At 46.7% G+C, this 72,089-nt stretch overlaps 1 protein-coding gene across 2 annotated transcripts; it reads left to right on the forward strand.

Annotated features, from left to right (window-relative positions):
- The first annotated feature begins 11,811 nt into the window (after positions 1-11,811).
- On the forward strand, positions 11,812-16,581 carry LOC109943509 (trihelix transcription factor GTL1). Of its 2 annotated transcripts, none has more exons than XM_020546729.3 (3): positions 11,812-12,878; positions 13,596-15,186; positions 15,324-16,581. In XM_020546729.3, the coding sequence occupies exons 1-3, from the start codon at positions 12,472-12,474 to the stop codon at positions 15,333-15,335; spliced, it is 2,010 nt and encodes a 669-aa protein (XP_020402318.1). In that variant the 5' UTR covers positions 11,812-12,471; the 3' UTR covers positions 15,336-16,581. The 2 variants fall into 2 exon arrangements, with proteins under 2 accessions (XP_020402318.1, XP_020402317.1); XM_020546728.3 differs by having other exon boundaries at positions 11,832-12,878; positions 15,320-16,581.
- Positions 16,582-72,089: the final 55,508 nt, after the last annotated feature.

Genomic DNA, 72,089 nt, shown 5'->3' on the forward strand with positions numbered 1-72,089 from the left:
CACAAAAAGTTTGGTTGCCAAAATTTAAAAAATTTAAATGTACTTTGCCGAGTGTTAAATTATGACACTCGGTAAAGATAGCTTTGCCGAGTGTCAGTCGGTTGACACTCGGCAAAGAACATAGAAAAAATCTTTGCCGAGTACCTGTCAGTTGACACTCGGCAAAGCCGCCTTTGCCGAGTGCCATCGATCTAGCACTCGGCAAAACATATTTTAAAATTAAAAAAAATCTTTGCCGAGTGCCAGATCGCGGGCACTCGGCAAAGAGGAGAAATAAACGCCCCACGCGCCTTCTCCTTTCTCCTTCCTCTCCTCTCACTCGTCTCTGTCACCCGCTGCTCGCCGTGCGCCGCCGCCTCGTCGTGCGCCGCCGCCTCGCCGTGCGCCGCCGCCTCGTCGTGCGCCCCTCGCCCGCCCGCGCCGTGCGCCGTTGCCTCGTCGTTCCCGCGTCGTGCGCCCCTCGCCAAACCCGCCCGCCCGCCGACGCCGCCGCGCCCCTCTCCCTCTCCCTCGCCCGCCCACCGCTCCGACACCGCCGCTGCGCCGCCCCGTCACCGCCACCGCCGCGACCCGGCCTCAACCGTCGTCCCCACGCCTCGCCCTCAACCGTCGTCGCGCCCGGCACCACGCCGTCGTTTGGTAAATCATTCTTTATTTTTGTTGAGCATGTGATTGATAATGTGATGGATAGTTAGAGCTATATTATATCTAGCCATTCTGTACTTAGAATTTGCATTGTGTGGATAACCTTTTTTCTAGTAGATTAAAAAAGAATGCCAAACTCTAAAACATGCATAGATTGAATATATATATGTGTGATTGCTGGCCATCGTGCCGTTGAATTATGCGTGGAAGACAGCCATCATGCTGATAGTTTTATTTGCAGGATTTCGAAACCTCCCCGTGCAGGGGAGGTGCTGCCGAAATTTTCTGTTGCTAGGCTTCTGTTAGGGGATGGAGGACCGTGAGTGGATGTACACGGGCCGTAGAGGAAGGAACGATGTCACCACTGAATGGATTAGAAAGACCGATGATTTCGTGGAACGGGCATATGGCGAAGCTGCTAAAGGAGCGAGTCTAGTCCCATGCCCGTGCAGCAAATGTGACAACCGGAAAAGAAAAGCAAAGAAGACCATGGTAGAACATATTTGGAAGAATGGATTTACGTCGGGCTATACTCGATGGATATTTCATGGTGAAGCGCATCGTACGAGAGAGGAGGTGCTGAGACAACGTGTCGAGGATTATGACGCGGATGCGGGGGTAGCGGATATATGTTGAACGACTATCAGGAGGCACAGTACACGGGAGGATGTATGGATGACGAGCCAGAGCCGACTGCAAAGGCGTTCTACGACATGTTCGACGCGGCACAGAAGCCCCTTCACGGCCAGACAAAGGTTTCTCAACTGGATGCCATTGGGCGTGTAATGGCGTTCAAGTCGCAGTACAGCATGAGTAGAGACGCATTCGATGGCTTGTTGACGGTTATTGGGAGTCTGCTTCCGGATGATCACGTTCTGCCAAAGAGCATGTACGAGGCACAGAAACTACTTCGTGCACTCAAGATGACGTATGAGCAGATTCATGCTTGTCTGAAGGGCTGCGTGCTATTTAGGAAAGAATACGCGGAGGCAAAGTACTGTCCCAAGTGTAATTCATCTAGGTTTATGGAGGTAGACTCTGGTGATGGACAAAAGAGGCAGCTCGACATCCCCTTGACAATCCTACGACACCTTCCGTTCGTACCGAGGATCCAGCGTCTGTACATGACAGAGGAATCCGCGAAACAGATGACTTGGCACAAAAATGGAAAACGATACAATCCTGACAAGATGGTCCACGCATCAGATGGTGAAGCATGGAAACACTTTGATGACATTCACCGTGAGAAAGCCGAAGAGGCTCGTAATGTACGTGTTGCGTTGGCCACAGATGGGTTCAATCCCTATGGAATGAGCGCTGCCCCGTACACATGTTGGCCCGTGTTTGTTATCCCAATCAATCTCCCCCCTAGTGTGTGCTTTCAAAGGCAGAATATATTCGTGTCGTTGATAATTCCCGGACACCCGGGGAACAAAATGGGCGTGTACATGGAGCCTTTGATCGATGAATTGGTACGTGCCTGGGAGGAAGGGGTATGGACGTTTGACCGAGCTACGAAGACAAACTTCAGAATGCATGTTTGGTACCAGTACTCCATGCATGACTTACCGGCCTATGGGCTATTCTGTGCCTGGTGTGTTCACGGTAAGTTCCCATGCCCAGTTTGCAAGGAAGCTCTCAGGTTCATTTGGTTGAAAAAGGGTGGCAAATATTCGTCCTTCGATAAACATCGACAATTTCTTCCTGCTGACCATCCATTCCGCCTAGACATCAAGAACTTTACGAAAGGTGTCGTAGTGACAGACCGCCCACCTGCAACGATGACTGGTGCCGAAATTCGTCAACAGATAGATGGGCTCGTGGCCAATACAGAAGGTGGTTTTGTGGGATATGGTGAGCAGCATATGTGGACACATAAGTCTGGCTTGACTCGGCTCCCCTATTATGACGACCTGCTCCTTCCACACAACATTGACGTGATGCACACTGAAAAAAATGTTGCCGAGGCACTGTGGGCAACAATTATGGACATTCCTGACAAGTCAAAGGATAATGTGAAGGCAAGAGTGGATCTGGCAGCGTTATGTGATAGACCAAAACTAGAGATGAAGCCGCCAAGTGGCGGAAAGACATGGAGAAGGCCTAAGGCCGATTTCGTCCTAAGCAGGGCCCAGAGGAAGGAAGTACTTCAGTGGATCAAGATGTTGATGTTCCCTGATGGGTATGCAGCTAACCTGAGTAGGAGGGTGAACTTATCTACTATGCGAGTCTTAGGGATGAAGAGTCATGACTTCCACATATGGATTGAACGGATTCTTCCTGCGATGGTTCGAGGCTATGTCCCTGAGCATGTCTGGCTAACGCTTTCAGAGTTGAGCTATTTCTTCCGTCAGCTTTGTGCAAAAGAGTTATCTTGGACCGTGGTTGCAGACTTGGAAAGATTGGCCCCCGTGTTACTGTGTAAGCTTGAGAAGATATTTCCACCCGGCTTCTTCAATCCAATGCAGCATTTGATTCTTCATCTCCCCTATGAGGCACGAATGGGGGGCCCCGTGCAGGGACGTTGGTGCTATCCAATCGAGAGATGTCTAAAGACTATTCGAAAGAAATGTAGAAATAAATGCAAAATCGAGGCTTCCATTGCAGAGGCATACATTCTAGAGGAGGTCTCAAACTTCACAACAACTTATTATGGTGACAAACTGCCGAGCGTGCATAATCCACCCCCTCGTTACAATGATGGCGACAATGAATCGAACCTTAGCATATTTCGAGGCCAACTCGGAAGCGCAAGTGGCTCGACCACGAAGACCCTGACACATGAAGAGTGGCGACATATCATGCTATACGTATTGACCAACCTTGAAGAGGTGACGCCATACATGGAACAATTTCTTCATGAATTCTGGCGTCGATCAAGGGACCCCACTCCACAGGAATATGACGCTCTTCTTAGAAAGGGTGCGAGAAATGGGTTGCCCGATTTCATTTCCTGGTCCAAACGTAAGGTACGTGCTTAGTTTGTAAAAGAGATACGTCTTTGAACTCAATTTAGCGTCTTTTAACTTGCGAATACTTGCAGGGCCAAAGAGATCCGTCTATGAGTGCCGAGTTGAGACAAGTAGCCAACGACTTTGCTTATAGGGTCAAGAAATATTCTGGGTATGACGTCAATGGATACCGTTTTCGCACAACACACTACGACCAAAGTCGGCCCAATCGGAAAACAACGTGTTCTGGAGTCTTTACGCCGGGCCTTGACAATGTCGATTATTTTGGACGAATTGAAGAAATATATGAGCTCAATTTTTATGGTTCCAAACCTCTTACTCCAGTGATATTCAAATGTCATTGGTTTGACCCTCAAGTGACGAGACGGACACATTCTAATCTTGGGATAGTCGAAATTCGACAAGATTCCACCTTAGCAGGAGACGATGTTTATATCGTGGCCCAACAGGCCACACAAGTGTATTATCTCCCATATGCGTGTCAAACGAAAGAACATCTTAAGGGTTGGGATGTTGTGTATAAGGTATCGTCGCATGGGAGGTTACCTGTTCCTAACGATGAAGATTACAACTTAGACTCGGACACATATGATGGAGAGTTCTTCCAAGAAGATGGGCTAGAAGGGCGATTTGAGATAGACTTAACTGAAGCTATCGGAATGGACGTAGATATTGAAATGGTTGTTGATGAGGAGGATGATGAGGTGCAAAATGATAATGACTTAGTAATCCTTGAAGGCAATGATGAGGTTGCGTCTTCCGATGGTGTTGAGATTGAAATGCTTGATAGTGATGATGAGAGTTATGATCCGGCTAACCCCGACACATATGAAGATTATTTTTAATCGATGTAATGCTATATGACTTTTTATTTCGCACCTGTTTTTAAATACATCTTTTTATATGTGCTTATTTGTTTACTCTTAATTGCAGGTTGTTGAACAAATATGGTGGGGCGGTTTCCTGAGGAGGAGGAGGGGGAGGAGGAGTAGGACGGCGGACGATGCAGAGCAGGCAGCGCAGCAGCACGAGGCAGAGCAGGCAGCGCAGCAGCAGGCGGCGCCTCAGGACGACGACGACCAGCAGCAGGATGACGACGACCAGCAGCAGGACGCCTCAGGTTCAGGCGGCTCTAGTTCGAGGAGCATCTACCTGCGAGGCCCCGCGAGTCTCCCGCCGCGTCCCATACTTCGGGACAGACGGCCGTTGATTCGGCCGGAAGGGGAGAGGTATGTAACTTTATGTTCTTCATTCTTGTTCATATTATGTGTTCAAAATCATAATATAAACTAATACTTTTTATTTATCACTTGGACAGGTCTTGGACGGTTTTGGATTATGCTGGGGGTCATCGTCGCCCCCCAACAACATCCTCGGCCTGCTGTGCAGGGAACACTTCCCTGGACTTGTGGAGTATGCCGGAGTGACGGGCCCAGCCTTCACCTTCGACCACTACGCCGTCGCCCCCGATGCAGTAGACCGGGACGGCAGGGAATTCAATAACAAGGCGGAGCGGGTGAAGCAAGAGCTGTGGGTAAGTCTTAGTATAATATAAAATATGTCGCATTCGTTGCAAATTCTTGAAATAATGTATGGATACATCGTTTTTGTATGCAGGATTTCTTCAGATGCGATGCTGGATACGAGGCTAGGGCGGATGTGGTGGCCACCACGTGCTGTAAGAAGCTCGTCGTGGACATGCACTATGAGGCCCGCATCCAGGCCATCATCACCTACCACGGCTCCGTCCTTGGGGAGAAGGTGACCAAACCTCAAGCTCGAACCATGTCGTTGACCAGGGAGCAGTACCTGCAGGTAAAGTCATGCATGTTTGGTACCAGTACTCCATGCATGAATTTTATTTTATCTTCTGATATGCACTTTATGTGTTTACTTTGCAGGTGATTCCACATTGGTGCGCCGCACATCCTCTGTGCTGGGAGCAGATGGTGGATAGGTGGTGTTCGGCTGAGTGGGACGAGGTGCACACAGCTAGCCGGGAACGGCGTTTGCAGATGCAAGGCCCCTCGCACCACCAAGGCAGCCGGAGCCTGGGCCAATATGCCGAAGCATGGGTACGCCACCTTTTTTATTTAGATATATAGCACTAAGTTAGATATTATTTCTAACTATCTCGTTGGTTTTCGTTGCAGTCGGCGTCACATGGTGGCAGGTCTTGTTCCACCTTCTCGGCCTATGCTATGGCCCATAAGGGTAAGGCGACGTCCGACGTCACCTACAACCCGGATGACGGGCCCGAGGCCTACACCAACCCCGCCGTCTACAGCCGCCTCCATGACTACACCGCCATGGCGCAGGAGGTCCATGGCCCAGACTATGATCCGAGCACCGAGCCTATCGACCCCGAGGTGCTCATGAGGGTCGGAGGAGGCAAGAGACATGGGCGGTACTGGATTGCCGACGGGGCAATCGACTCGTCCTCCACTCCCACTCTGTCTCAGGTGAGAGCAAGGAGCACGGGCTCGAGCCCAGCCATTCGACCTCGGCACGACAGCTCACAGCATCGCATACAGCAACTCGAGGTTAGTGCTTCTGTAACTCGTCCTTCCTTTAGTTATATACCTAGTCTTTGAGTTACTATAACGTTGGCTTGTAATATTACAGACCCAACTAGAAGAGATGGAGGCGAGGATAATGGCGGAGCGGGCGGCGGCTGATCAGAGGATGGCGGAGATGTTCCAGTACATGCAGAGCCTTGGCGCCGCACAGGGCATCGCTCCGCCACCTCCATTGTTCCCCTAGTTGACCCTACTCTCTTCCACACTCCTGTGAGTATCAAAATTGTAGTTAGATGTTTGTAATGCATCTGGTATAACACATGCTATCTCTTCTCTGTGCAGGGCCAATCTGGGGCGGCATCCAACAACCCTCGGAAGGGTTCAGCCCAACGCAACCCCGGCCAAACCGCCCACCTCCATGAGTCATTGTTTTAGACTTCAGAACTTATGTATAATACTTATGTTTCTGTTTGATACTTATGTGAGAGCTTGCGACGTTGGAGACTTATGTTTGTGTTTAATACTTGTGTTGAACACTTATGTTTGTGATGGATATTTATGTTTGTGGTCACGGTTTTATGTTTGTGTTGGCTATTTATGTCTGTGATGATATCTGTGATATATATATGTGATATATATGTGATACCTTCTGTTTGTGTGGATGGAAAACAAAAAACAAATAAAAAAGGTACATACTGGTCACTTTGCCGAGTGTAACACTCGGCAAAGAGGCTCTTTGCCGAGTGTCTGGGACATAACACTCGGCAAAGAGCACAGACCTGGGCACCGGCTTAGGTTCTTTGCCGAGTGTTATGTCGCTGGCACTCGGCAAAGAGGTCGGCTTTGCCGAGTGCCGCACAGAACACTCGGCAAAGAGCCTGACATGGGGACCCTCCCTGGCGGGCTCTTTGCCGAGTGCCAGTTGGGACTCGGCAAAGAAGGCGGCTTTGCCGAGTGCTGCCAGGAGGACACTCGGCAAAGATATCTTCGTTGCCGAGTGTCACCGTTGACACTCGGCAAAGCCGCCGTCTCCGTCAACCGGCGCCGTAACGGTCGCTTTTCTTTGCCGAGTGCTCCCTGACACTCGGCAAAGATATTTGCCGAGTGCCCGAGAAAAAGTACTCGGCAAAGAAGTCTTTGCCGATGCACTGTTTGTCGAGCCTTCTTTGCCGAGTGTTACACTCGGCAAAGCCTTTGCCGAGTGTTTTTAAGGCTTCGCCGAGTGCTTCCGGCACTCGGCGAAGCTATTGATTCCGGTAGTGATGCATATTCTCTTTGTTCTAAAATATATTTTATTTTAAACTAAATATACATTCAATAATTAATATATGAATGTAGTTTGTATGTATATCTATATTAATATTTATTATTATTTGAGTGAATGTGGACGAAAAAAAGAGCCGGAAAAAACTGTATTTTGGAACGGAATGAGTATTATATTAGATCATATATGTACTAGCTAGCTAAGCGAATTTGTCCACGTACGCGAGCACAGAGTTGAATTTGTTCCTCGGCGGCTAATAGGTAAGGTCCAACTCCATCACATTGGAAGATCATACTCGAACTTTCAGCATGTCCTGTAGCTGTGTTACCAACTTACTACCATCTATGACCTACTGTATCTGAGTTCATGAACCCTAATAACAAGTCTCTGGATGGTATCTTATCTATTAGTACAATAAGATGGCATTAGTAGTAGCTAATGTGGGCGTGATTAGGGATTCAGCCTGCCTGCTATATTACACCCCTCAAAGGCATCACCAATCATTATCCTCGGCGCGGCAAGGCAGACCATGGGTGATGGGTGGATGTAGGTGGGATCGTCGTGTGCCACCTGGAGGGAAAGATTCCTCCACTTTCTTCTGCCCTTAATTTCAGCAATTGCCAGCACTAGTGCACTGCTATACGCACCCGGGCATCACCACAGTAAATATTAGCGCTACACATATTATTAGTTTCTACTATGCATCAATAGTGGCACCGAATATATATATCTATATAAAAAATTCCATGTTGTATATATACTACAAAAGTACAAAGTACATAGTGAGATATCATACATATAGTTATTGACGAATGTGCATAGAATTTAAAATTTTCTCTCTCTAAGCTAAATTATGCTCATTATAATAAGTGCGGTTTGGATATGTTCAAATTAACAAGTCGCTCATTCTTTGTGTGCATTATTTGACTGTGGCAATGGAACATGATGTGCTATTTGATCTAGTGATGGTGTTGCGCCATGCACAAAACTTCATCTCAAAGGAGATGTCATTTATTAAAAGATTGTGCGGATCACCTACCACGTATATTTTCGAACTATTGAAATCATTCATAGTTTCTAAAAGTCATTTGAGCAGCTATACAGTTCATGATTAACCTGTGCAAGCTATACAATCCATGCTACTAGAGTCCATATGACATAACAAATCACTCTTTGCAATCCTTCTAGAGCTCTATACAACAAATGTGCATTTTCTAGAGGTGTTCTCTTGCTACACTAAATCCATACCATTGGATACAGTGACGTAAGAATTCGTGTACAAACAAGATAAAGATACAGTGATATCTAGGCTCTACTCAACAATTTCGATTCAATAGGTTGGAGGATATGCTAAAACTGGAAGGCGGTAGTCAAACTTTTGACTTAATTGTATTGAAGCATTTAAAACAAATCTCACACCCAAAAAAACGCGGATACAGATGGAGAAATCAATGATCGTATCTTTGCATATTTACATAGGAGAGTACACTATTTTAGTATTTTTGTAGTATTGTACAATACACGCAATATTTATTAATAAGAAATACAGAAAACAATTGGACCTGCATGTACATTTTTTCCTATTCAGTGAAATAAATAATATTAACAATAAGTAAATAAATAAATAAACCATACATTTACCTTTGTGTAGTTACATATACATATGTGCATTTCTTTAAAGTAAGAAAACGAACTAACATAAAGGCATGTCTTCTCTCACTATATTTTATGGTTTGCAAAAAGTGATGTAACAATTCATACACAAACAAGTTAAAATATATAGTAACAATATCGGTGTGCTATTCAATTCAACATAGTACAAATATGCTAAACCTAGAGGTGGCACTCAAAATTTTGATCTCAAATAACACTTTTGCATTGAAAAACATATAGTGAGTAAACTTTGTGGTTTCAAATGGAGAAATGTGAGTTGTCTTTGTATATTGATATACTTATGAGTGTTAGTTATTTTAGTATTTCTTTATTACTTCATGGTACATGCAATGTCTTTTAATTAGCAACATGCAAAACAAAGAGACTCTACATGTATCTTTCTACTATTGGCTATGTGTAATAATAAATCATGTGTATCCTTCTAGTTGTACATGTCATATGTGTATAAGGATAAATCGGTTAAGACTTATAAGCACTTTCTTCTTGGTTCTTGCACTACATTTTATGTCATTGGATAGAATATGGTGTGACCAATAATGTACAAACAAGTTAAACATTTACTGGTATCTAAGTGTTGCACATTGTCGCAATTCAACACATCGGAAAAACATATGGTTGGAGTTAGAGGTGGGATTAAAAGTACATATATGAAATTCATCATTTGACGAAAGATACAGACAAATCTAAAAGCATTGAGGTAGATATAGACAATTGAGGATTAAATATAGTGATGTATATACGACAATCAATTTTTTGGGTTCATGTTAAACCAGAATACTCCTACAATTAAAGTCAGTAGCCAAATAAAATATGCAATACATGCACTGACAAAATATTGAATACGCTCGAGAAATTTGACAGCTTAAAGATACGGAGATATCTATGAGATATCTATGATTAATCGATATTGCAATTCAAATGCTTGGCGAAGATACGCCGAATCCCCAATACATCCATGGAAAAAGATATGAAAATTGATAGCTTAAAGATACAGTGATATCTACAACTCATGAGCATCTCAATTCGACATGGTCGACAAAGATATTCTGCTCTAGATACTAAATGTGTGATACAAGATATAATAATAATAATAATAATAATAATAATAATAATAATAACAACAATAACAATAACAATAACAATAATAATAATAACAACAACAACAACAACAACAATAATAATAATAATAGGGTCATAGAAAAAATATGCAATTAACCCACAAATGCTAATGTAGATAGAGAAAAATGATCTGTACAAGGCAAGACCTTTGCCTATTCTAGTACCTGTATCGAGTGACCATAGCGGTGTCCCAATGCACCTCAAAGCCCCCCTGTTCTGAATTTTAGAACCATGTGAAATGAAGGCCAACACTAACTTAAGCGGGGAATGATATAATTGGGGTGGTTAACTTAATTAATCATCCAGATTTTTATGCCTAATCATTGAAAAGGGCCACATGAGCATTTATTATTACCTGGAAAGTGAGGGATTAACCACAACATGCCAATGCATGGCCATTTTTATACTCCCCTGCTCCACTTTGGCACGCATCTAGCCCCACGCTTTGCACATGACTCATGGGCCCGGTGGATGCTTTGGTCCCACAAGCCAGTGGCGTTATCCTTCACGTCACTTTGGTGGGGTGGATTTGGGGTGTGGGGGGATTGGGGGTCCGCGTTAATCGCCGTGCACGTTCTGCACCTCTTTCGCTCTCCGGGAGGGCCCACATTACAGCTGTTATAATGTGGTCTTGTCTGCCTCATCACAGCCCTATACTGCCTTTATAGTATCTGTTTTGTTTTCTTTCTACTCTAACTAGTTTTGTTTTGTATGTATAATTGTTAAAGTTTATTTGCTATTTTATCTCATCTGTGGATTTTCGTCTACAAAATGAACCTTGGGTCAAGGTAATTTGTTTTGATGCCCCCCTGATTGCTCTAACGGGGCGTTTGGATCCCTTCATTTTAAAGGAATTGGAATTCACTCAATAAAGTAACTTATTTAGTTTCGAATTTGGCATTCCACCACTTTCCAAAGTTCAGATATAAGCCTATCTAAAATTCATAGGGTGGAGGATAGGAAATGATTTTATGCATGATTAGAATTTGTTTCTAATCTGTAACTTACATGACACTCTTCGTTCTACTCCTCTATAATAAAAATGTAGCACATAAATATCTAGGACATCTTGCTAATAATAGTATACAAATATATTTTGTATAAAAATGAATTAGCTTAATTGATATATGCATAAATTACTATTATTAGAATGGAATTCAATTCCAGTGATCCAAACGGGGCGTAATAGTCGTTGCACCTTAGGTTAGTTGCCACCACATAGAGCAGCTAGTTAGTATTATATTCTTTGTAAATATGCATAACTTTTATTGTATATTTACCGGATGTTATTATACGTATAGTTACCATGGGCACAAGATAACATCCAAAAATTACTGTATTTCAAGCCCAGTAATAATCTTATGCATAACAAATGACTACCGCGTATTAGTATGTAGCAAAATAACTAAGATGATCACAGAATCCAACATATTCCTTCATGGGGATTGAGGTAGGGGAGTTCTGTAGAGAGGGTATTTGTGCCCCTCTCCCTTTTATTACAAGCCTCCCCCATCTCTCTCACCCCTTTCTCACTCATCCCACAGTTTCCAGCACTCCCTCCCTGTCTCTCCTGCCTCACATGCTTCTCTCTCTACCATTTTTTGCCCCACACTCCTCTCCCTCTCTCCTCTGTCCTTTTGGTTTTTTACTAATAAGTTGTATTAGGCAGGGAGGTAAAGCCCCCCTGACAGCGCAGCATCTTGTTTGTTTTATCTCCCACATCATCCCTCTCATCATCTTCTGCACACCTCTCCATCTTTCTATCTCTCTCCTGCAGCAGTACTCAACATTTCTCAACTTTCATCTTCTCTCTCCTTCACCCTACATACCCCCATCGTCTTCCTTACCCTCATCACAGATATCATATTCTCCTCATCTTTCTCTCTCCCATCCTCCCTATTATTTATTGGAGGCTACTTATTGATGGTATCTTAATTATTTTTCCTCTCATCTTCCTCCTCTTGAAGGAGTACATTTTATTTTTGCCAGCGTTCCTGTAGTACTATTAGTGCTTCCTCCCCCTTCTTCTTCTCTGGCTACTTCCTTCTTCTGCATCTCTTTCCCTTCCCCCCCCCCCCCCCCCCCCCCCCTCTCTGGCCTCCTTCCCTTCTCCATACTCTTATCCCTCTGAGGTCCGTCTCTCCTCTTCCCAGTTGTCCTTGCCTCCCACCTTTTTCACCTACCCCTCATGTACTGATCGTCTCACGACCTCCATTCCCCCGTGGTAACACCGGGCGACGTGCACAAGTGCGCGTGTGCGGGAGCAGGTGCTGTTAGCATGCAACAGCAGCAGCACGGGGGAGGAGGCGGCGGGGCAAGCGGTGGAGGCCCAGCGCAGCAGTTCGGCGCACAGCAGGTGGAGATGCCGCCGCCATTCTCGCCGGCCGGCGGCGCCGGGCAGCGGATCTCGCTGGCGGAGGCGCCGTCGCCCATCAGCAGCCGGCCGCCGGCATCGACGCCGGCGAAGCAGTACGACGAGCTCGGCGCGTCCGGCGCCGGCGCCGTGGGCTTCGACGCCGAGGGCCTGGCCGCCGCAGCAGCTGGCGAGGAGGGCGCCAGCGGCGGCTCGGCGGGCAACCGGTGGCCGCGGCAGGAGACGCTGGAGCTGCTCAAGATCCGGTCCGACATGGACGCCGCCTTCCGGGACGCCACCCTCAAGGGTCCCCTCTGGGAGCAGGTCTCCAGGTACGTAACTAGCTAGCTGAATCGCTCGCCACGCCGTACGTCGTCCCGGCGCGCCTCCGCAACGGAATTCTCGTCGGCGGGATGCTGCATGAAATCTCGTCGGCCTTCCGGGACCGGCCCCTGGCGCCGATTTGGTTAGCAGGCCCAGTTAATTAACTACTACTTACCCGGCTAAAGAACACTTCTTTTGTGCTTTTTTCCTTACCCATCCTTCACGAGAACAGTGGCTTTTTCCATTTTAAAATAGCTCGATATCGCTCTCCTTCCCCACTTTTCCAGAAAAAGAAATCCGCTCTGGTGTTTTACCAATCTCTTCGTCTCTCCGATAGGCAGCACTAGACACGAGCAGCAATATTGTTCAGATCCAAAGGCATCGATCCCAAACTTTATCTATTTGGCCTCTGAATTTCTCGCAAAAAAATGGGAATTTTTATTCGCAGTTTCTTCCTCCTATGTGCTATGCATTCTTCTTGGGATTTACCACTGCTAGTGCTGCATGCATGGGTGTATGTGTGCATATGCCTTTCTTTATCTTTTTCCATGGGTACCCAAATCGAGTAAAATTCTACTACATGCATGCAACTTTCATGTGAGGGCTACAGTTGTTGCGTGTATGGTTGAAATTTGTGGTGGTTGGTGGCGGCGGGACGCCATTGATAAGGCAATTAAGCTTCTTGTTTTTGTTGCTAAAATGTTGATCGATGCGGTGGTTGGCAGGAAGCTGGCTGAGAAGGGGTACAACCGCAGCGCCAAGAAGTGTAAGGAGAAGTTCGAGAACGTGCACAAGTACTACAAGCGCACCAAGGAGAGCCGAGCCGGCCGGAACGACGGCAAGACGTATCGATTCTTCACGCAGCTGGAGGCCCTGCACGGCACCGGGGCGGCTCCCGCGTCGGTGGCGGCGTCGCAGGTGCCCCCTGCGATCTCTGGCGGGGTGTCCGGGGCAGCGGGGCCGTTAGCCGTGCGCTTGCCTGCCGAGCCACCGCCTGCGGTGTCGGGCGGCGTGGGGATGCCGATGACGACCGTGGGCTACCCGAGCTTCTCGACGTCCAACACGGAGGACTACACGGACGAGGACGACTCCGACGACGAGGGCACAGAGGAGCTGGTGGGTGGCGGCGGGGACGAGCGCGGGAAGAGGAAGAGGGTGTCAGAGGGCGGCGCCTCGGTCGCCGGCGGAGGCAGCGGGAAGATGATGAGGTTCTTCGAAGGCCTGATGAAGCAGGTGATGGAGCGGCAGGAGGCGATGCAACAGAGGTTCTTGGAGGCCATCGAGAAGCGTGAGCAGGACCGCATGATCCGCGAGGAGGCGTGGCGGCGGCAGGAGATGACCCGCCTCGCGCGCGAGCAGGAGATCCTGGCGCAGGAGCGCGCCATGGCCGCCTCACGCGACGCTGCCGTCCTCTCCTTCATACAGAAGATCACCGGACAGACCATCCCGATGCCGTCCATCGCCGCGCCCACCATAAACGCCATGCCACCGCCGCCGCATCCGAAGCCGCCGCCGCCTCAGCCGCACCCCACACCCATTGCCTCCGCCTCGCCAGCCCCGCCGCCACCGCAACCACCAGCCTCGCAGACTCCGCCCCCGCTGCAACAGCAGCAGCCCTCGCCGCCACAGCAGAAGCCGCCAATGCCGCAACAGCAAAGCATGGACATTGTCATGGTGCCGGCCGAGACGACGCCGCACGCCGACATCCCGGTGCACGAGGGGTCCAGTGGCGGCGCGGCGTCCTCCCGGTGGCCCAAGGCGGAGGTTCACGCGCTGATACAGCTGCGGAGCAACCTTGACACCCGGTACCAGGAGGTTGGGCCCAAGGGGCCCCTCTGGGAGGAGATCTCCGCCGGCATGAGGCGGATGGGTTACAACCGGAACGCGAAGCGGTGCAAGGAAAAGTGGGAGAACATCAACAAGTACTTCAAGAAGGTGAAGGAGAGCAACAAGAAGCGCCCCGAGGACTCCAAAACGTGCCCCTACTTCCACCAGCTCGACGCGCTCTACCGCAACAAGGCAGCGCTGAGCTCCTCCTCCGGCGTCGGAGCCCCGGTGCACGCCAACGCATTGCCGGCACCGCAGGAGACGGTCACGGTCGTCACGGCCGCGGCGCCCATCTCACAGACGCCGCCGCCGACACAGCCTTCTCAGTCCCACCACTACGCTGCCAAGAACGGAGGCACCGGGAACGGGAACGGCGGCGGCGCATCAGAGCACGGCTCCAGAGGCATGCAAACGCAGGCGAGCAACGGCAGCGTTGGAGCCAGCAGGTTCGTCGGCGAAGGCGGCGGCGCGGCCTCGGCGGCGAAGAAGGTAAGCCAGTCAGCCTCATAGGCGCATGCATGTGCGCCCTCGGTGTGGCCATAGCTAAACTGCACCGTACATGTGGTACCTGCTATTCGTTTTGGTGATCCAATGCTGATTGCATAACGCTGCACATTTAAAGCCAGAGGACATTATGAAGGAGATGATGGAGCAGAGGCAGGCGCCGCAGCAGCAGCAGCAGACGCAGGCGGTGGTCAGTGGCTACAACAGAATCGACGGCGCGGACAGCGACAACATGGACGACGACGAGGAGGACTATGACGAGGACGACGACGACGAAGATGTCGACGGCAACAAAATGCAGTACGAGATCCAGTTCCAGCGCCAGCAACCGCACCATCACCAGCAGCATCCGAATGCCGTCAGGCCGAACGCCGGCGCCGGCGGTGGAAACCCGCCCGGCACCGCCGCCGCTCCCAGCACGGCTGCGGCCCCGACAACAACAGCCGGATCGTCTTTCCTGGGCATGGTCCAGTGATCGATCCGTCCGCGCGCACCCAGGCATTATCCCCCGGTGACTCTCATCCTCCTCCACTTCTCCATGGCTTCTTTTCTTTCTCTCGCTCGCATGTGACATTTGTGTCTACCCACCTGTCGCCTCCATGCATGCTCGTCCAAATCTCTAGTTCTCTACACCTCTAAACCAAAAATCACAAGAACTATCTCTCTCAGCATCTCCATGCTCCGGCAATTCTCCATTCCTCATATATGCACCTAGCAACACCTCGATCCATGTCGTGTCGTCGTCGCTGCTGCATGCCCCCCCCCCCCCTTTTTTTGATTCGTTGCTGTGTTAATTATAGTGGTCGCCTCTTTAGATGTTACAGTAAAAAAATATTGGCGGTGATGCGGTTATTTATTGATTTGTTCTGGTAATTAATAAGAACCCTCAAGCTTTGGGGTGTTCACGGAGAGGTTGAGTTGATGCGGTGAAAACAGCACGTGAAAGGGTAATGAGAGATCGATCGCGCGGTTAAGGAGACAAGGTGACAAGAAAGGCAGATGACGCAGTGGGTGTTTGCACTGTTACTGCGGTAAATTTTGTGCATGCGGCTACTACTCTACAGTGGGCTAGTTTGTTGCAAGGGAGCTGCGGAAAAAAATGGAAAAGAAGAGCTTGCTCGTCATGTGCCATGCAGAACAGTCAGTTTGATGCATGCGGGATTTTTTTTATATTTATCCTTGTTTTCCCCTCTTTTTCATTTTTCACCATTTCTTTTATGTTCTGCAACAAGTAAACTGTCCATTAAGTATTACCTAAGTTTTTTCTTTCTTTCTTTCTTTCTCAAACTGCTGTTACCGAAATTTACAGTGTATACTTGAGAAATGTTATATGTTAAAATTCTTGCTGTTAATTATATATAGTATTGCAATTGCTTTCAAGTGGGATTTTATATGTCAACTGCGTGCCTTTCATTAAAATACATGAAGTCCATTGCGTTTGATGATAAACTTGCACACATTCAGTTCTGATTATACTCTAATAGTAGCAGTTAATCTGTCATTTATTGCACTTTTTGGATTTAAATCTAGTAAGGGATCTCATATTGAATATAATAATACTAACATGGCAAGATTGGAATACCTTTGAGAGCATCTCCAACAGTCTTAAAATATAGGGCTCAACTCATAAAAAATAGTTCCAACACTTCTCCATTTTACAAATTTTTATCAGAAAAGATATAGGACACACCATAAAGTGACCCAAATATACTTCACCTCATATTAGTGCCCTATTCTTGTTTCTATATAATTTTCAACATTTTCTTTCCTAATAATGCATTTTACTTCCTAAAATACATGATACAGGGCTTGATTATTGGAGCTCAATTTGTTTTTTATGCCTTAAACACTTTAAATTATGTAGTATTTTAATTTTTGTGGCACCTTGTTGGAGATACTCTGAGAGATTGCGTTCACATGCATGCCAAGATTATTATACCATGAGGGAGGTGAAGTCACGCATTTTAATCCAAATGGAAAAACATACCAAAACTTTACAGCTGATTCTAGGAGATGAACTCTCCATATTATCTAGCAAGTATAACTAGCATATTTACACAATTTCTTTGTCAAAATAAAGGATGTGTCCCGTCTAAATTGTGGGTATTTCCTCATACTTGTAGGATTTTTGTCATTTCTAGCAAATTTATTGCATTCCATCGCATGGTCCCAAAATGATATGTGATGATGAAGACACTTTTTCTAAAAAATGGATCAAATTAGAAATTGGGGGCATTGCTTCTTAGAGCTTAACAGCTTATGTGTCAAGATATCAAGCAGGATACAAATAGAAGATTCACAATAAATTGAAAAATTCAGGGTTCTCAAAATGAAACCCGCTATCAGACTAGTCACCAACAGAGCCATACAATCTATCTAGTAGTGTGCCATGCCACGGTAATTTTGCAATTATCATGGCATGGAGTAGTCATAATTTTGTTTCTTCAAAAAATGCATATTAGCATGGTTTCTCAATTTTCGTTAATGAAACAAAAGGTGAGATTGATTTAAAAATGCAAGTAGAACTTTCCTTTTATTGCAAGAATATTACTCTCCTACAGATGTGATGCGCATTATGTACAATTTCCCATAAATCATACATATGCTTCATTGTGTGTGGGAGGTGTTTATACAGCATGTATGCTCAGGTTTGATCCTTGTTATATATAGTTGGCAATGACAGCTAGGATGGTTTGCCCAAACAACAAGATCTCCATATATTTGGGGTTCATAATGTGGAAACTAGAGCTAGAGGAGTATATAAGCTCGTTGTCCATGCTAGCCCAATTGGTGTCTGTTCGTTCTGGTGGAGCAGGGTTGTCCCAAACATTTGCCATATATAGACTATAGGAGTTGTTCCGCTTCTCTTCCGTTGGAAACCAAATATCCAAAAAAAATAGGAATGAAGTCGCTCCATTCTTCTCTGCTCCTCAATGTAGCTAAGGCGGCCAACTTGGAAGACTACCTCAATGTAGGATTTCTGAAAAATAGATAGGCTTGTTGAAAAAAATCTCCTAACCTCTCCCTCTCTACGGGATACTTTGGAAACCTCAAATCTCCTTCGGGGTTGAAGGGGATTGAAGTGGAAATGAACTAATTTTCTCTCCAGTACCCTTCAATCCCGAAGGGGATTTGAGTTTTCAAACTAGCCCTACTTGGAAGAAGCCTAGCTCAATGTAGGATATGACTTGAAATTATATTGTTTAATTTGATCGATTTGCTCCCACGTACACCGGCTAGTAGGAGTACTACTAGCAATAGCACGTTTCGTACCCCCTCCTGCTGCTGCTGCTGTACGTATGAGTGAACGGACTAGTAATAAATATTCCTTGTTACCTCGAGATGCCTCGGAGTCGGCGCCAGGCGCCTGGGCTTGTAGCGAGCGTATGATCCATTTGGCAAGCTTACAAAAATTGGTTTGGGGGTCAGTCAGGGGCATGGCTTGGGGATCCGTATAGAAACGGTTGCAGCCGCGTGGGGTGGCGTGTCTGCCATAAAAAGTTAAAAAGAAAAGGGCCGGGCACCCGCTGTGGGATCGACGCCGGCCCCCTGTTAAATTATGCGCGGGGGAACGTGGAGGCGGCAGCAGCCCGGCCGCGCGCGTCGTCGTCGCAGTTGCAGTAGTGGTGGTGACGGACTGGTGCCCCTGCTGGTGGTGGCCACCAGTGTGGCCATGCACGTTCCCAGGCCCCAGCCCCCACGGACAGACGGATGCCGTCGCGCGCTGGTGCTGCTGCATCGTCACATCACTCATCAGCTAGCTTCGTGTTGCTGCGGAAGTGTGGAGTGTAACCGCGCGCTTCTCCCGCGAGAAAGCATTATGCTACACGTAGCCACGTACGAAGCACTAATACTGAGCGAGATGTCTGCCCACCATGTAGACATGCATGCAGTACTGGTCTACTAGAAGTACTCGCTGCGCTGGTCACTACGTACTACAGTGCATCTTGCATCTATCTACGTGAAGCGCAGCTCATCACAGCCCACACCCTTCAGCAGCATCTCTCTATATCTCTCTCTCTCTCTCTCTAACACACACGCTCTGTGTCCTATATATGTCGCGCTCGCTCTCCCTCTCATGGATTCTGCTGGAATCAGGAGGGGGTGTTGTGTTTCTCTCTCTCTCTCTCTCTCTCTCTCAGTCTCTCTCTCTCAGTCTCTTTCCGTGCTTGGGCAATTAGCATGAGAAGCTAGGCAGGAGGGGCAAGGCTCTACTTTCTTGTAGCCGCGCAGTCTGAACGACGCACATGGGGAGGGGAGAAAAGGTACAGGGTCGTAAGTAATAGAGGGCAGTACTACGTAGTAAAAAGAAGAGAGGAGGAGAGGGGAGCAATGGTCCATGGTAGGGATCAGACATGTCGAGAGGACCCGAGCCCACACGTTGCATGCACCATGCCTCCTCCTTCCCTATTTTGCTCCCCCGGCCCCGTTTTATTTTTTTACCACCTCTAATTGACTTTTCTCTCCTGGCTAGCTAGCTAGCTAGCTCTAGTCACAGTAAACGTCTCCAATCCAGCAGTGACTATACTAGGGCCAGCAGCTAGCTACAGTGCTAGAACAAGTCCGCGCGTGAATAAAATTAGTAAAATGTTCGTTTTAACTGATACATAATTATAACTGACACATAACTTAGTTTTTTTTTGACTGGGCGAGAGTACTACTAGTCCAGCAGCAGCAGCAGCACGCACTCCACGCAACAACAAGCGTGTGCCACTCACTCCAGAACCGGCAGCTTTTCTAATGATTATAGAAGAGGTGTGTAGTAGCCCAGATCCGGAAGAGGTGAAGGCATGTATATATATGCACACTTGTACACAAACACAAACCTCAATGCGCGCAAGAACTGATGGGCGAGGGACATTCCGAGCCCAGTAAATTTTTTCCCCCTTTTCTACTCGATCTCTCTTCCCTTCTGTGACACAGAGCGGGGAGAGCTGTGCATATGGCAACGGCAAAACTCTCGTGCACATGCAGGGAGGGTCGGCAGAGCCGGCGCCGAAGATTCTCTTCTTGCATCTCATCCACCAGCCCAGTTGCAGTGCAGTGCAGTGCAGCAGGTATGCGTACGAAACGACGGCGGCGTACGCGCAGGGAAGAGAAGGTGGCGCAGCAGTAAAAGATGCGTAAACAGGACTGCAGGCGGTGAAAAGCTAGGCTAGGCTAGGGTGAGAAAGCACGGCGTACGAATTTACTGCGCGGCAGCATGCATGTGCGGTGACTCCACGTTTCACGAGGCGCTGCTACTCGCGGTCGCGGACTCGCGGTCGCGGGCGGGGCAAAAAGCCTCGACGTCGACGAGCCTGCTACACGAACGCGCGCCGCCGCCGCCACCTACACGGCTTTATTTTACTTTAGAGCAAGCATTATAACAGAAGTTTAATACTGCCTCCCTCCTAAAATAAAATTCATTTTACTTTTAAATTGATTCATATAATAATTAATGCATTGGTTATATATATATATATATATATATATATATATATATATATATATATATATATATATATATATATATATATGAATATAGACATAAAAATCAAATGCTAAAACGACTAATATTTTAGAACAGAGGGAGTAATATAGCTGATTGACTCTGTAAAGACCCTTATATCTTACCTCTTAGTCCATCTATATATATAGTAGTTAGTTTTTCACTTTTAACACATCATCCATTTGTATCTTTCACAAAATTTCTTCGTTCTTGTGTATAAGCTGGTTGTATGTTACAATATGCTTCTTTTCTCTCTCCACCTCCGCATTTAGTCAGCTTATAGCCTCTTATTATACTTGCTCTAAGGTGATGTAGGTGGTCCGTAAGACATGCCATACCAGATTTATGGTGACATGGAAGAAAAAGAATAAAGAGAGATTTATGATGATTGCCACCTACACCCTTTCTTCAAGACACACGGCGAACCCAGACCCTCCCTCCCCCACTGGGGTTACCAAGCGCTGATTACAGGTGTCGGTCTTCATCCGCACCTCACTACCGGAATTTGGCTCTTTGTCGAGTGCCATATTCTTTGCCGAGTGTTTTTTCGGGCACTCGGCAAACTCTTTGCCGAGTGCCACGCAAAAAACCCTCGGTAAAAGAAAACACTCGACGAATAAGCTCTTTGCCGAGTGTTTTATTTTTGACACTCGGCAAAGAGTTTCTTTGCCGAGTGTCTTTTTTTGACACTCGGCAAAGGGACAACACTCGGCAAAGAGCTCTTTGCCGAGTGTTTTTTTCCAACACTAGGCAAAGACAATTTAAAAATCACATTTTAAAGTAGTAAATTAATTCAAATGAAAAAGTTTTCAACTACAAATTTGTATAACTCATCATGATGTACAATTTATATATTGAACATTTCTTCATATGACAAAATAAAAATAAATTTGTTCATAAAACCTATATCTCTCTCGTAGTTTATGAAACTATGAGAGAGATGTATAGAATTTGTGCATATTGTTAGAACCATCATGTGAGATAAACAAATGACCAAACAACCAAAATAAACTTGTTATGAAAACAACTTCGAAAGAAAAAACCACCAACATGAATGTTGTAGGTATTGAAGAGTTATGAAACTTTGTAGTTGACAATGTTTTGGTTTGAAATCATCTTGTTATGCAAAACTATGTTTGAATTTTGATATTTGAATTTTTCAAACTATCTCGGATGGAAAAACCACCAAAATAAAAGTTGTAGGTCTTGAAATGTAATGAAACTTTGTTATTGACAATTTTTTTGGTTTGAAATCATCTTATCATTGAAAAATTCGTGTGAAGTTTTCAAATTTAAAATTCAAATTTTGTAAACGATCTCGGATGTAGAAACTATTAAAATAGAACTTGTAGATCTCAAAAAGTTATGCAACTTTATAGTTGGTCACATTTTCAAATGAACTCATTTAGTGCCTTAAATAATCAAATTACTCTCGGTTTGTTATAGTACATGGGGAATGAAAACATAATATAGACATAATTGGTGTAGTAGTGTAGTGGTATAGGAGGGTATGCACGAGAGAGAGGTTTCTAGTTTGAATCTCACCATTTACAAAACATATAAATTTGATTCAAAATAATAGTGAAAAATGATAGAGCAATGGGTAAGGTAATAGGTAAGGTTGGAGAGTTGTTCCTATAATTTAAAAAAATGTTTTGCTATTTTTTAATTTTTTCCATTCTTAATTTGCCGAGTGTTTTTCTTTGCTGAGTGCTTTTCGACACTCGGTAAAGAACCCTTTGCCGATAAAATATTTGTCGAGTGTTCTTTGCCGAGTGTTACACTCGGCAAAGGCTTTGCCGAGTGTAAAATAGCCTACCACTGGGATAGGACATACGACCATTAGCATGGTGATTAAGGGTAGCCCCTGAGGGTCCGCCTTGATCCAACAATAGTGGTTACCCCAATCTTGAGGTACCGACAGTGGCCCCCAGGCCCACTTCAGGTGAGGTGGCGAACTCAGAGGTGGGGCCATAACTACGCCATGCTTCTAAGTCGTCGTGCCTATGGCCCCCCACGTGTGGTGACCTAAATTGAAGAGGCATCCCTACACATGGCCCTATTATGGTGTTTAACGGCGTACCTGCAGGGTCATCATCCTGATTGCCTTCAATCCTCTGGATTCTGTTTCCAGACCTTGCCCAGGATTTCAGGAACCTTTCCCTTAGTTAGGATAAGGTTTAGGCCTCTACGGGGCCAAGTCCTAGGTACTAGAACAATTGTTCTAGGGTGGCGAAGCATGTAGGCTTAGGGTATAGGTCCAGGCTAAGTGGCTACACTACTCCGGACCACCCCCGAGAACGTAGTTCTTTCCTAGACCTAACCCCTTATGACCTGATCCTTATCCATTACAAGGGGAGGTACTGAAATCGAGTGACAAGGTGGAAACATAATCTAGGTTCCATGAAGGCAATAGAAACCGGATCCTGCACACGTGTTTAGGTGAGTGGCGCCCGAGCCTCGCTTCTTGTTGTAAAGACAAGTTCTTTCCCTCAGCTGGCCCCCTGGGATTTTGGTAACCTCGAAAGCTTGAGGCTTTAATCAAACCAGGGGTCGATCCCTGTTGTGGCCAAGGATCAGTGCTTAGTAGATCGCCCTTGGGGTCCTTACCCTGCCATATTCAATCCTTCGAATAATAGTGCTTATTCTTGCCGATCCTAGCTCGAGATCATCCCTTGAGTCTGAACGAGGTTCGGACCGGTAAGCACTCAGTCTGAGGTACTAGGTTAGTTATCCTAGGGTGGTGAAGCATGAAGGCTTAGGGTACAGGACCAGGCTAAGCGGCTACACGGTTTCGAACCACCCCTGAGAACGTGGTCCTTCCCCATAGACCAAGCTCTTAGCGATTGGATCCTTATTCATTATTAAGTGATGTTCTAAACCAGGTGCAAAACTAGGCACTATTATTCGAGTTTCATAATTACAATAGAAGTTTAGAGCCACAAAAGGGGTAGAGGGAAACAACATGCGTAAAAAGGAAAAGAAACAGATGGATGAGAACTAACTCTTCCTTCGTAATCGGATACATATGACACCCAAGACTGGGTTTATAAGGGTGCCTCTCAACGGGCTGGGCCACAGATGGCTAGAGGTTGAGCTTACGAGGGCGGACCTTACTAGACTAGATAATAGATAAATGTAATCCTATTACAAAGGAAGAGTTTGCTCTCATGCTACCTTTCAGGTGTAAGGATTCGGGGCTAACCTAAATTTCCTGAGCTCTGTTGCGCGTCTGGCTCGAAAGGTAAGCAGCGTCCGGCGGAGGCTGTTGGCTGCTACTCTGAATGCCATGGAGCTTGTGGTCGACGGGTTGGGTCTTGCAGCCACCAGGCACGTGGGGAGCTCCGATGGGCCCTCCACGGCCGGCTAGCCACCTCATGCATGATGAGATTGTCTAAGGCGCTGCCCATTACTAGCTTGCTTGCTGATCTCCACCAGCATGCCAAGGGAGTTGGGACTGAACCCCCTCCGGGCGTAGGCGATGGTGGAGACTAAGCACGCCATGTGCTTGTGTGGTGTCCAACGATGGTCACCACAAGCACCGTGGGACTAGGACATGGGCTAGCGCACCGGACGTCGCTAGCCTTTCTCCCGACCCATGAAGACCTACCAATGGATTCTAGGGAGGCCATGTTAACAAATGCATAGCCTTTGTTATTATGGCTTCCTGGAACCCATTGGTAGGTAGAAGAAGCTATCACCCCTGGGGCGGGGGAGGTGACTCCATCTACTATGGAGCATAGCGGTCGATCGCCAATGGCGGCCTCGCCCGTGCCTGGCTGCCGGATGGCAGTGACCACCCCGAATACCACCATGCTCTACTGGGGTCGACGCCTGTGAACCCAAGCATGACAGGGCCTGGAGTAGGGCCAACGACAGTAACCTCAAGCATCGTGCTTGAGGTTTCAACCGCCTTATGCCTGATGGTGTTGGCACGACTGTTGAGGCATCGCTTGAGACGACGACGAGAATCTTGAGGCGTCGTTTTTCCACCTTTTTCCAAATGACGGCGAATCCACCTCGGGCGAGCTCGTTGACGAATGAGTGGGATGTCATCAACAAGGGGCCAAGCAAGGGCCCCGCCGCCTACATGGCGCGCCAAATGTTAGAGAGAAAATCCTCAGGTCGGGTGGCGGAGAGCACCTGCCCTGATCCTAAGACGAGGAGGGGGCCTAGTGATTGCCTGATTAGCTAGAAGAACACGAGAACACAAGACTTAGAGTGGTTCGGGCCGCAGGAGCGTAATACCCTACATCCACTATGAGTTGTATTGCTTGGAAGTCTCTGTGTTATTATGAGTTCACTTCCTTGGAACTGAGTCCTACCATGTGTGCCCTCCCTTTTATAGCTCAAGGGAGGTACGTACATGGTGACTGAGTCCCGACAAGTGAGCCCAGTAATCTACTGCTAGACATGAAGTGAAGCGTCGGTCCATGGAGAACGGATATCTTCACTTGGTTGCCTTGTAGATCTCCTGGCTTGCCATGCCATTGCCCCGTCTAGTCGGAGTAGAGCGTAGGAGTATGTTGCGGCGTAGGCCGATACTCTACGCTGTAGGGGTGCTTAGGCGGCGGCGTCCTATTGAAAGGAAATTAGGCTTACACCTAAGTTCCTAATTGATTTTGGTGGTTGAATTGCCCAACACAAATAATTGGACTAACTAGTTTGCTCTAGTGCATAAGTTATACAGGTGCCAAAGGTTCACACTTAGCCAATAAAAAGACCAAGAATTGGGTTCAACAAAGAGAGCAAGGGATAACCGAAGGCAACCCTGGTCTGGCGCACCGGACAGTGTCTGGTGCACCACCGGACAGTGTCCGGTGCACCAGGGGACTTCACACTGAACTCTTCACCTTCGGGAAAATCCAGAGGCACTCCGCTATAATTCACCGGACTGTCCCGTGTACACCGGACAGTGTCCGGTGCTCCAAGGAAGAGCGCCTCAGGAACTCGCCAGCTTCGGGAATTTGCTCCGCTATAATTCACCGGACTGTCCGGTGAGCCAGTGGAGCAACGACTACTTCGCGCCAACGGTCACCTGCAGAAGCATTAAATGCGCGCCAGAGCGCGCAGAAGTCAGGCACGCGCGAAGTGGCGCACCGGACACTCTACAGTGCATGTCCGGTGTGCCACCAGACATCCAGGCGGGCCCAAAAGTCAAAGCTCCAACGGTCAGAACCCAACGGCCTGGTGACGTGGCTGGCGCACCGGACACTGTCCGGTGTGCACCGGACTGTCCAGTGCACCATGCGACAGACAGCACCACCAAACGGCTAGTTTGGTGGTTGGGGCTATAAATACCCCCAACCACCCCACATTCAAGAAATCCAAGTTTTCCTACTTCAACCACTTACAAGAGCTCTAGCATTCAATTCTAGACACACCCAAGTGATCAAATCCTCTCCAAATTCCACACAACGCCTTAGTGATTAGTGAGAGAGATTTGCTTGTGTTCTTTCGAGCTCTTGCGCTTGGATTGCTTTCTTCTTTGATTCTTTCTTGCGATCAACTCAATTGTAACCAAGGCAAGAGGCACCAATTGTGTGGTGGCCCTTGCGGGGAAGTTTTGTTCCCGTTTGATTGAGAAGAAGAAGCTCACTCGGTCTGAGGGACCGTTTGAGAGAGGGAAAGGGTTGAAAGAGACCCGGTCTTTGTGACCACCTCAACAGGGAGTAGGTTTGCGAGAACCGAACCTCGGTAAAACAAATCCACGTGTCACACTCCTTATTCGCTTGCGATTTGTTTTGCACCCTCTCTCGCGAACTTGATTATATTTCTAACGCTAACCTGGCTTGTAGTTGTGATTGACTTTGCAAATTTCAGTTTCGCCCTATTCACCCCCCTCTAGGCGACTTTCAATTGGTATCAAAGCCCGATGCTTCATTAGAGCCTAACCGCTCGAAGTGATGTCGGGAGATCACGCCAAGAAGGAGATGGAGACCGGCGAAAAGCCCACTACAAGCCACGAGAAGGCTTCATCGGAAGAGTCCCGCAAAAAGGGAAAGGGGAAGGAGAAGAAAGCTTCTTCCCACAAGTCGCATCGGAGTGGGGACAAGAAAAAGAAGATGAGGAAGGTGGTCTACTACGAGACCGACACCTCTCGCCATCTACCTCCGGCTCCGACGCGCCCTCCGTAACTTCTAAGCGCCATGAGCGCAAGAAGTTTAGTAAGATCCCTTACACTATTCTCGTACTTCTAGACATACTCCATTACTTTTCGTTCCATTAGGCAAACCGCCAACCTTTGACGGTGAAGATTATGCTAGGTGGAGTGATTTAATGAAATATCACCTAACCTCACTCCACAAAAGTATATGGAATGTTGTTGAGTTTGGAGCACAGGTACCATCCATAGGGGATGAGGATTATGATGAGGACGAGGTGGCCCAAATCGAGCACTTCAACTCTCAAGCCACAACCATACTCCTCGCCTCTCTAAGTAGGGAGGAGTACAACAAGGTGCAAGGATTAAAGAGCACCAAGGAAGTTTGGGACGTGCTCAAGACCGCGCACGAGGGTGATGAACTCACCAAGATCACCAAGCGGGAAACGATCGAGGGGGAGCTCGGTCGCTTCCGTCTTCGCCAAGGGGAGGAGCCACAAGACATGTACAACCGGCTCAAAACCTTGGTGAATCAAGTGCACAACCTCGGGAGCAAAAAATGGGATGACCACGAGGTGGTTAAGGTTATTTTAAGATCACTTATTTTCCTTAACCCTACTCAAGTACAATTAATTCGTGGCAACCCAAGATATACACTAATGACTCCCGAGGAAGTGATCGGGAATTCTGTGAGCTTGAATTTATGATCAAGGGCTCACGGAAGATCAACGAGCTTGGCGGTCCTTCTACGTCCGAAGCTCAACCGGTCGCACTCAAAGCGACGGAAGAGAAGAAGGAGGAGTCTACACCAAGTAGAACACCCATCGACGCCTCCAAGCTCGACAACGAGGAAATGGCGCTCGTCATCAAGAGCTTCCGCCAAATCCTTAAGCAAAGGAGGAGGAAAGATTACAAGCCCCGCTCCAAGAAGGTTTGCTACAAGTGTAGTAAGCCCGGTCACTTTATAGCAAAATGTCCTATTTCTAGTGACAGTGACAGGGGCGACGACAAGAAGGGGAGAAGAAAGGAGAAGAAGAGGTACTACAAGAAGAAGGGCGGCGATGCCCATGTTTGTCGCGAGTGGGACTCCGACGAAAGCTCTAGTGATTCCTCCGACGACGAGGACGCCGCCAACATCGCCGTCACCAAGGGACTTCTCTTCCCCAACGTCGTCCACAAGTGCTTCATGGCAAAGGACAACAAAAAGAAGAAGGTTAAATCTAAATCCTCCACTAGATATGAGTCTTCTAGCGATGATAATGCTAGTGATGAGGAAGATAATTTGCGTACCCTTTTTGCCAACTTAAACATGCAATAAAAGGAGAAGTTAAATGAATTGATTAGTGCCATCCATGAGAAGGATGACCTCCTGGACACCCAAGAGGACTTCCTAATCAAGGAAAACAAAAAGCATGTTAAAATTAAAAATGCTTATGCTCTAGAAGTTGAAAAATGTGAAAAATTATCTAGTGAGCTAAGCACTTGCCATGAGACCATTGACAACCTTAGAAATGAGAATGCTAATTTGTTAGCTAAGGTTGATTCTATTTCTTGTAATGTTTCAATTCCCAATCTTAGAAATGATAATGATGACTTGCTTGCTAAGATTGAAGAATTGAACATTTCCCTTGCTAGCCTTAGAAATGAAAATGAAAATTTGCTTGCTAAGGCTAAAGATTTTGATGTTTGCAATACTACTATTTCCGACCTTAGAAGTAGAAATGATATATTACATGCTAAGGTTGTAGAATTAAAATCTTGCAAACCCTCTACATCTATTGTTGAGCACACTACTATTTGCACTAGATGTAGAGATGTTGATATTAATGCTATACATGATCACATGGCTTTAATTAAACAACAAAATGATCATATAGCCAAACTAGATGCTAAAATTGCCGAGCATGAACTTGAAAATGAAAAGTTTAAATTTGCTAGAAGCATGCTCTATAGTGGGAGACGCCCTGGCATCAAGGATGGCATTGGCTTCCAAAAAGAGTACAATGTCAAACTTAATGCCCCTCCTAAGAAATTGTCTAATTTTGTTAAGGGCAAAGCTCCCATGCCTCAGGATAACGAGGGTTACATTTTATACCCTGCCGGCTATCCTGAGAGCAAAATTAGGAGAATTCACTCTAGGAAGTCTCACACTGGTCCTAATCATGCTTTTATGTATAAGGGTGAGACATCTAGTTCTAGGCAACAAACCCGTGCTAAGTTGCCTAAAAGGAAAACTCCTAGTGCATCAAATGATAATAACATTTCATTTAAAACTTTTGATGCATCCTATGTTTTAACTAACAAATCCGGCAAAGTAGTTGCCAAGTATGTTGGGGGCAAGCACAAGGGATCAAAGACTTATGTTTGGGTACCCAAAGTTCTTGTATCTAATGCCAAAGGACCCAAAACCATTTGAGTACCTAAAGTCAAGAACTAAACATGTTTTGTAGGTTTATGCATCCGGGGGGTCAAGTTGGATCATCGACAACGGGTGCACAAACCACATGACAGGGGAGAAGAAAATGTTCTCCTCCTATGAGAAAAACCAAGATCCCCAACGAGCTATCACATTCGGGGATGGAAATCAAGGTTTGGTCAAAGGATTGGGTAAAATTGCTATATCTCCTGACCATTCTATCTCCAATGTTTTTCTTGTAGATTCCTTAGATTACAATTTGCTTTCCGTTTCTCAGTTATGCAAAATGGGCTACAACTGTCTATTTACTGATGTAGGTGTCACTGTCTTTAGAAGAAGTGATGATTCAATAGCATTTAAGGGAGTGTTAGAGGGTCAGCTATACTTGGTAGATTTTGATAGAGCTGAACTCGACACTTGCTTAATTGCTAAGACTAACATGGGCTGGCTCTGGCACCGCCGACTAGCATATGTTGGGATGAAGAATCTTCATAAGCTTCTAAAGGGAGAACACATTTTAGGATTAACAAATGTTCATTTTGAGAAAGACAGGATTTGTAGCGCATGCCAAGCACAGAAGCAAATTGGTGCCCACCATCCACATAAGAACATCATGACGACTGACAAGCCACTGGAACTCCTACACATGGACCTATTCAGCCCGATAGCTTACATAAGCATTGGCGGGAGTAAGTACTGTCTAGTTATTGTGGATGATTATTCTCGCTTCACTTGGGTATTCTTTTTGCAGGAAAAATCTCATACCCAAGAGACCTTAAAGGGATTCTTGAGACGGGCTCAAAATGAGTTCGGCTTGAGGATCAAGAAAATTAGAAGCGACAACGGGACGGAGTTCAAGAACTCTCAAATTGAAGGCTTCCTTGAGGAGGAGGGCATCAAGCATGAGTTCTCTTCTCCCTACACACCACAACAAAATGGTGTAGTGGAGAGGAAGAATAGAACTCTATTGGACATGGCAAGAACCATGCTTGATGAGTACAAGACTTCGGATCGATTTTGGGCCGAGGCGGTCAACACCGCTTGCTACGCCATCAACCGGTTATATCTACACTGAATCCTCAAGAAGACATCTTATGAACTCCTAACCGGTAAAAAGCCCAATATTTCATATTTTAGAGTCTTTGGTAGCAAATGCTTTATTCTTGTTAAAAGAGGTAGAAAATCTAAATTTGCTCCTAAGACTGTAGAAGGCTTTTTACTAGGATATGATTCAAACACAAGGGCATATAGAGTCTTTAACTAATCCTCTGGACAAGTTGAAGTTTCTTGTGACGTTGTGTTTGATGAGACTAACGGCTCTTAAGTAGAGCAAGTTGATCTTGATGAGATAGGTGATGAAGAGGCTCCGTGCATCGCGCTAAGGAACATGTCCATTGGGGATGTGTGTCCTAAGGAATTCGAAGAGTCTCCAAACGCACAAGATCAACCATGCTCCTCCACGCAAGCATCTCCACCAATTCAAAATAAGGATGAGGCCCAAATTGATGAAGGAGAAGATCAAACAAATGAGCCACCTCAAGATGATGACAATGATCAAGGGGGAGATGCAAATGAGCAAGACAATGAGGATGAAGAACAAAGGCCGCCACACCCAAGAGTCCACCAAGCAATTCAACGAGATCACCCCGTCGACACCATCCTTGGCGATATTCATAAGGGGGTAACTACTAGATCTCGTGTTGCACATTTTTGTGAGCATTACTCTTTTGTTTCCTCTATTGAGCCACACAGGGTAGAGGAAGCACTACAAGATTCAGATTGGGTGGTGGCGATGCAAGAGGAGCTCAACAACTTCACTAGGAATGAGGTATGGCATTTAGTTCCACGTCCTAACCAAAATGTTGTAGGAACCAAATGGGTTTCCGCAACAAGCAAGACGAGCATGGTGTGGTGACAAGGAACAAAGCCCGACTTGTGGCCAAAGGATACTCCCAAGTCGAAGGTTTGGATTTCGGTGAAACCTATGCACCCGTAGCTAGACTTAAGTCAATTCGTATATTATTGGCCTATGCTACTTACCATGGCTTCAAGCTTTATCAAATGGACGTGAAAAGTGCCTTCCTCAATGGACCAATCAAGGAAAAGGTCTATGTTGAGCAACCTCCCGGCTTTGAAGATAGTGAGTACCCTAACCATGTGTATAAACTCTCTAAGGCGCTTTATGGGCTTAAGCAAGCCCCACGAGCATGGTATGAATGCCTTAGGGATTTCCTTATCACTAATGGATTCAAAGTCGGAAAGGCCGATCCTACTTTATTCACTAAAACTCTTGAAAATGACTTGTTTGTATGCCAAATTTATGTTGATGATATTATATTTGGGTCTACTAATGAGTCTACATGTGAAGAATTTAGTAGGATCATGACACAAAAATTCGAGATGTCTATGATGGGGGAGTTGAAGTATTTCTTAGGATTTCAAGTGAAGCAACTCCAAGAGGGCACCTTCCTTAGCCAAACGAAGTATACTCAAGACATTCTAAGCAAGTTTGGAATGAAGGATGCCAAACCCATCAAGACACCCATGGGAACCAATGGGCATCTCGACCTCGACGAGGGAGGTAAATCCGTCGATCAAAAGGTATATCGGTCAATGATAGGTTCTTTACTATATCTATGTGCATCTCGACCGGATATTATGCTTTCCGTTTGCATGTGTGCAAGATTCCAAGCCGACCCTAAGGAAGCTCACCTTACGACCGTAAAACGAATCTTGAGATATTTAGTTTATACTCCTAAGTTTGGGTTTTGGTATCCTAGGGGATCCACTTTTGATTTAATTGGTTATTCGGATGCCGATTGGGCGGGGTGTAAAATTAATAGAAAGAGCACATCGGGGACTTGCCAGTTCTTGGGAAGATCCTTGGTGTCTTGGGCTTCAAAGAAGCAAAATTCCGTAGCTCTTTCTACCGCCGAAGCCGAGTACATTGCCGCAGGCCATTGTTGCCGCAACTACTTTGGATGAGGCAAACCCTTAGGGACTATGGTTACAAATTAACCAAAGTTCCTCTTCTATGTGATAATGAGAGTGCAATCCGCATGGCGGATAATCCCGTTGAGCATAGCCGCACTAAACACATAGCCATTCGGTATCATTTTCTAAGGGATCACCAACAAAAAGGAGATATCGAGATTTCATACATTAATACTAAAGATCAATTAGCCGATATCTTTATCAAGCCTCTTGATGAACAAACCTTTAACAAACTTAGGCATGAGCTAAATATTCTTGATTCTAGGAACTTCTTTTGTTAACTTGCTCACATAGCTCTTTTATATACCTTTGATCATGTCTCTTTCATATGCTATGACTAATGTGTTTTCAAGTCTATTTCAAACCAAGTCATAGGTGTATTGAAAGGAAATTGGAGTCTTCGGTGAAGACAAAGGCTTCCACTCCGTAACTCATCCTTCGTCGTCGCTCCACGCAACTCTCCATCTTTGGAGAAGAGAGCATCTCTCCTACTTTGGTATAATCTTCACTCATATTTTATTTTACCAAAGGGGAGAAAGTTACTTTGAGGGCTCTAATGACTCCGTTTTTGGCGATTCATGCCAAAGGGGGAGAGAGTATTAGCCCAAAGCAAAAGGACCGCACCACCACCTAATTTTAAAAACTAAGGTTTTTCAATTGGTATGATTTTCAATTTGGTATCTCTTTGTGTTCAAAAAGGGGAGAGAATAGTATTTTCAAAATCAATATCCTAAAACCCTCTTGAACCCTAAGAGGAGGATTTCATTTAGGGGGAGTTTTGTTTAGACAAAGGGAAAGCATTTGAAACAGGGGGAGAAAATTTCAAATCTTGAAAATGCTTCGCAAAATCTTATTCATCTACCTTTGACTATTTGTAAAAGGACTTTGAAAAGAATTTACAAAACAATTTGCAAAAACAAAACATGTGGTGCAAGCGTGGTCCAAAATGTTAGAAATGAAGAAACAATCCATGCATATATTATAAGCATTTATATTGGCTCAATTCCAAGCAACCTTTGCACTTACATTATGCAAACTAGTTCAATTATGCACTTCTATACTTGCTTTGGTTTGTGTTGGCATCAATCACCAAAAAGGGGGAGATTGAAAGGAAATTAGGCTTACACCTAAGTTCCTAATTGATTTTGGTGGTTGAATTGCCCAACACAAATAATTGGACTAACTAGTTTGCTCTAGTGCATAAGTTATACAGGTGCCAAAGGTTCACACTTAGCCAATAAAAAGACCAAGAATTGGGTTCAACAAAGAGAGCAAGGGATAACCGAAGGCAACCCTGGTCTGGCGCACCGGACTGTCCGGTGTGCCACCGGACAATGTCTGGTGCACCAGGGGACTTCACGCTGAACTCTTCACCTTCGGGAAAATCCAGAGGCGCTCCGCTATAATTCACCGGACTGTCCGGTGTACACCGGACTGTCCGGTGTACACCGGACTGTCCGATGTACACCGGACAGTGTCCGGTGCTCCAAGGAAGAGCGCCTCAGGAACTCGCCAGCTTCGGGAATTTGCTCCGCTATAATTCACCGGACGTGTCCGGTGTACACCGGACTGTATGGTGAGCCAGTGGAGCAACGACTACTTCGCGCCAACGGTCACCTGCAGAAGCATTAAATGCGCGCCAGAGCGCGCAGAAGTCAGGCACGCGCGAAGTGGCGCACCGGACACTCTACAGTGCATGTCCGGTGTGCCACCGGACATCCAGGCGGGCCCAGAAGTTAGAGCTCCAACGGTCGGAACCCAACGGCCTGGTGACGTGGCTGGCGCACCGGACACTGTCCGGTGTGCACCGGACTGTCCGGTGCACCATGCGACAGACAGCCCCACCAAACGGCTAGTTTGGTGGTTGGGGCTATAAATACCCCCAACCACCCCACATTCAAGAAATCCAAGTTTTCCTACTTCAACCACTTACAAGAGCTCTAGCATTCAATTCTAGACACACCCAAGTGATCAAATCCTCTCCAAATTCCACACAACGCCTTAGTGATTAGTGAGAGAGATTTGCTTGTGTTCTTTCGAGCTCTTGCGCTTGGATTGCTTTCTTCTTTAATTCTTTCTTGCGATCAACTCAATTGTAACCAAGGCAAGAGGCACCAATTGTGTGGTGGCCCTTGCGGGGAAGTTTTGTTCCCGTTTGATTGAGAAGAAGAAGCTCACTCGGTCCGAGGGACCGTTTGAGAGAGGGAAAGGGTTGAAAGAGACCCGGTCTTTGTGACCACCTCAACGGGGAGTAGGTTTGCGAAAACCGAACCTCGGTAAAACAAATCCACGTGTCACACTCCTTATTCGCTTGCAATTTGTTTTGCACCCTCTCTCGTGAACTTGATTATATTTCTAACGCTAACCCGGCTTGTAGTTGTGATTGACTTTGCAAATTTCAGTTTCGCCCTATTCACCCCCTCTAGGCGACTTTCACCTATCTTCTTCGCCCGTCACCCCTTGCCTCGGTACCGCACAAGCTACAGTGGGAGTCATGATGATAGCAGCCCACGTGGAGCAGAGAGTCAATGGTCTTGCCTCGTTAACGCGCGAGTTACTGTGTTGCCCATGCACTGCGAACACACCACTTGCCACTGGGGTGGGAAGGTATACGTCTTGTCGAAGTTAATGCAGAGGCACACTATACTCAGAGGCTGACGCCGGGCTTTCCCCGATGGCTTATGTCACACGTCGTAGAACACGTGGCAGCATCGGGCCTCGCCTTGTGTGGGGAGTAGTGACTTAGACTGCCTCTCCTCGTAACATCTTCAGACCTCCCTTGGCTAGGGGTCTGGATGGTATTCGAAGGAGGTCCTGTCTCCTCCGGTGTTGGCTAGCACGTGGCCGCACTGGACCCCCCTAGGCCAGAGGTCCGAGTGGTCTGCCGTGAGGGTTAGGGCTGCTCTCGAGGGTCTAGCCCCCGAGCACAGCTGCCGAGAGCCCTTGTCTTCAAGACACATGGAAAACCCGGACCCCCTCCGCTGGGGTTCCAGAGCGCTCATTATAGGTGTCGGTCTTCACCCGCACCCAGTGGCCTTACTGGGCAGGACCAACCACTGGGCTATGATGGACCACCATTATCATGGTGGCTAAGGGTAGTCGCGGAGGGTCTGCCTTGACCCAGCAGTAGTGAGTACACCAATCTTGAGGTACCAATAGGTGCCATCTAAAGTAGTGATCCAAGGGGAGAAAACATCTATGGCAATCAAAGTAGCAAATCTTTCCACCAGAACCAAGACAAAACCATTCAGATCTCTACCACAAATTAGACATGTCGATCTTCTATGCAAACTCCACCTAACAAAGATGTTGTAAGCCATAAAATAATGTACCGAGAACAAATACCCTACCCCAGAGATTGAATTTCTGCTTCTTGAAGAAGTCGTAGGCTTCAGCTCCTTCCCATAGCTTCTTCAACTCTTCAATCAATAGTTAAATCATTACATTGAGACATATGCTAGGATTATCAGGCCTAGATATAACAGGGCATTGGAACATAAACTCATATTTCATGCAAATAGAAGGTAGAAAGTTATACATGATGGCAAAGGCAGTCTAACATGAGTAGGATACAATGGTCATATTGAAAGATGTGAAACCATCAGTTGCCAAGTCGATACGAACATTTCTTGCATCCCTAGCAAACTTTGGATCAAAGGTGTCAATCGACTTCCATGCATCACCATCTAACATGTGCACCATCAACACATCTTTTCTTTTTTATCCTTACGATCTTTGTGCCACCTCATGTGCATAGAGATCTTCCTCGATAGAAACAAATGTTTCACTCTAGGAGTGAGAGGCATGCACTAAAGTTGGATATGTGCAACCTTTGTCACCACCTCCTCCCCAACTTCATTTACAACCTTGACATACCTTTACTAGCCATACTTTTAAGTAGTTATGTTCTTTATCATGTTCCTTCCAAAAGATCATGCAATTGGCCTAGCACATATCATTATTCATATACTCCATACCAAGACCTTTAAGCAATTTTTGGGCTAGTACATCTCTTTGGGCATCTTGTGACGCATTGGAAGAAGCTCACTGATCAATTCTACAAGCTCCCTGTCACAATTGATTGAGAATACAAATTTGGACTTGATTGATATCAATCGGGCCACAAATTCGAGAACAATAACCTTGGTGTGGCCATGCAGAGGATCTTCTAAAGCTTCGAAGAGGTTGAAGAATTTATGAACCTCAGGTGTAGGACCCGGTTGATGAAAATCTTGTGATAATCAACATCCTTCTATTTACTTACAAAAATATGGATCACATATTTGTTATTTTCTTAAATTTATAAAGATTTAATTTTATAGAAGAAAAGTTGTACCATTAGGGAGTGGTGGCAGACGATGGAGGGATGTAAGATGTCGTATGGTGGCCGCGGCCAGCTTCTGCATATGAAAGCCGGTGACGTAGGGAGGTCGGCCGCTGGCAGGCGTGCTGAAGGGAGCAGGCGGTAGGCGGGTTAGACATGAAGGGAGGTGGCAGCGTGAGAGGGAGGCAGTTGGGCTGGATTAGGGATGACAGCGGGTCAGATTTTGTTTGGGTATAATAATATTCGACCCAAAATTGTATCCGAGATTTCTACAAATATCCATACCCACTAAGCCAATCGGGAGAGAAACTGTACCCATGCCCATCGGGTATCCAGTGGATATGTTATTGTAGACTAAATAACATCCGGTTAGTGTTATAATGAATGCATAAAATATTTTAGTTTCCATCTAAGCACCAATGCAACACGAGAATGACTATATTTGGCTACATGTCGATAAAGTATCTCAACTCATAATTATCACATCCAATAGATTTAAATTCGAGTATAGAGAATAAAAGCTTAATAAGTTCATGACAATTGACCGTCATAACATTGTCAATGTCTCATTGGTCTCTATTACATTAAAGTTGGCTGTTAACACAACATAAATTAGTATTCATTAATCAACAACACATGCGCCATGATAAATTGGTAAATAAGAACGACATGCAGCAACCAGCTCCAGCAGCCTGTGACATGGTGTATAGTAGCAGCACTGCAGCAGCCTGCTGCCAACACCAGCAGCCCGTGGTCGTGCCTATGCCCGCGGTGAAGTAGCAACATGCAACAACTAGCATGCAACAAGCCAGAATTGATGTGTATTTTTAGCTTCATTCTTTTATGGACCTTAATTTTTAGTGGATGTAGCACATTTAAAGATGTATATTGATATCTCGGGTATCCACTAGATATCCATAGGTAAAGTATTTTATCCATACCCGACCCGATATATTTCGGATATCCTACCCGATAGAACCTATGAGTGAGTTTTTCTAACCATATCCATATCCACCAGGTACGAAACCCATGGGTATCCATACCCACGGGTCCAACTGTCATCCCTAGGCTGGATAGGGACACAAAAAATGTCTTTTTGAGGTGGGGCCATAGGATAACTCCCATCAACCATGTTGAAAGTCGACAAGAGTTATATAATTTCTATCAGCAACAATGGTGCCGACGAGAATTATATAAGTCTAGACAACTTTTAGTCTAGCTGCCAAGAGTTACCTTAACTTCCGTCGATCGATCGTTCTTATTGCCGACGAGAATTATATGGGCCAACGGAAGTACTTATGATTCTTGTTATGATAGTGTGCTTTACGGTGATTCACACGTAGGTAGGTTATGATCCAAATGTTCCTTCACAATTTGTTTGAGCGCTTAATTAAATTTAGTTCAAAATGAATATAAATAGAACCCGATCCTAATCCAATTCACGCAAAGTTTTGTTTATTGCACAACAGCACAAGGCTAGTTTCTACTATTTTCAAACGGTGGATTTGATTTGGGTGGTACAGTGCAGAACTATAAATCAAGGTTTACCCGTGTGAACTGTTAATATAATACTTGTACTAGACTAATTAGCCTAGGCTCGATATGGAACGTGGAAATCCCAAGTTCCTAAACGGATTAAAGTGTTCAAACGATACTACACTAAGAAGCTGTTTTGCCGAGTGCCGAACTGCGACACTCGGCAAAGTCTGACGGACGTCAGCTGTAGACGGCCACTAACGACCCTTTGCCGAGCGCCTTCTTTGCCAAGTGTTTGCCGCTCGGTAAAGCTGTCTTTGCCGAGTGCTTCGATGTGCCGAGTGTCCTGCACTCGGTAAACAAGCTCTTTACCGAGCGCAGGACTTTGCCAAGTGCGGCGCTCGGCAAAGTCTTGTTTGACGAGTGCCCGATAAAAAGTACTCGACAAAGCCGCTGGCAATCGGCAAAGGACCGGATTCCGGTAGTGACTAAGATATTTTTTTAGTTTGACAGCTAGCTACTCCTGCTTGCATGTTTTTGGTGAAGCTTCTGATCCACAATAGGATTGGACTTGTCAAAAAAATACTTGTGCCAGCGGTTACCTACCTACTGCAACTGCAAGCATCAGAATCGTACCGGCCGGGTGTTGATTCGAGAGAGTAGAGCAGCGCCGTATGGCAGGGAAAAGTACGGTTGCCCGCGCTCACGCATGGCAACACTTTGAGCATTGAGCTCTTCCTAAACATCCATGCGCTCTCGACATGGCTTGTAACACCAAACGTCCAAACCTCTCTTGTTGGATCTATCTGCTCAAGGGTGAGGAGGCTAGCTGTACATTTACCCGCCACAGTGCAACTGCAAGCATATGATGCATGGGTCGATCCCGACCTACCACTTGAAAGGATCCATCATCACGTGACCACACCGGGTAAATTTTGCTAGATCTCGATCTTAACTCCGATGCACGATTTTCTAAAAAAAAACTCCAACCATGATCCAATCCTAGCGTTTTTAATCGATCTCCATATTATTTTTTCCACTCCAAAAGACAAGCAGCCTTGATTTTTTTTTGGCCTAGAAGTGGCCAAAATAGTATTTCTTAACATGGGAAGAGATCCAGATCACCCATCGGCAAAAGCTAGCACATCTATCTACTGTTGATACACGATCTTGAATGTGAATGTAGCGGACCTACGTGTTGGGGACTTGTTTTCAAATGCTATGAATCAAGAACAAGGCAACATAAAGTGTTAAATGTTAATGTCCTTCGTCCAACGAAGCATTATTCCTTTGGGGATTAATGGATCTTGGACGAAGGTTGATGACAATACGATTACGAAGATTAAATCTTCGTAATTGTATTATAATAGATTGTATAAAATAACATAAAATATAGAGTATCAAAGGTAAACGAATCATAAACGAACCATATTATATTTACTCAGTATATTTAATTATTGAATACAGTTATACCTCTGCCTTGGCAAAGATTGGTTCCCGAATGATGCGATTGCCAATACAGGAATGCGTGAACAGTAAAGGAATACTGTTCACTATTTATAGGCACAGGGCGCAGCCTGTGAGGGATTACAAGTATGCCCCTTATGAAAGTTTACAACATTGACTCAGACCTTTATGGACTAAAAGGTCATTCTATCTTTAAGTCGGTTTGTAATACGAAGCTTCATGAAGAGGGACCTTCGGCCATCTTATACAAACAGCTTCAGCCGAAGGCCGCTTCTTCCTAGAAGACCTTCGGCGACGAAGCACAGGCCCAACAGTAGCCCCTTTCGCGGTGCTAGATCGTTTTTCGTAACGAGCTTGATCCGTGAAAAAAGTCTCTTAAGCTTCGGAGCGCCGAAGGTCTAAAAAACACCTTCCCTGAGCTCGTTGTCGAGAAACGATTCAATTTCTCAGCGTGTATCGACCCCACCTTTCAGAGTTACTGTTCGGTCTCTGCGGTCCACCACGCAGCGAGTGCGAGCGGTTGTCCGCCTGGTGTAAAAATCCTGGCGCTTCGCCTTCTTACCTGCCGCACTATATAAACAGACGAGTAGGTGTGAAGTTACCACAGCATTCATTGCTATTTGCACTGTTTTGCTGCCAAAATTTTTAACCGTCGCCGAAGCTTGTCTGTCGGAATCGTACGAAGCTCCTGTTTGAAACCTGCTTCGGAGGAAGAAAGTATTAAAGTTCCACAAGTTCATAATTAAATGGCAAGAGTGCGCTCTACCGCCAGGGTTGAACGTGAGGGAGACGAAACTGAAGCTTCGGAGACTGTCCCCATTTCCGAAGCCATGCAACGATCCGGGCTAGTGACTTCGGAAAAGATTCCTAGTGAAGATGCAGAACAAGCAATCGCTGAAGCAGAGGAAGAAGATATTGAGGAAACTGATCCCGAAGATGATTATCGCATTGCTATGCCAAGCAAACCCAGCCATTTGGACTTCGGGAAATCTACTGTTTCGAAGGCTGATCTATCCAAGATGGTAAAATCGGGCTTTTTTACTGAAAATCAGAAGAAGCTATTGCGCTTCGGGGGAGAAGAGACTACCCCAAAGCCGGAGAAGGATGAAATTGTTATTTTCAAAAGCTTTCTAAAAGCTGGATTAAGATTCCCCCTACATGGGATTATTGCAGAGGTACTGAAGAGGTTCGGTATTTATTTTCACCAGCTGACCCCTAACGCTATTGTCAGACTTATTGTTTATATCTGGGCACTCCGAAGCCAAGCAGTGGAACCATTTGCGGACAGCTTTTGCCGGGTTCACGAGTTGCATTATCAAACGAAGGCTAGAAAGGATGGATTGCACGACAATTTTGGTTGCTATAACTTCGCCTATCGGAAATCTACAAAGTTTCCTGTAATTAGCTATCGAAGCAAATGGGCAGCAGGCTGGAAATCAGAGTGGTTCTATGTTAAGGTTGATGACGACAAGGAAAAACTTGTGCAAAGTCCACTCGAATTAATCTTCGGAGAAACCCGACCTCGCTGCAATATGACACCCGAAGGTCCAACGCAACAAGCAATGAATGAATTCAGAATTATTGCATAGCATATCAGCACAAGGGACCTGGTTCAAGAGTTTTTGGCTTTCAAAGTTTTTCCCAGTTTAAAAGAATGGGAAATGCCGAAGCTACAGGGGGAAAAGAAAGAAGGTGAACTTGTACGTTTACCTTACTACTTCAAGTTTAAGAAATACTTTAAAACACCTTGCCAAGAGTGGCTGGAAACGATTGAAGCGATGTGCAATGAAATACTTGGCAATTATTCTAAAAAAGAAGATCAGTTGATGACCGCAGCCTTCGGCACCCGTCCGAAGCGAAGACTAAACCGAGTGCTGGACGCCCTGGGTTTCGAATACCCTGATTACGAAAATCTGAACAAAGGTGCCGGAGGCCAAAAAAGGAAGAGGATAACTGAAGCCTTAAATGAAGATGAAAAAGAACTATCAAAGAAGAAAATTCCGAAGAGGAAGAAAGCATCTTCTCCGAAGCATAAAATATCCGACGAAGAAACCCCCGCATCACCCTCTGTCGCTGACGTTGAGGAAATTCTGAAGGTAATGACTGAATCCTTACCTGCGAAGCTAAGTCCACTGAGGCCCCGACTGACAAAGTTTTTTCAGAAGGACAAGGAGCCCGAAAAATCGAAGAAAGTAATCAAAGCGAAAAGACAAAGAATTATCACTGTGACAGAAGTAATTGACAAGACACCGCCAAGAGCTTCAGCTCAGAAAACACCAGCGGCTGCGGAGGGGACAGATATTGAAATTGTACCTTCAGAGGTCGCAGCTGCCGAAGCTGCCGCAGCTGAAGATTTGAACCTGGAGAGCACAATCGCACACATTGACAAAATACTGCTGGACATGGCTGCAGAAGAAGCCACCACCGCCGCCGAAGAGGCCGCGACCGCAGCGTCGGAGAAAGGGAAAGAAATTGCTGATGAAGCTTCAGAGAACGAAGCGTTCATATTCCAGAATTTAGTTGGAGAAAAACTGTCAAAAGCTGAAAGAGAAGAGCTTAGCGAATATGCAAAATCCTGCGGATACAAACCTGGAGCACTCCTCTTCGGAGGCATTGATGACGAAAAATTAAATTGTATTCGAGATCAAACTGGGGCCAAAGTTATCGGTACTCTGTCAAAGAGTATCGGTTTTCCGAAGCTAGAAACAGACATCAGCCGCTACCGACGACAGCATATCGTTGGTAGCTTATTTTATTCCAATTTCAAGGTGAACTATTTTTCCCCTTACCTTTATTGTTTCTAATAACGAGAACATGTCTGACGAAGGTTGTTTCCGTGCAGAGTATGCTATTGAGCAAAGCCTTGAAAATGCAGCAAGATTTTGAAGATAAGAAACACGAAGTTATAATTGAAAATTTGGAAAGCAAAATAAAGGAGCAATCGGATGTTATCGAGAAAAAGAACTTTGAGCTTCAGGCAACCGAAGGTTCATTGGCGGAAGCTGAAGCAAAAATAACAGAACTGAACACGAAGCTTCTCCGCCAGTCTGAACAGTTCGAACGAGAAAAACAAGATCTTAATGCAAAACTTGAAGCCGAAGCTCAACAAAATTCGGATTTGAGAAAACTATTGACAAGCCTTCAAGAAAAATGTCTCGAATTTAGCAACAAATGCATTCATCGATTAAGAAAAATTTTTCACTCAGTTGGAGCCAGTAGTGAAAAATTCGTCCCCTCAGCTGAAGATTTACCGAAGACCTTCGAACATATTGAGGGTGAGATTGACGAGCTCGACGAAGTCATAGCTGGGCACGGTGACTTCTGTGCCTGGGTGGCTTCTCGAGGCACTGCTGCAGCCTTCCTGAAAGCTGGCTGCGATCATGGAAGAATTGTCAATAGGCCAAATTTCACTTTATCACCATCAATCCTGGATGACATTCCTGATCTCGCCCGAAGTATCTCTAATAGATTTGTAAAAATGATATGGACAAAAGGTGGGCGAGAAAAGGCTGGAGACGAAGCTCGTAGCCACCTTGAACCAGTAAGAAACCATACCTTGTGCTTACCTTTTCTTGCAAGCTCGATTTTGACTTTCAACGACCTTATTCATGTAGGATGACGAAGCCGAAGCCGATGATTAAAAATGACGCCGAAGCTGAAGCTCCTTGGAGATTAAACAGTAGACTGTAGACAGTACTTGAGAAACTTTTGAGATAACTTTTGTAAATGTAACTAAAACTTGTCTTTAATGAATTCTGTTCATACCTTGTAATATATCCTTATCCTTCCATTGATGTATGAGAAATGCTTTGATGTGGACGAAATTTTCTTTTTTGAGCCGAAGGCGAAAAAACACCTTCCCTTCTTTTCGTACGCAACGAAGCATAGAAAACAACATTTTCCTTCTTTCCGAAGCTCTCCTTTTTATACACGAAGCTCTTTCTTCCCCTCCCCTTTTTTTTCTATCTCTCTTTTTTTTTATTTTGCCGAAGCAACCGCTTATACCATGAAGATGATTATTCTACATATGCCTAGATGAATGTTTATGAATGCAAATGTTATGATGTAATGCGATGTGCAAATGAATGGCCAAACAATCACACCTCAAGCCATACTCATAGCCATTATTTCCTTAATCACACCTCAGCTCTGCATCCCCTTAGGAACGACTTTGGAGCTTCTTCGCCTTTACTTTTGGCGGAATCAGCGTTGACTTTTCGCTATAAGCTCTGCATTCCCTTAGGAACGACTTTGGAGCTTCTTCGCCTTTACTTTTGGCGGAATCAGCGTTGACTTTTCGCTGTAAGCTCTGCATTCCCTTAGGAACGACTTTGGAGCTTCTTCGCCTTTACTTTTTGGCACTCGATGGTGCGTTCTCAGTTTTTACATTTACATTCCTTGGGGGGTTTTGCTCTTATAGAACTAAAAAAGGAAATTACATGTGATGGCCCCATTAAAAACATTTCTCCCCCTTCGGAAAGGAAAAGGGTGCCATGAAAGAAAAATAAAAAAATATGAAAAATTACATCGAATTATACATAATATCGCCGAAGCTCATCCGCATTCCAAGATCTAGGAATGTCGTTGCCGTCCATATCCTTCAATCTGTATGAACCGGGTCTTGACGAAGATGCTACTAAGAAAGGTCCATCCCATTTCAACTGTAACTTGCCCACTGTTTCTGGGTTGGCCACTCTCCGAAGCACCAAGTGTCCTGGCTCAATATTCTTTAGCCGGACCTTTCTATCTCGCCATTTAATTGTTTCGGCTTGATATTTGTTGATGTTTTCCACGGCTTGCAACCTGATCCCTTCTAAAGCATCTTTTTCCACAGAATAATCAGCTTCGGAACCTGATGCTGCCGAAGCTACTACCCTTATTGATCCGGTTTTAGCTTCTTCTGGAGTTATTGCTTCGTCACCGAATAATAATTTGAATGGGGTAAAGCCTGTAGACCTTGATGTTGTTGTATTATGGCTCCACACCACTTTGGTTAACTGATCTGGCCACTTTCCCCTTGGTTGATTGAAGATTGACTTCATTATTCCTGTCATTATAATACCATTGGCTCTTTCGACGAGTCCATTTGACTCCGGATGTCTGACTGATGCAAAATGGATCTTCGTACCAATTTGATCACAGAAATCCCTAAAAGCTTCGGAGTCAAACTGTGTTCCATTATCCACAGTGATAGCCTTTGGTACCCCGAAACGACAAACAATATTCTGCTAGAAAAACTTTTGGACGGTGGCCGAAGTTATTGTAGCTAAAGGCTTTGCCTCAATCCATTTAGAAAAATATTCCACCGCCACTACAACATATCTTAGGTTCCCTTGGGCCGGTGGTAATGGACCTAACAAGTCAAGGCCCCACCTTTGCAATGGCCAAATGGGTTGTATGAGCTGTGTTAAAGACGAAGGTTGTTTTTGATCTCGTGCACATTTCTGACAACCTTCGCACTTTTGGACTAATTCCGCTGCATCCGAAGCTGCCTTCGGCCAATAAAATCCTTGGCGGAAAATTTTTCCAAGTAACGGCCTAGATCCAATGTGAGATCCACACAGGCCTGCATGTATTTCTTTCATCAACTCTATACCTTCGGTTCTGGATAAACACTTGAGTAGCGGAGCACAAACTCCATGCTTGTACAACTCTCCTTCTATCATGACATATGGACGAGCTCTTGCCTCTATCCTCCTGTTATAGGCTTCGTCATCTGAAAGGAATTTACCCTGAAGATAAGAGATGATCTCAGTCCTCCAATCTTCGCTATTAACAGGAGATATACTGAGGACCGCTCTTTCAAGAAGTTCCACCGAAGGTGCTTTTATTGTTTCGAAGAAGACATCCGAAGGTAAGGGCAGCTCCTGTGCTGCTGACTTAGCTAGCAAATCAGCATGCTCATTTTGTCCCCGAGGGATATTTTTGACAGAAAATCCCTCAAAGGAAGCTTCAACTCTCCGAACCATGTCCAGATACTTTTCAAGCTTCGGATCTTTAACCTTGCAACTCTTGTCGATATGACCCGAAACAACTTGGGAATCAGTTTTAAGAACAGCCCTTCTGATTCCCATTGCTTTTAGCTTTCGAAGCCCCAGAAGCAGGGCTTCGTACTCGGCAATGTTGTTTGTGCAACTAAAATCAAGCTTTGCCGCATAACAAGTTTTAACTTTGGAAGGTGAAACCAACACAGCAGCCGCTCCCGCTCCGAAGGTTCCCCAGGACCCATCGCAAAACACTGTCCATGCTTCGGTGTCTTTATTTGCTTCTTCCTCCTGAGCCCCTGGCGTCCAGTCAGCAATGAAGTCTGCTAACGCCTGAGACTGAATCGAAGACCTATGAACATATTCAATACAAAATTCATTGAGCTCTGCAGCCCATTTTCCAATCCTTCCAGTAGCTTCTCGGTTCCTCATAATATCCTTCAGAGGTTGTGAAGAAGGAACAATTATGTTGTAAGCTTGAAAATAGTGCCGAAGCTTCCTGGATGCCATCAAAACAGCATATAACACCTTTTCTAATTCTGTGTAGTTTTTCTTTGATATACTAAGAACTTCAGATACAAAATATACTGGGACCTGTTTCCTGGTTTGGCCATCAAGCTTCTCCTGGACAAGTGCTGCACTTACCGCTGAGTGCGAAGCTGCCACATATAATAATAAAGGAGCCCCTGGCATAGGTGGAGTTAGTGCTGTTAGATCTATTAAATACTGCTTCAGCTCTTCGAAGGCCTTCTGCTGGATTGGTCCCCATTGAAAGACTTCGGCTGACTTCAGCACTTCGAAGAATGGTAAGTTTCTCTCTGCTGATCTGGATATGAATCTATTGAGAGATGCCAACCTTCCTGTCAATCTTTGAGCCCCCTTTTTTGTAGTTGGTGGCTCCATCCGAAGTATAGCTTCAATCTTACTTGGATTAGCTTCAATTCCCTTTGTTGAAACCAAGCATCCTAGAAATTTCCCCCTCTTTACTCCGAAGACGCATTTTTCTGGATTCAACTTTAAGCCAGCTTGTCTGAAACTGGCGAAGGTCTCCTGCAAGTCAGCAATATGATTCTCCTGCTTCGTGCTTTTTACAATGATGTCATCAACATAAGTTAGCACATTTCTGCCTATCTGAGACTGGAGAACCTTCGCAGTCATCCTGCTGAAACTTCCTCCAGCGTTTTTGAGCCCCTCAGGCATCCGAAGATAACAATATGTGCCACTTGGAGTTATGAAGCTAGTCTTTGGCTCATCTTCCCTCTTCATCCAGATTTGATGATACCCTGAATAACAGTCTAACAGACTCATGAGCTCTGAAGAAGCTGCTGCATCAACTAAAGAGTCTATCCTTGGCAATGGGAATTCATCCTTCGGACAAGCCTTGTTAAGGTCTGTAAAATCGATACACATTCGCCACTTGCCATTGGCCTTTTTTACCATAACAGTATTAGCTAACCATTCTGGGTACTTTACTTCTCTGATAACTCCTGCACTGAGGAGTCTTTTGACTTCGTTGCGAGCACCTTCGGCCTTATCATCTGACATTTTCCGAAGCCTTTGCTTTCTGGGTCTGAAGGATGGATCGACATTGAGCGAATGCTCAATAACATCCCTATTAACTCCGCAGAGATCATTGGCTGACCATGCAAAAACATCTTTGTTGTTGAACAAAAACCTTATCAAGGTTTTCTCTTGTTCTTCGGATAACTGAGAGCCCAACAGCACCTTCTGCTCTGCTATATCCTCACATAAGAGCATGGGCTTCGGCTGATCTGCTGAAGCTGCTTTCTCCCTTCTGAATTTGTACTGTTCACAAGCTTCAGCTCCATCTATGTTATGGATTGCTTTTGAGTCAGTCCAATTGCCTTCGGCCCTTCTGGCAGCTTCCTGACTTCCATGAATAGCGATGGGTCCTTGATCCGAAGGTATCTTCATGCAAAGATAAGCAGGATGAAGAATTGCTTCGAAAGCATTGAGGGTGCCACGACCAATAATTGCATTGTAAGGGTATTCCATGTCAACAATGTCAAACACAACTTGCTCAGTTCTAGTATTGTTGATGAACCCGAAGGTCACTGACATGGTAATCTTGCCCAGTGCTACAATTTGTCTTCCTCCGAAGCCACAGAGAGGATGGGTAGCATCATGAATCTTATCTTCTGGCTCTTGCATTTGTCTGAAGGCCTTAGCAAATATGATGTCAGCTGCACTGCCTGTGTCAACCAAGACATTGTGGACCAGAAATCCTTTGATAACACAAGAGATAACCATGGCATCGTTGTGTGGGTAATCCTTGAGCTGAAGGTCCTCTTGGGAGAAGGTAATAGGAATGTGAGACCATCTTGACTTGATGAAGGGTCCTTGCACCCCAACATGCTGTACCCTTCTCTGTGCTTCTTTCTTCTGTTTTTTGTTGGCTGGCTCTGAGGACGAACCACCTGTAATCGGGAGTACCAGCTTCGGGTCCGAAGCAGCTCCAACTTGATCATTGAACGAAGCCATCAGCTCAAAAAGTGGAAGTGAGTTCACCGGAGGTGGGCGCCAATGTTGGGGACTTGTTCTCAAATGCTATGAATCAAGAACAAGGCAACATAAAGTGTTAAATGTTAATGTCCTTCGTCCAATGAAGCATTATTCCTTTGGGGATTAATGGATCTTGGACGAAGGTTGATGACAATACGATTACGAAGATTAAATCTTCGTAATTGTATTATAATAGATTGTATAAAATAACATAAAATATAGAGTATCAAAGGTAAACGAATCATAAACGAACCATATTATATTTACTCAGTATATTTAATCATTGAATACAGTTATACCTCTGCCTTGGCAAAGATTGGTTCCCGAATGATGCGATTGCCAATACAGGAATGCGTGAACAGTAAAGGAATACTGTTCACTATTTATAGGCACAGGGCGCAGCCTGTGAGGGATTACAAGTATGCCCCTTATGAAAGTTTACAACATTGACTCAGACCTTTATGGACTAAAAGGTCATTCTATCTTTAAGTCGGTTTGTAATACGAAGCTTCATGAAGAGGGACCTTCGGCCATCTTATACAAACAGCTTCAGCCGAAGGCCGCTTCTTCCTAGAAGACCTTCGGCGACGAAGCACAGGCCCAACACTACGAAATTGATATGTTGATCTTATTCTTTTGCATTAGACTCTCGAACACCCTTCTAGGAAGATCTTTAGAGGGGAAAACGTGGATGTTGTTTTATGATCGACAAGAGCATCTAGAACGCCACCAAATCTTGCATGAAGATGTGATGAACAACAAAACAGAGAGGAAAAAGGATAAAATGAACAGTAGATATATTTTTGATCAGTTAGATGTTGGATACCTTAATCGCTCATGATCCTGCTATATATAGAGAGGATGGTCTTATCCCTGTGGGTATCGACTCCAAGGCGTTGTGTAAGTTTATAGTGGGTATCGACTTCCAGAGGTTTTATCGATCGACCTGTTCAGCTTCTAAGTTAAAATACTTTTGAGTGTCAACGTATGCCCCTATTTTTAGGTGAATACTTATATGAATCTAAAAACACTAAATAGCGGTAGTATCCATCTCATTTGCTCCGTAACATCTAAGGGTGATGTATACATCAGCCATATTTATTCTAAGGACAATACATGTATCAATCATTGTTTGGAAAAGCACGCTAGACTTCTTGCAAAACACTTAGAAAATATATTTTTAATATATTTCGGTAATTTCTTCTTGGAAGACTATCACCTTGCAATGTTTCTACCATATATGAATTTTCAAATATCACTTTGTTCACTTTATAAGATCCTTCCCAACTTGGTGACCACATGTCAAACTTGTTGCTCTTTGATCTGATTGATAGAATGGTTTTCCACGGTAGATATCTAGCTTGAAATGATTTGATTTTGGCTTTCTTATTGAACTCTCTCTCAACTTGAGCCTTGTCCTTATCCATATCCTTGAGAGACCTCAACCTCTATTCTGTTACCTCATCGTCTATCATTAAATCATGATACGTAACAATAGATAACTATTTTTTGTCTAGCACATCTATATGCACCCAAATTTACTATAACGAACAACATGGCGTCTTGCCCATATGCTATCTCAGAAGGAGTAACTTTAGTAGCACCATGTCTAGACACATGGTGTGCCCACAGAGCTTCAGACAAAACATCATACCACCTCCTTGGATTATCCTCAATTTTCTTTTTGACATGCTTGATCTTTTTTTGTTCATAGACTCGGCTTGGCCATAGCTTGAGCATAGTACTAAGATGGATTGAGCAACTTGATCTTATAAATTCGGCAAAATCACATACCTCTTTGGATATAAATGATGTCCCTTTATCCGTAGTTAATGTTTGAGGAGTGTTGATCTATGTATGATATGCTCAATAATAAACTCAATTACATCCTTATGTGTCATGTTCTTTAAAGGGACAACCTTATTCCATTTAGTAAAGTAATACATATCATCCAAGGTAAAGTGGTGTTCTTTGATGATGGGATGAATTTGGCCAATGAAATTCAGCCCCAATCATGAAAAGGTCATAGTTTGGTGATAGCATAAGGCATAGCAGCAGCCACAAGCTGAATATTCCCAAACCATTGGCACTCTTCACAACATTTGTAGTAGTGAAAACAATCGGTCATCAGAGTAGGTTAATACAATTTTTATCTATATGTAATAACCATTTCATCTTTGGAGACAATCTTTGTGTACCATAAATACCTTCATGGACTTCACAAATATCCACTCTTGCTTGATCAGAATCCAAACACTTGAGCAACAAGTCTTTAACAGTTCTTCGATATAATTTATTATTTTGCAACACAAACTTAAATGCACTCAACCGAAAAATTTTATTAAATCTAACACTTGGATTATGTATATGCATTATCATGGGAGCCTTCTAATCATCCAAATTGGCCTTAGCATCAACATGATTTAAAATTGGCTGATTTGGACCTTCATCTAGAATATTGGCCTCGCCAACTTCAGAAGTTGGCTTGGTCACCATTTAGGGCTATCCTAGCCAAGTAGTTGGCATGTCCACCATTAGGGGTCATCATGTCTAGGATTACCATATGTGTAGAAAAATCAGCAAAGTCGGCCTGATCGACTTCTAAAATTGTCTTGGCTGACTCTGATTGTTGAGAGTTAAATAAAAATAATCGCATTGACTTTTCTTTGATAGAAAATTTACACATAGCAACGTTGAAGCTAGATATCTATTGAGCCAACATGTTTACCTTATAATCCTCATGCCTTAGAATATTCCAAATTCAAAATTTTGTAAAAGAAGCAGTTATAGTGGGCCATACATCAATATAAATATTAAGTGACCCTTCTAAATATTGAAACTCTCCATCCACTTGCTATACTACTAGCAAGTAATGATTGAATACCTCACCATGTTTAACTCCATGAATTGTTGTAACATCCTATTTTTGCATGGCACAAAACCACTATGAATACACAAACAAATGTCATAAGTTTTGGAAATCTACATGCATTAAATGTTTATATTAAATTATACTCGGTTATATATGTTAGAGGATGGAGGACCGTGAGTGGATGTACATAGGATGTGTAGGAAGGAATGACGTCACCCCTGAATGGTTTAGAAAGACTGATTATTTCATGGAACGAGTATTTGGTGAAGCTGCTAAAGGAGCTAGTCTAGTCCCATGCTCGTACAACAAATGTGCCGGTAGGAAAAGAAAATCAAAGAAGACCATGGTAGAACATATTTGGAAGAATGGATTTACGCCGGACTATACTCGGTGAAGTTTCCATGGTGAAGTGCTTCGTATGAGAGAGGAGGTGGTGAGACAACGCGTCGAGGATTATGATGCTGATATCGGGGTAGCGGATATGTTGAATGACTATCACGAGGCACAGTTCGCCGGAGGACGTACGGAGGACGAGCCAGAGCCAACTGCATAGTCGTTCTACGACATATTTGACGTGGCACAGAAACCAAGAGATGAAGCCGTCTAGTGGTGGAAAGACATGGAGAAGGCATAAGGTCAATTTTGTCCTCAGCAGGGCCCAGAGGAAGGAAGTACTACAGTGGATCAAGATGTTGATGTTCCCTAATGGGTATGTGTTGGAACTTGCTCTCCTAGGCAAGATGATCCAACGGGGGAGTAAGTGGAATGCAAATGGTTTTAGCTTGAGATGGCAACTGCTCTGTTCATCCAGCCTCTCAAGGGCACTGTACGGGGGTATTTATAGGTGTCTGAGTGCCCAACGTCTCAATGTAAGGACGCATGTACCCTCAGGCACCTGGACTATACCCGGAATATTCCTATAAAGGAGGGTTACAGACTGTCATTACAGTAAAGCTATTACAAATCGGGCTCGTAACACACTTCTCCGTGCGGGGCCTGTTACAATGGGCCGAAGCCCACGTGGGCCTCTAGGTCGAGTGAGGACGTGGGACGGGGCGACGTCGTCGTAGGCCTTCGTCTCGTAGTGTAGAAGACGAAGGGTGGACCTCGCCGGTTATTCAGCTTCCGTTGGCACAACTATATAGACGAAGGCTGGAGCAAAGGGTAGCGTCTTCGCCTTCGCCCCAACATTTGCCCTCCGAGGGACCAGTTCGACTAAGTCATCTAGTGCCGAAGACGTCGCTAGATGGTGGAGGCGCTGCCCTCGCTCAAAGTGGTTCCGCGGGGGTTTTTGATGTGACCATTGACGGACGCGGTACTGTTGGACTGCGGGTTTCCCGAAGCGCCGCGTCCTATGTATAAAAAGGGGGGGTGGGGCGGCGCGGGTCATGTTCTCTTTCTGCGCGCCGCAAAACCCTAGCCTCCTTTTTAAACCGTTCGCCCGCTCGCCTGCCCTCCTTGCTCCTGCTCGTCGGAGATCTGGCCCGCGTCAAGCAGACCGCCCGTCGCCGCCGATGGTACGTAGCCATGTCGTCCTCTTCCTCGTCTACTGCAAATACGCCGCTGGTCGGCGCATCGTCCGAGGATACTTTGAGCAATGTGGCGGTGGAGGAGCTACATCCTGGTGATACAGTGGAGTTTAGCGTGTCGCGGATTTCTTCGGTCCGCGTTCAGGATATGCAATAGCTTGGATATTTTGGCAGCGGAGTGGGGCGTGTCCCGGGGGCAGAGGAGGTTCCCGAGCCAGAAGGCGAGTTGGTCGTGTTTGAGGCGTTTTTCACCGCTGGCCTTTGTCTGCCTGCACATCGATTTGTGGCGGAGGTCCTGCAAAGATTCGAGGTCTAGGTCCACCAACTGACGCCGAATCTCGTGGTGGCCCTAGCGAAGTATGTCTGGGCGGCGACTTCGTATGGTGGTCAGCCTTCTGTGGAGGTCTTCGCCAAACATTATTGTCTGCATTGGCAAAAGAGGAAAATTGGACATAAGATTGCACAGTTTAGATCGTGCACGTTTACGCCAAGGACCGGCAAGACTTCGATGGAAGTCGTGGAGTTGGTTCCCTGCGCCCGCAATAAGTGGGGCAACTGGTGGGATTTCTGGTTTTATGTTTCCGAAGGCGCAGTCGAAGACCACCCAGGACTCCCCGTGGCCGTCATGTGCTCCCATTATTATGTGGCGTACCCGCAATTTGAGGTGGCAGAGGATGATGAAGGCGAAGGAGCCCTTCGGTGCGCTGCCCGCATGAGTAGCGGGCGCAATTTAGTTGAGGAATTTATCGGGTATGGGGTATGGCCCTTGGCACATGGCTGGGCGCTGGGCGAAGTATGCCCTCGCGAGATGCCTTCCTGGGGCGGGCAGCGGGTGCGAAGTCCAGCCTTCGCATTGGATCTGCATGGCCGGGATCCCGCCGCAATCGTGCGTGAAGCGGAAGACGGTGCAGCGAGGATCGTGGGGCGCTATGTGCCGAAGACAGAGGGTCTGCAGAGCTGGGATATCTGTGGGTCCAACGATAGATTGAATCGGGTCTTCGAATTGAACTGCTTGCCATACGGTGGTTATCTTGGGGAAGACGCCGTCGACCGCCGCGGGAAAAAACCGATGGGCATGACCGAGGAAGAGCCTTCGCGGGAGGCTGCCCCGGCCACTAAGAAGAGAAAATTAGGTACTGCAGTGGGGAACTGGGGGTCTCCAATAGTTTTGCTATGGAGTTGATGGGGACGTGCGCAGCCCTCGGGGGAAGGATGTCTTCGCCCGAGCTCCAGGAGTCTTCGGCGTGGATGCTGGAGGTTACCGAGGGTCGATGGCCCAAGAATGTTCCGATCCCCCGCGCGGCCGGCGAAGACTTCTTTACGTCTCGCATGGCTCATGACTTGAAGGTGTTTCCTTACAGACGGAATATTGCTGTTGTTGTGTCGGCAGTGATGAACAAGGACCGTCAAGACGCTCCGCAGAAGCGCCGAGCGGTCGTCAGGCTCGCAGATCCTATGCGCGAGGCGAAGAGGGCGCAGGGGAGCGCGAAGACTGCCGCTGCCTCCGGCAGTAGCAAGCCGGTGCCGGCTGCGAAACCGGGTGTCCCCGGACCCAGCAAGGCGTCGGCGAGCGCGAAGACTGCCGCCTCTGGCGGAACCAAGCCTCCCCCGGGCGGACCCGCGAAAGGACGGGAGCTGCCTTCACCGGGGAGACGTGTTGCCGACTTCGGCACGAACATCAGTGTCAAGGATTATTTTGTTGGTAAGTTTTTTTTGCTAGTTCTTTGACCGGTGATATGTTGTAGGGTCGGGTGAGGGGCAATTGGTTGTTGTCCCGCCTTCGGGGCAACCACATCGCCAACGGCTGTGGTTGGGGCAAAGGGTGTCACGCAAGACCCGTGGGCCGCTTTCTGCGTGAGCGGCGAGATTCTATCAGTCGCTGCCACCAAAGGACGTGGCAGGCTCCATGTCCCAGCGGCTGAGGGAGGCGTCGCAGCAGCTGTCGCAACAGCTCACGCAGCAGCTGAAGCAAGTAAGTTGTGCTGAACTTCGATGTTTGTTGTTTTCATGAGGGTTTGGGTCTCATGTGCTTTTGTCAGGCGGCCGACTTCGCCGACCGCGTGGCGTCGGGTGTCCTGACTGCGGACGTGGCTGCCGAAGTCGAGAGTCTTTGGGCGCAGCATGCGGATGCTGTCCGGGAGAAGTCGGCTGCGGAAAGCAAAAACTGCAGGCTGGCGGAGAAAGTGGCCGCCATGGAGGCCGAGAAGACGGACCTCCGGCGCCAGCTGGCGAAGGAGAGGAGGGAGGCGAACCAGGCCATCGCTGAAGCGCAGGCTGCGCGAGCGGAGGCCAAAGTGGCGCGGGCGGAGAGCAGTCTCGCCAGGCAACGCGCCGAGGAGCTGGAGGCAAGGTTCAACGCCCTGCGCAACCGCGTGGACAAGGCCGAGGCCTCGACACGCTCGGAAGTCGAGCGGACGCACGCATAGTTCGTGGACGCGTACCGCGAGATGGGTGCGTGGACTGCTGACTTCGAAGTACCCGACCGAGAAGCAGGCCTTCGCTTCCTCGAATGGTTGTAGGAGGAGCTGGTGGTGCTCCCGACCATTGTGGAGGGTTTCATGTCCTTCGCCTCCCTCGTCACCTGCGAGGGGACCATGATTCCATGAATGCATTGTCCCGCGAGGGGTGCAGGCACTACGAGGTCTTCGACCAATCGGACGAGAACTTTGAACGTGAAATCTTCAAGGCCGAAGATCCTATGGTGAAGCAATCAGCGGGGGCACTCTTCGATAGGATGTGGGGTCCGCACGGTCGGGAGGCGGTCAGGGAGCGGTCCGACCGAGCGATAGAGCAGGTAAAGGTTATTTTTACTGTGGTTATGTGTGTGGGTACGTGTGGTTTTGCTGAATGAGTGTGCTGTTGCTGCAGATGGCGCGTGCCGAGGATGTCGAGGACCTTGGAGGTCTGGCCGGCGCGCCGCCCGAGGCTGCTGAGGTCAATCCGGTGCCGCCCCCAGATGTTGGTGAAGGTTCCTCGGCTGCGCCCGTGCCTACTGTGGCCGGTGAAGACCCTTTGTCAGCCCCTGCGCCGACGGACGAAGATGCCTTGAGGGTGGTGTCTGAGCCGGCAGCCAAAGACCCCACAGCCGCGGCCGGGCCTTCGCAGGTGGCTGAATAGGTGTTGAGGAGTTTGTAAATTTTGTCTGTGTGTTACTGAACCTCGGTTGCTACGCAGGTTCATGGGTTTGGGCCTGTGCACGCAACCGCTACTGATAATGCTAATTTTGTGGTGACTCCGACCGTGGTTGCTGAAGACGATTCTGATGATTCTGTGTCTAAGTGTTTTGAGTCTGATGATTCTCGGAGTTCGATTGTGTGGACAGAGGAGTCTTCGGATGAGGACTTGGATTATTTTGCGGCATTGGATGTGGCTGCGATGGAGACTTCTCCGCGTGTGATGGGTGCTGAGGATCTTCCGGGTGCGAGTGCTGGGCGTAGGCGGCGAAGGGCGGTGGTGAAACGGAGAGTGAGTGAGTTATCGCGAAGTGATAGGCGTCATCGTGGTGAGATGGAGGGTGGTCGTCTTCGTGTGGACGGGACTAGCAGACGAGAATTGTTGTCCTCGCCAGCTGGGGCAAGTGTAGGTGAGGGGGAGCTACGAAATCTTTTTGAGGGTGAGGAATTGAGGATAATGTTGTTCAACTACAGGGAGATGGGTATCATCCCGAAGGTTGAGCCAATGTAATGTGTGATGCCCTCGTTGTATGTATGTAACTATAATTTGTATGATGAGGCTGCATGCCTTTGTTGTTCCGACCGCGCCCGTAGGCGACTTGTGCACGGGGTCTTTTGGAAAAGTCTTTCGATTTTGCGCACTTATTGTGCTAGTCCGGCGGAGGGTCCGGCTGCACCCTTAGGCGACGATTTTGCGCACTTATTGTGCTGGTCCGGCTGCACCCGTAGGCGACTTTTGCACGAAGAGTCCGGCTGCACCCTTAGGCGACTTTTGCACGGAGAGTCTTTTGGAGAAGACTTCGATTTTGCGCACTTGTTGTGCTAGTCCGGCTGCACCCGTAGGCGACTTTTGCACGGAGGGTCCGGCTGCACCCTTAGGCGACTTTTGCACGGAGAGTCTTTTGGAGAAGACTTCGATTTTGCGCACTTGTTGTGCTAGTTCGGCTACACCCGTAGGCGACTTTTGCGCGGAGTGTCGCACGCGAGGGTAGTCAGCGCTGCCCCTCGCGGTGACTTTGGTGTGGTTGAATGCCGAAGACCGTCGATGCGGTCTTTTTCGACATATTGTGTCTTAATTTTTGCGGGGGATTTTTGCGGGTATATTGCATGGCTCCGCCTCGTTAAAAACCTCACCCTCGAGAGGAAAAGAGTGTGGGCCAAAATAATAATGTTTGGTGAATTACAAGGGCGTGATGGCCCTGAGGATTCAAACAAAAAATTTGCCGAGATTATCTATATTCCAGGAATGCTCCAGGTCTTCGCCAGATTGCGTTGTTAGCCTATACGCGCTGGGAGATGACATCGTCTTGACGATGAATGGTCCTTCCCACTTTGGCTCCAGCTTACCCCGTGACTCTGTCCGGGTTGTTCGGATGAGTACGAGGTCCCCTTCGTTGAATTCTCTTGGGACGACTGCGTGGTCGCGCCAGGCCTTCGTTTGGGCTTGGTATTTGTTGAGGGCCTGCAGGGCGAAGACACGGTCTCCGTCGATGAGATCTTTGGAGGTTGGCTCGTCTACGTCGGGTACGACTAAAACGCTTGTCCATGGGGATCCATGTTTGATTTCCTGTGGGGTCATGGCCTCCGATCCATATAGCAGGCGAAAGGGAGTGAATCCGGTCGCCCGACACTCGGTCGTGTTCAGCGCCCAGACTGCTTCAGGTAGCAGGTCGGCCCATTTACCCTTCTTGTCGTCGAGAAGCATTTTCTTGATCACCGTGAAAATTTTGTCGTTGGCGCGCTCCATGACGCCGTTGGATTGAGGGTGATATACTGAGGCGAAGGCAAGCTTGGTGCCAATGGAGAAGCAGAAGTTCCTGAAGTCTTGGCTGTCAAATTGTTTGCCATTGTCAACTGTGAGCTCAGACGGGACTCCGAATCGGCAAACAATGTTTTGCCAGAAGAATTTCTGGGCAGTCTTCGATGTTATCGTGGATACTGCTCTTGCCTCGATCCACTTGGTAAAATACTCGACGGCGACGAAGGTGAACTTGAGGTTCCCTTGGGCCGTGGGTAGTGGCCCGACAATGTCCAGGCCTCGGCGCTGAAGGGGCCATGTGTGGGCGATTAGCTTTGTGAATTGCGAAGGGTTTCCCGAGCGTGGAGAAAATTTCTGGCAGGCTTCGCACGACCTCGTCACCCGATTCACGACGCATATCATAGCAGGCCAGTAGAAGCCTTGACGGATCACCTTAGCAGCTAGGGCCCTAGGCCCCGCGTGAGAGCCACAAGTTCCGCTGTGGACTTCACGCAGGATCTGGACGCCTTTGGTCTTGGTGACGCATTTAAGCATGGGTTGACTGACCCCCTTCTTGTAAAGCTGTCCCTCAATGAGTGCGAAGTCCCGGCTTCGATGTTTGAGGCGCTTGGCCTCGTTGATATCGCTTGGTTGGTAATATCCCTGTAGGAACAGGGTTATTGGTGCCCGCCAGTCTTCAGTCATGATGAGGTTGACTATGCGGTGGCCTTCAGCGTTGTTGGTTATTTGGAGGCCCTCTGGGCTGTGGACGGCTGGCGTGCCGATGACATGGTAGAATACGTCGGAGGGCAAGGCCTCGCCTCTGGCTGCTGCTTTGGCCAACGCATCGGCCTCCTCGTTCTTGGCACGGTCCACATGTTGCAAGGTAAAGCCCTTAAATTGTCTCTCAAGACTGCGGACAGCCGTGAGATACTGCATGAGTGCGGGGTCCTTTGCTGCGTAATCTTTCTCGACCTGGCCGACAACTACTTTGGAGTCTGTTTTGATTATGCATGTAGTGACGCCAAGCGCCCGTAGCTTGCGAAGGCCGAGGATGACAGCTTCGTACTCTGCTACATTGTTGGTGCATCTGTCGGACTCCAAAGCAAAGCTGAGACGTGCCGCATATCTGTGTTTGACCCCTGTGGGTGACGTGATGACTGCAGCTGCGCCTGCCCCCGCATGGCACCATGCGTCGTCGCAATGGATGGTCCACATCTTCACTGCAGGCCCGTCCGGCTGCGTTATTGGCCCTGTCCAGTCAACGATGAAGTCTGCCAGGACTTGTGACTTGATGGCTGTCCTGGGCTTGAAGGTAATGTGGTAGCCAGAGAGCTCGGCTGCCCATTTGGCGATCCGGACAGACGCCTCCGGATTTCTGAATAATTCGCCGAGTCCCCTGTCCGAGGTGACCCGTACCTTGAATGCTTTGAAATAGTGGCACAACTTGCTGAAAGTCGCCTAGAGGGGGGGTGAATAGGGCGAAACTGAAATTCACAAAAATAATCACAACTACAAGCCGGGTTAGCGTTAGAAATATAAACGAGTCCGCAAGAGAGGGAGCAAAACAAATCGCAAGCAAATGAAGAGTGTGACACGCGGATTTGTTTTACCGAGGTTCGGTTCTTGCAAACCTACTCCCCGTTGAGGAGGCCACAAAGGCCGGGTCTCTTTCAACCCTTCCCTCTCTCAAACGATCCCTCGGACCGAGTGAGCTTCTCTTCTCAAATCACTTGGGAATCAAACTTCCTGCAAGGGCCACCACACAATTGGTGCCTCTTGCCTCAATTACAAGTGAGTGTTTGATCACAAGAAAGAATCAAGAAAGAAGGAAGCAATCCAAGCGCAAGAGCTCGAAAGAACACAAGCAAATCACTCTCTCTAGTCACTATGGCGTTGTGTGGAATTTGGAGAGGATTTGATCTCTTTGGTGTGTCTAGAATTGAATGCTAGAGCTCTTGTAGTAGTTGGGAAGTGGAAAACTTGGATGCAATGAATGGTGGGGTGGTTGGGGTATTTATAGCCCCAACCACCAAAAGTGGCCGTTGGGACGCTTTTCTGTTCGATGGCGCACCGGACAGTCCGGTGCCCCCGCCACGTCATCACTGCCGTTGGATTCTGACCGTTGGAGCTTCTGACTTGTGGGCCTGCCTGGATGTCCGGTGCACACCGGACATCCACTGTTCCTTATCCGGTGCGCCGGTATGGGCACGCCTGACTTCTGCGCGCGCAGAGCGCGCAATAAATGCAGTGCAGGTAGCCGTTGGCGCCGAAATAGCCGTTGCTCCGCTGTTGCACCGGACAGTCCGGTGAATTATAGCAGAGCGGCCGAAGTGAATTCCCGAGGCTGGCGAGTTCCTGAGGCGACTCATCCATGGCGCACCGGACACTGTCCGGTGTACACCGGACAGTCCGGTGAATTATAGCGCGAGTGCCTCTGGAAATTCCCGAAGGTGGCAAGTTCGAGCTGGAGTCCTCTGGTGCACCGGACATGTCCGGTGGCACACCGGACAGTCCGGTGCGCCAGACCAGAGGAGCCTTCGGTTGCTCCTTTGCATTTTTGTTGAACCCAACACTTGGTCTTTTTATTGGCTAAGTGTGAACCTTTGACACCTGTATAACTTATACACTAGAGCAAACTAGTTAGTCCAAAGATTTGTGTTGGGCAATTCAACCACCAAAATTAATTAGGAACTAGGTGTAAGCCTAATTCCCTTTCAATCTCCCCCTTTTTGGTGATTGATGCCAACACAAACCAAAGCAAATATAGAAGTGCATAATTGAACTAGTTTGCATAATGTAAGTGTAAAGGTTGCTTGGAATTGAGCCAATATAACTACTTACAAGATATGCATGGATTGTTTCTTTCTTATTTAACATTTTGGACCATGCTTGCACCACTTGTTTTGTTTTTGCAAACTCTTTTGTAAATCCTTTTTCAAAGTTCTTTTGCAAATGGTCAAAGGTAAATGAATAGGATTTTGCAAAGCATTTTCAAGATTTGAAATTTTCTCCCCCTGTTTCAAATGCTTTTCCTTTGACTAAACAAAACTCCCCCTTAAGGAGATCCTCCTCTTAGTGTTCAAGAGGGTTTTGATATATCATTTTTGAAATACTACTTTCTCCCCCTTTTGAACACAATAGGATACCAATTGATAAATACTCTTGGAAAACACTAAGTTTTTGAAATTGGTGGTGGTGCGGTCCTTTTGCTTTGGGCTCATACTCTCTCCCCCTTTGGCATGAATCGCCAAAAACGGAATTATTAGAGCCCTCGAAGTAATGTCTTCTTCTTTGGTCATAAACAAGTGAGTTAAGATTATACCAAAGATGAAGTCCTTTTGTTCTCTCCCCCAAAGATGGAGAGTGGCTTGGAGCGACGGCGAAGGATGGGTTGCGGAGTGGAAGCCTTTGTCTTCGCCGAAAACTCCAATTCCCTTTCAATATACCTATGACTTGATTTGAAATAGACTTGGAAACACATTAGTCATAGCATATAAAAGAGATATGATCAAAAGTATATAAATGAGCTATGTGTGCAATCTAACAAAAGAAGTTGCGGGAATCAAGAATATTGAGCTCATGCCTAAGTTTGGTAAAAGTTTGTTCATCAAGTGGCTTGGTAAAGATATCGGCTAATTGATCTTTAGTATTAATGTAAGCAATCTCGATATCTCCCTTTTGTTGGTGATCCCTAAGAAAATGATACCGAATGGCTATGTGCTTAGTGCGGCTATGCTCGACGGGATTGTCGGCCATTTTGATTGCACTCTCATTATCACATAGCAAAGGAACTTTGGTTAATTTGTAACTGTAGTCCCGCAGGGTTTGCCTCATCCATAGTAATTGCGCGCAACAATGACCTGCGGCAATGTACTCGGCTTCGGCGGTTGAAAGAGCGACGGAATTTTGCTTCTTTGAAGCCCAAGACACCAAGGATCTCCCCAAGAACTGGCAAGTCCCTGATGTGCTCTTCCTGTTAATCTTACACCCCGCCCAATCGGCATCCGAATAACCAATCAAATCAAATGTGGATCCCCGAGGGTACCAAAGCCCAAACTTAGGAGTATAAGCCAAATATCTCAAGATTCGTTTTACGGCCGTAAGGTGGGATTCCTTAGGGTCGGATTGGAATCTTGCACACATGCAAACGGAAAGCATAATGTCCGGTCGAGAAGCGCATAAATAGAGTAAGGAACCTATCATCGACCGGTATACCTTTTGATCCACGGACTTACCTCCCGTGTCGAGGTCGAGATGCCCATTAGTTCCCATGGGTGTTTTGATGGGCTTGGCATCTTTCATCCCAAACTTGCTTAGAATATCTTGAGTGTACTTTGTTTGGCTGATGAAGGTGCCTTCTTGGAGTTGTTTGACTTGAAATCCTAAGAAGTACTTCAACTCCCCCATCATAGACATCTCGAACTTCTGTGTCATGATCCTACTAAACTCTTCACATGTAGACTCGTTAGTGGACCCAAATATAATATCATCAACATAAATTTGGCATACAAACAAGTCATTTTCAAGAGTTTTAGTGAAGAGTGTAGGATCGGCCTTGCCGACTTTGAAGCCATTAGCGATAAGGAAATCTCTAAGGCATTCATACCATGCTCTTGGGGCTTGCTTGAGCCCATAAAGCGCCTTAGAGAGCTTATAGACATGGTTAGGGTACTTACTATCTTCAAAGCCGGGAGGTTGCTCAACATAGACCTCTTCCTTGATTGGTCCATTGAGGAAAGCACTTTTCACGTCCATTTGATAAAGCTTAAAGCCATGGTAAGTAGCATAGGCTAATAATATGCGAATTGACTCAAGCCTAGCTACGGGTGCATAGGTTTCACCGAAATCCAAACCTTCGACTTGGGAGTATCCTTTGGCCACATGTCGAGCTTTGTTCCTTGTCACCACACCATGCTCATCTTGCTTGTTGCGGAAGACCCATTTGGTTCCTACAACATTTTGGTTAGGACGTGGAACTAAGTGCCATACCTCGTTCCTTGTGAAATTGTTGAGCTCCTCTTGCATTGCCACCACCCAATCCGAATCTTGTAGTGCTTCCTCTACCCTGTGTGGCTCAATAGAGGAAACAAACGAGTAATGCTCACAAAAATGTGCAACACGAGATCTAGTAGTTACCCCCTTATGAATGTCGCCGAGGATAGTGTCGACGGGGTGATCTCGTTGTATTGCTTGGTGGACTCTTGGGTGTGGCGGTCTTTGCTCTTCATCCTCCTTGTCTTGATCATTTGCATCTCCCCCTTGATCATTGCCGTCATCTTGAGGTGGCTCATTTGCTTGATCTTCTACTTCATCAACTTGAGCTTCATCCTCATTTTGAGTTGGTGGAGATTCTTGAGTGGAGGAGGATGGTTGATCTTGTGCTTTTGGAGGCTCTTCGAATTCCTTAGGACACACATCCCCGATGGACATGTTCCTTAGTGCGATGCACGGAGCTTCTTCATCACCTATCTCATCAAGATTAACTTGCTCTACTTGAGAGCCGTTAGTTTCATCAAACACAACGTCACATGAGACTTCAACTACTCCAGTGGACTTGTTAAAGACTCTATATGCCCTTGTGTTTGAGTCATAACCAAGTAAAAAGCCTTCTACAGTCTTAGGAGCAAATTTAGATTTTCTACCTTTTTTAACAAGAATAAAACATTTGCTACCAAAGACTCTAAAATAAGAAATATTGGGCTTTTTACCGGTTAGGAGTTCATATGATGTCTTCTTGAGGATTCGGTGAAGATATAACCGGTTGATGGCGTAGCAAGCGGTGTTGACCGCCTCGGCCCAAAACCGATCCGAAGTCTTGTACTCATCAAGCTTGGTCCTTGCCATGTCCAATAGAGTTCGATTCTTCCTCTCCACTACACCATTTTGTTGAGGGGTGTAGGGAGAAGAGAACTCATGCTTGATGCCCTCCTCCTCAAGAAAGCCTTCAATTTGAGAGTTCTTGAACTCCGTCCCGTTGTCGCTTCTTATTTTCTTGATCATTAAGCCGAACTCATTTTGAGCCCGTCTCAAGAATCCCTTTAAGGTCTCTTGGGTTTGAGATTTTTCCTGTAAAAAGAATACCCAAGTGAAGCGAGAATAATCATCCACAATAACTAGACAGTACTTACTCCCGCCGATGCTTATGTAAGCAATCGGGCCGAATAGATCCATGTGTAGGAGCTCCAGTGGCCTGTCGGTCGTCATGATGTTCTTGTGTGGATGATGAGCTCCAACTTGCTTCCCTGCCTGGCACGCGCTACAAATCCTGTCTTTCTCAAAATGAACATTTGTTAATCCTAAAATGTGTTCTCCCTTTAGAAGCTTATGAAGATTCTTCATTCCAACATGGGCTAGTCGGCGGTGCCAGAGCCAACCCATGTTAGTCTTAGCAATTAAGCAAGTGTCGAGTTTAGCTCTATCAAAGTCTACTAAGTATAGCTGACCCTCTAACACTCCCTTAAATGCTATTGAATCATCACTTCTTCTAAAGACAGTGACACCTACATCAGTGAATAGACAGTTGTAGCCCATTTGACATAATTGTGAAACGGAAAGCAAATTGTAATCTAAAGAATCTACAAGAAAAACATTGGAAATAGAATGGTCAGGAGATATAGCAATTTTACCAAGACCTTTGACCAAACCTTGATTTCCATCCCCAAATGTGATAGCTTGTTGGGAATCTTGGTTTTTCTCGTAGGAGGAGAACATCTTCTTCTCCCCTGTCATGTGGTTTGTGCACCCGCTGTCAAGTATCCAACTTGAGCCCCCGGATGCATAAACCTACAAAACAAGTTTAGTTCTTGATTTTAGGTACCCAAATGGTTTTGGGTCCTTTGGCATTAGACACAAGAACTTTGGGTACCCAAACACAAGTCTTTGACCCCTTGTGCTTGCCCCCAACATACTTGGCAACTACCTTGCCGGATTTGTTAGTAAGCACATAAGAAGCATCAAAAGTTTTAAAAGAAATATTATGATCATTTGATGCAATAGGAGTTTTCTTTCTAGGCAACTTGGCACGGGTTGGTTGCCTAGAGCTAGATGTCTCACCCTTATACATAAAAGCATAGTTAGGACCAGAGTGAGACTTCCTAGAATGGATTTTCCTAATTTTGTCCTCGGGATAACTGGTAGGGTATAAAATGTAACCCTCGTTATCCTGAGGCATGGGAGCCTTGCCCTTAACAAAATTTGACAATCTTTTAGGAGGGGCACTAATTTTGACATTGTCTCCCCTTTGGAAGCCAATGCCATCCTTAATGCCAGGGCGTCTCCCATTATAAAGCATGCTACGAGCAAATTTAAATTTCTCATTTTCTAAGTTGTGCTCGGCAATTTTAGCATCTAGTTTAGCTATATGATCATTTTGTTGCTTAATTAAAATCATGTGATCATGAATAGCATCAACATCAATATCTCTATATCTAGTACAAATAGTGACATGCTCAATGGTAGATGTAGAGGGTTTGCAATAATTAAGTTCAACAATCTTAGCATGTAGTATATCATTCTTATCTCTAAGATCGGAAATTGTAACTTTGCAAACATCAAGATCTTTAGCCTTAGCAATCAAATTTTCATTTTCTACTCTAAGGCTAGTAAGAGAAATGTTCAATTCTTCAATCCTAGCAAGCAAATCATCATTATTATCTTTAGGATTGGGAATCGAAACATTACAAACGTGTGAATCAACCTTAGCATTTAAACTGGCATTCTCATTCCTAAGGTTGTCAATCATCTCACGGCAAGTGCTTAGCTCACTAGATAGTTTTTGACATTTTTCTACTTCCAGAGCATAAGCATTTTTGACCTTAACATGTTTCTTGTTTTCTTTAATTAGAAAATCCTCTTGGGAATCCAAAAGGTCATCTTTTTCATGAATAGCACTAATCAATTCATTTAATTTTTCTTTTTGTTCTATGTTAAGATTGGCAAAAAGAGAACGCAAGTTATCTTCCTCATCACTAACATTATCATCACTAGAGGATTCATATTTAGTGGAGGATCTTGATTTTACCTTCTTTTTGCCGTCCTTTGCCATGAGGCACTTGTGGCCGACGTTGGGGAAGAGGAGTCCCTTGGTGACGGCGATGTTGGCGGCGTCCTCGTCGTCGGAGGAGTCGCTTGAGCTTTCGTCGGAGTCCCACTCCCGACAAACATGGGCATCGCCGCCCTTCTTCTTGTAGTACCTCTTCTTCTCCTTTCTTCTCCCCTTCTTGTCGTCGCCCGTGTCACTATCACTTGATAATGGACATTTAGCAATAAAGTGACCGGGCTTACCACACTTGTAGCAAACTTTCTTGGAGCGGGACTTGTAGTCTTTCCCTCTCCTTTGCTTGAGGATTTGGCGGAAGCTCTTGATGACGAGCGCCATTTCCTCATTGTCGAGCTTGGAGGCGTCTATTGGTTGTCGACTTGTTGTAGCCTCCTCCTTCTTCTCCTCCGTCGCCTTGAATGCGACGGGTTGAGCTTCGGATGTGGATGGATCATCAAGCTCGTTGATCTTCCTCGAGCCTTCGATCATGCACTCAAAACTTACAAAATTCCCGATAACCTCCTCGGGGGTCATTTTAGTATATCTAGGATTACCACGAATTAATTGAACTTGAGTGGGGTTAAGGAAAATGAGAGATCTTAGAATAACCTTAACCATTTCGTGGTCGTCCCACTTTACGCTCCCGAGGTTGCGCACTTGGTTCACCAAGGTCTTGAGCCGGTTGTACTTGTGTTGTGGCTCTTCCCCTTTGCGAAGCCGGAACTGACCGAGCTCCCCCTCGATCGTCTCCCGCTTGGTGATCTTTGTGAGCTCATCTCCTTCGTGCGCGGTTTTGAGCACATCCCAAACCTCCTTGGCGCTCTTCAACCCTTGAACTTTGTTATACTCCTCTCTACTTAAAGAGGCGAGGAGTATTGTTGTCGCTTGAGAGTTGAAGTGCTCGATTTGGGCCACCTCATCCTCATCATAATCTTTATCCCCTACGGATGGTACCTGTGCACCAAACTCAACAACATCCCATATACTTTTGTGGAGTGAGATTAGATGAAATCGCATTAAGTCACTCCACCTCGCATAATCTTCACCATCAAAAGTTGGTGGTTTGCCTAACGGAACGGAAAGTAAAGGTGCATTTTTAGAAATGCGAGGGTAATGTAGGGGAATCTTACTAAACTTCTTACGCTCTTGGCGTTTAGAAGTTACGGAGGGTGCATCGGAGTCGGAGGTCGATGTTGATGAAGTGTCGGTCTCGTAGTAGACCACTTTCCTCATCCTTTTGTGCTTGTCCCCTCTCCGATGTGGCTTGTGGGAGGAAGATCTTTCCTTCTTCTCTTTGTGGTGCGAAGAAGATTTCTTCTCCTTCCCTTTGTTGGAGGAGCTCTTCTTCTTCTCTTTCCTCTTGGTGCGGGACTCTTCCGATGAAGTGCTCCCGTGGCTTGTAGTGGGCTTTTCGCCGGTCTCCATCTCCTTCTTGGCGTGATCTCCCGACATCACTTCGAGCGGTTAGGCTCTAATGAAGCACCGGGCTCTGATACCAATTGAAAGTCGCCTAGAGGGGGGGGTGAATAGGGCGAAACTGAAATTCTCAAAAATAATCACAACTACAAGCCGGGTTAGCGTTAGAAATATAAACGAGTCCGCAAGAGAGGGAGCAAAACAAATCGCAAGAAAATGAAGAGTGTGACACGCGGATTTGTTTTACCGAGGTTCGGTTCTTGCAAACCTACTCCCCGTTGAGGAGGCCACAAAGGCCGGGTCTCTTTCAACCCTTCCCTCTCTCAAACGATCCCTCGGACCGAGTGAGCTTCTCTTCTCAAATCACTTGGGAATCAAACTTCCTGCAAGGGCCACCACACAATTGGTGCCTCTTGCCTCAATTACAAGTGAGTGTTTGATCACAAGAAAGAATCAAGAAAGAAGGAAGCAATCCAAGCGCAAGAGCTCGAAAGAACACAAGCAAATCACTCTCTCTAGTCACTATGGCGTTGTGTGGAATTTGGAGAGGATTTGATCTCTTTGGTGTGTCTAGAATTGAATGCTAGAGCTCTTGTAGTAGTTGGGAAGTGGAAAACTTGGATGCAATGAATGGTGGGGTGGTTGGGGTATTTATAGCCCCAACCACCAAAAGTGGCCGTTGGGAGGCTTGTCTGTTCGATGGCGCACCGGACAGTCCGGTGCCCCCGCCACGTCATCACTGCCGTTGGATTCTGACCGTTGGAGCTTCTGACTTGTGGGCCTGCCTGACATCCACTGTTCCTTGTCCGGTGCGCCGGTATGGGCACGCCTGACTTCTGCGCGCGCAGAGCGCGCAATAAATGCAGTGCAGGTAGCCGTTGGCGCCGAAATAGCCGTTGCTCCGCTGTTGCACTGGACAGTCCGGTGAATTATAGCAGAGCGGCCGAAGTGAATTCCCGAGGCTGGCGAGTTCCTGAGGCGACTCATCCATGGCGCACCGGACACTGTCCGGTGTACACCGGACAGTCCGGTGAATTATAGCGCGAGTGCCTCTGGAAATTCCCGAAGGTGGCAAGTTCGAGCTGGAGTCCTCTGGTGCACCGGACATGTCCGGTGGCACACCGGACAGTCCGGTGCGCCAGACCAGAGGAGCCTTCGGTTGCTCCTTTGCATTTTTGTTGAACCCAACACTTGGTCTTTTTATTGGCTAAGTGTTAACCTTTGACACCTGTATAACTTATACACTAGAGCAAACTAGTTAGTCCAAAGATTTGTGTTGGGCAATTCAACCACCAAAATTAATTAGGAACTCGAGCACTGTAAACATGTTCCTACCGACTTGGCTCTCGAGCACTGTCTTGGTGAGGCGAGAGAATGTGGACCCAACGTTCTTTAGTCCCTCCGGCATTCTGATGAAGCAATATGTGCCGAAGGGTGTGATGAAACTGGTGTTGGCCTTGTCTTCCTCCTTCATATATATTTGGTGATAGCTAGAGAAGCAGTCAAGGAGTGACATGACTTCGCACCCGACCGCACTATCGACGATCTTGTCGATCCGTGGCAGCGGGAAATTATCCTTGGGGCAGGCCTTGTTGAGGCTGGTGAAATCAATGCACATCCGCCATTTGCCGTTCTTCTTTTGCACCATGACTACGTTAGCGAGCCACGTAGGGTAGGCGACTGGTTCAATGAAGTTGACCTCAAGCAGGCGGTGTACCTCGGCTTTGGCAGCTTCTGTTTTCTCATCAGACATTTGCGCAGCCTCTGCTTCTTCGGCCTCACCGAAGGGTCAATGCCCAAGCTGTGCTCGATGATAGTGCGACTGACTCCGACCAGGTCGAGGGCGGACCAGGCAAAGACATCCTTATTTTTGGAAAGACAGGAGATGAGTCTCTCCTCGTCTTGCGAAGCAAGGTCTTCGCTTATTTTGACCGTTTGCTTGGGCATTGCCTGGTCAAGGGGAACTGTCTTCGTCCCATCGTTGCTCTGCAGCTGTGCCTTTTCACGCTCGTTGGCGGTTGGGCGGGTAGCCTCGGGGACCTCGCGCTGCGCCGTGAGGCAGTGTACGTTCCTTTGCCCTGGAGCGAAGTCTCTTTCTATGTTGCGCGCGGCCTGCTGGTTGCCATAGACTGTGATCGCGCCTTGTGGACCCGGGATTTTCATGCATAGGTAAAGTTCGTGAATGGCTGCCTCAAACTTGTTGATGGAGCCCCGGCCCATTATGGCGTTGTACGGGTACACCATGTCGACGATGTCGAAAGTGACATGCTCGCTTCGTGCATTGGGTGCTGCACCGAAGGACAGGGGTAGCTCTATCTTGCCCACAGGAAATGTGCCCTTGCCGCCGAAGCCATATAGGGGGTTGTCCAAAGGTTTAAGCAAGCTATGGCTGATGCCCATGCGGTCGAAGGCGTGGAGGAAGATGATGTCCGCCTGACTGCCGTTGTCAACTAAGACTTTGTGCAGGTCCCAGCCTGCCACGCTGCAGTTGATGACCATGGCATCGATGTGGGGTGCGCTGCGCAGGTCGACATCTCTGGCGTCGAAGGTCAATGGCACATGGGACCACTTCGTTTGCACGACTGGACCAGTGACAGCGATGTGGTTGATGCTGCGGTAGTGGTCCCTCTTCTGTCGCTTCATGTCGAAGTCGACGCTGGACTCCCCAGTGATCATGTGAATGACTCCGCGATACGGATGATCGGCGAAGTCTTCTTGTTTTGGTGCTTGGGGGTGGTTTGGGTGGTGGATGTTTGGTTGATGCGGGTGCGGAGCTGGGAGTGGGGGTGGTACGATTTGTACCTCCTGGTGGTGTTGATATGCGTGGTTAGGTGGATGCTGAGCGGGGCCGTGGTTGTATGGTTGTGGGAGATGTTGATATGTGTGCGCGACAACTCTTGGGTTGTCGGCTGGCTGCGCCCGAGACATCCTGTCTCTGGTGACCTTCGTTTCTGGGCAGTCCCTGGTTGGGTGCGCGCAGTCTTCGCCGTGAAACAGATAGTAAAATCTACGCGGCTGTTGCGCCCGTCCTCGGCCCCAACCACGAGTTCCATTACCGTGGCCCTGGGGGGATAATCTTGGCGGCGAGGGGCCTCACCAGCGGGGTGCTGGTTGGCGATGCTATGCACCTGCTGCTGACTGCGGCTGTCTCGACCGGAGTCTGACTGTGAAGGTCTTGTCCACGTTCGGCTGGACTGCGGAGGGTCCTTGGATTTCCTCTGGGACTCGACCTTGCGCTGGTGGAGCTCTTCGGATCTGGCATATTTTTCGAACAGCTGATAGAGCTCCTGGAGGTTCTTGGGTGGATCCCTGATGCAGTGGCGGTAAAGGACGCCAGCCCGAAGGCCACTGATGGCGTAGTGAATGGCAATTTGGTCATCAACCGAAGGCAGTTGTGACTTAAGAGTCAGAAACCTGCGGTAGTACTCCCGTAGAGCTTCTTTCTCCAGCTGCTTGCATAGTGACAATTCGGCCAAGGCATCGGTGTCTGGGCGGTATCCTTGGAAGTTGAGCAGAAATTTGTCCCGGAGACTTCTCCAGGAGTCGATGGACAGCGGGGGCAACCTGGTGTACCAGGTTAGAGCCAGACCTTCGAGGGCGATGATGAATGACTTGGCCATGGTGGCGTCATCCCCTCCGGATGATGCAACGGCGACTTGATAGCTCATGATATACTGTGCTGGGTCGGTGCTGCCGTTGTACTTGGGGTAGGTCCCTGCCCTGAAGTTGGCGGGCCATGGTGACACTTGCAGGTGTGGCGCCAGAGGACTCCGCTCATCAAGGTAGTTGACGCCTTGGAATGCTGTGGCATGCGGGATGACGGGTCCGCGCTGAGGAATGAATAGGTCTTCGATTGGCGCGCGCTGTTGGAGGGGTGGGTCGTGTTGCAGATCATGTTGGCCTTTGCGCTGCATGAGCGCAATCTCTTGCACAAGCTCCTGAGCCCTCTGCTCCTCGTCTCGTATCATCTGGCGCACTTTGGCTTGCGCGGAGACACGTTGGCGCTTGGCCTCGAGGATCTCTTTCTGCTTCTGGAGGTTACGGTTCTTGATGCGCAAGGCCAGTAGCTGTAGCTATTCCTCTGCTGAAACGCCGATGACTTCGCCATCCTCAGTGGCGTCCTCGTCCTCTAGTGGAGCGAAGCCTGGGGATGGTTGCGGTTGTCCTCCAGAGCTGCAGGTGCGGAGGGTGCCTTCGGGTGTAGGTTGATCATTGCGCTGTCTCTTGCTGAGTGCGTCGTCTTCGTAGGCTTCTTGGTGGGTGGTGTCTGCAAGGGCCTTGCCCTTTTTCTTGGCCAGCAGCGCTGCCTTCGCTGCTTCGTCAACGGATGGGCTGCCTTTGAGCTAGCTCTCTTGGGTGCCATCGCGAGTGGTTTTTCGTAGCACGAACGGTGGGCGCCAAATGTTGGAACTTGCTCTCCTGGGCAAGATGATCCAATGGGTGAGTAAGTGAAATGCAAATGGTTTTAGCTTGAGATGGCAACTGCTCTGTTCATCCAGCCTCTCAAGGGCACTGTACGAGGGTATTTATAGGTGCCTGAGTGCCCAACGTCTCAATGTAAGGACGCATGTACCCTCAGGCACCTGGACTATCCCCGGAATATTCCTATAAAGGAGGGTTACAGACTGTCATTACAATAAAGCTATTACAAATCGGGCCCGTAACACACTTCTCTGTGCGGGGCCTGTTACAATGGGCCGAATCCCACGTGGGCCTCTAGGTCGAGTGAGGACGTGGGACGGGGCGACGTCGTCGTAGGCCTTCGTCTCGTAGTGTAGAAGACGAAGCGTGGACCTTGCCGGTTATTTAGCTTCCGTTGGCGCAGCGAGATAGACGAAGGCTGGAGCGAAGGGTAGCGTATTCGCCTTCGCCCAATAGTATGCAACTAACCTAAGTAGGGGAGGGTGAACTTATCTACTATGCGAGTCTTAGGGACGAAGAGTCGTTACTTCCACATATGGATTGAACGAATTCTTTTGGTGATAATTCGAGGTTATGTCCCTGAGCATGTCTGGCTAGCACTTGCAGAGTTAAGCTATTTCTTCCGCTAGCTTTGTGCAAAAGAGTTACCTCAGATAGTGATTGCAGACTTGAAAAGATTACGCTCGTGTTACTGTGTAAGCTTGAGAAGATCTTTCCACCCCGCTTATTCAATCCTATGCAGCATTTGATTCTTCATCTCCCGTATGAAGCACGAATGGGGGGCGTGCAAGGACGTTGGTGCTATCCATTCGAGAGATGTCTCAAGACTATTCAAAAGAAATGTAGAAATAAATAAAAAATCGAGGCTTCCATTGTAGAGGCATACATTCTAGAAGATGTGTCAAACTTTAGAACAACT

The sequence above is a fragment of the Zea mays genome, chromosome 1 (assembly GCF_902167145.1).
Source record: "Zea mays cultivar B73 chromosome 1, Zm-B73-REFERENCE-NAM-5.0, whole genome shotgun sequence".
Taxonomy (NCBI): Eukaryota; Viridiplantae; Streptophyta; class Magnoliopsida; order Poales; family Poaceae; genus Zea; species Zea mays.

Bases quoted from the DNA above. Each gene is read 5' to 3' on its own strand.
- LOC109943509 (XM_020546728.3), top strand. From the start codon at position 12,472: ATGCAACAGCAGCAGCACGGGGGAGGAGGCGGCGGGGCAAGCGGTGGA. The intron at 12,879-13,595 runs GTACGTAACTAG...GGTGGTTGGCAG, and splicing joins CTCTGGGAGCAGGTCTCCAG to GAAGCTGGCTGAGAAGGGGT. The intron at 15,187-15,319 runs GTAAGCCAGTCA...GCACATTTAAAG, and splicing joins CGGCCTCGGCGGCGAAGAAG to CCAGAGGACATTATGAAGGA.